This window comes from Macrobrachium rosenbergii, chromosome 34 (assembly GCF_040412425.1).
Source record: "Macrobrachium rosenbergii isolate ZJJX-2024 chromosome 34, ASM4041242v1, whole genome shotgun sequence".
Classification (NCBI taxonomy): Eukaryota; Metazoa; Arthropoda; class Malacostraca; order Decapoda; family Palaemonidae; genus Macrobrachium; species Macrobrachium rosenbergii.
Window position 1 is genome coordinate 6,729,265 of NC_089774.1, and position 72,089 is coordinate 6,801,353.

The 72,089-nt window shown below is 36.3% G+C and overlaps 2 protein-coding genes across 2 annotated transcripts; one reads left to right on the forward strand and one right to left on the reverse strand.

Moving 5' to 3' along the window:
- The first annotated feature begins 10,567 nt into the window (after positions 1–10,567).
- Elp2 (elongator complex protein 2) lies at positions 10,568–20,577 on the forward strand. Its single transcript, XM_067133567.1, is given in 16 exon segments — positions 10,568–10,612; positions 10,717–10,906; positions 12,214–12,336; positions 13,525–13,746; positions 14,153–14,410; positions 14,556–14,767; positions 15,302–15,408; positions 15,709–15,775; positions 16,330–16,467; positions 16,469–16,514; positions 17,034–17,183; positions 17,621–17,786; positions 18,644–18,777; positions 18,780–18,797; positions 19,502–19,759; positions 20,307–20,577. Coding segments are annotated over 16 exon segments (2,331 nt in total). The 3' UTR covers positions 20,504–20,577.
- A 671-nt stretch (positions 20,578–21,248) lies between these two features.
- Positions 21,249–53,063, reverse strand: LOC136856132 (uncharacterized). Its single transcript, XM_067133784.1, is given in 4 exon segments — positions 21,249–22,336; positions 26,173–26,312; positions 50,569–51,462; positions 51,464–53,063. Coding segments are annotated over 3 exon segments (2,442 nt in total). The 5' UTR covers positions 52,928–53,063; the 3' UTR covers positions 21,249–22,336; positions 26,173–26,228.
- Positions 53,064–72,089: the final 19,026 nt, after the last annotated feature.

The following is a 72,089-nucleotide window of genomic DNA, read 5'->3' on the forward strand; positions in this document are numbered from 1 at the left end:
AAAGCAGACCCCCAAGCCTTGTCTCAAGTCTTAATCCTACGTTTAATCTTCCCCTTTCATCCGGACTTGAGACCGACTCGAGTACATATGAACTTTTAAAGATCGTCATTCACAGAAAATCATTTCTCCAAATTGTCTCCAGACTGCGAGCGGTAGTTCAGTAATAATAGCGGCAGTTCAGTAGATATTATCGGTAGTTTAGTAAGTTGTTTAGCGGTAGTTTAACAAGCAGTTACCGCAGATTCACGGTAGTTCGGCGTAGATGAGTTATAGAGTAACCTACATACTTCAGACTCTTACAGTTCCTTGCGTTTTTAAGTTGGTGTTGTGCTCTAAACATTGAGCGGTTATATTTCTGTATTTTCCGTGATTTAAACTGATTTACAATTGTATTTTAATCATATTCATGATTTTTTTCCTATACTACATAATTAGGAGTTAAGTGGTATTTCTGACTGATTTAAACTTATTTACAATTGTGTTTTAATCATATTCCTGATTTTTTTTATTATACTACATAGTTTGGAGTTGATAAGCCGTATTTCTGTCTGATTTAAACTAATTTACAATATAATTTTAATCATATTCCCGATTTTTTACTTAACTACACAGTTAGGAGTTGATAAGTCGTATTTCTGCCTGATTCAAACTGATTTACAATATTATTTTAAAATCATATTCCTGATTTTTGTTCTTTATATACTTAGGACTTGATGAGACGTATTTATGCCCGATTTAAACTGATTTAAAAGCTCATTTTAATCACATATTAATCAGGCTTTATACTCGACATAGCGAATGCTTGAGAAGTCGTATTTCTGACCGATATATATATATTTACAAACTTATTTCATGATATTTCATGAAGACAAATACGTAATTCGCCTTATTTACAAACAAGCTTTTATTTTCTGTGGTAAATTGAATTCATACGTTTTTTAATTAGTTCCTCTATGGCGAGTCTTGTATATTTCTTTGCAGTTTAAGTTTATTTTTACGTTTACAATATTGATTGTTGTCTGGTCAATTTTAATTGCGTGTTTATCATTACGTTGGTTCGGGAAATATGTTCTCGTTGAAGGAAGCTTCTCTGTGATTAAAACAAGCAGTTAATTCTATTGGTGTTCGTGTTCTGAGTATTTTGGAACTAGAGAGAATTATATGTATATATATATATATATATATATGTATACACATATACATTATATGTATACATATATATTATATTATATGTATATATATGTATATTATATATACATGTATATATATATACATATATATATATATATGTATATATATATATATATATATATATATATATATATATATATATATATATATATATATATATATATATATATATATATATAGTTCCAAAATACTAAGAATGCGAACACCAATAGAATTAAGTGCTTGTTTCAATTACAGAGAAGCTTCCTTCAACGAGAATACATTTCCCGAAGCAACACAATGATAAACACGCAATTATAAGTTGCAAGACAAAAATCAATATTGTATAAGTAAAAATAAGCTATAAATACAGTGAAACATAAAAGACTCACCATACAGGGACTAATACAAAATTTACAATTTCAATTTACCACAGAAACTGAAAATATACGGACCCGTGTGAGTCATATTTGAAAATTCAATTGTCTGAATAAAAGTTGTTTGTAAATACTGAAATAAATATATATATATATATATATATATATATATATATATATATATATATATATATATATATATATATATATATATATACATAAATGATATATATATATGAAATATATGAGTTGATGTCGACTCTGCTAGTACATATTCCTGTCGAATTCAGGTCCTGTGTTTAGAATCGACATCAACCCATCTCCAACGTGATAGCTGATTAGTTATTTTGTAACTCTTGGCTAATTATTTAAGATATTTCCTAGGTTAAGTGTGTTCGATATTAGATATATAATGCAGTACAGTCGATTTTGAGAAATCGACCGTCTTTTGTTTATGTTTTTGCTTTCATTCCCGAAGGGCTGGAACTAAACATGGCGCCCCGCGAACACTCCATCAAATTGAGACAGTGTTCTAAGAATCATTAAGCAATGGTTTTCCTGAAGTTACACTTAATCGCCGGGTATTCGACCCTCTATTCCTAGCAAACGCCGCTCAAGGATGTAAACATCTTCCGGCCAACCAATCAAGACGCCGGATAAGGGAGTGAGGGGGAGTCAGGCAGCCAATCAGATCGCAGCATTTCACGCGAGGTGCCAAATGTTGCCGTATGATTCGCTACCTTGCAAATATATATGTTATGTTTTTGTGCAGTTCGGCAGCTGTTGGTAGCCGCCCATTGACCGAGAGACATTAATGCTCGTTTTTCATTGTTGGGGGAGAAAAAGAGAGGTTGGGAGAGAGGGTGTTAAATGCCTCGAAGACTGGTGTGGGTCTCTCTCTCTCTCTCTCTCTCTCTCTCTCTCTCTCTCTCTCTCTCTCTCTCTCTCTCTCTCAGCCCTACAATTTACAATATTAAGATAAAATGTAACCAAATATCTCATTCATTTTACCCTGGGGATATCTTACACTAAAGGCGAATTATAATTGATGAGTGTATCTGTCCCGACCAGGATTCGAACCTGTGCCTTTTGGTACAGATACAGTGATAAATAGTCGACTTATCTATTTGACTATCAGTGGTAAAGGAATTGGATCATAAGTGATGTTTGTAACTCTATAAATATATATATATATATATATATATATATATATATATATATATATATATATATCTATAATTTATAATCTTTACGTTTTTGTCTAAATAATTCTAATAATAATAGTAAATAATATCAACGCCCTTCTTGCTCGGAAGTCGATGCCAACTCCCCCAAGCACTCCAGAGTTCAAAACCTTGAAATTTGAACTCCAATTACACTCCACTCCACTCCAAAGGCCAATGAGGCCCAAATCATATCTCATTGATACCCATTTGTAGGTGAAGGCACCCAGCTGCGCAGCTTTCTGCCCTTTTAAACTTTAAATCCACCCATTTTTTATCTCCTACCACTTGGCTGTCCAACTCCTTAAACTGTACCTTCGTCCTGTCTATGAGACTAGATAGTGGTTCATTAATCAGTTTCTTTCCCTATACTGCCATGCTTTGGAAATTCGCTTCCATTTGTCGTTGTTTCCTGCAGGCCTGGGCTACTAAAAGACATTAGGTTACCTATTCAATCAGCTTCTACTTTTTAAAAAAACGAAAGCAGGAATAGAATTCCAAAGCACAATCGATGAGGGAAAGACGCAATTGCTGCCTAACAATCTTAGGATTGCCGATTTCCACTTGGTGAATGTGAGAAGAAGTAGCCTGACGGGTGAGAGAAGTAATGTTCGACATAATATTATGACAATTTGTGCGGTTTATAACTGGTATCCCCATTTTGATGGTTATAGAAAGTCAGTAAATTGCCCCTCCCGTCAGCCTCTCCCGAGTAGGAGATCAGTGAGAGAGAGAGAGAGAGAGAGAGAGAGAGACTCTTTTAAGTACTCTTCAAGTGTTTGTGGTAGAGAGAGTACATATGTATGTGTCGCCTTTTTGCAACTGTAATGACCCTTCCACGCCCCTCTCTCTATCTCTCTCTCTCTCTCTCTCTCTCTCTCTCTCTCTCTCTCTCTCTATACACTCTCTCTCTCTCTTATAACTCCATTTAAACCCTCGATGTTTGGTGAGGGAGGGATGAGTTTCAATCACGTGTATCTAGAGAACTTTTTTTATATATTTTTTTTTATTTTGATTTTATGTCGTCCGTTCTTTATTTGTTATTTTCGTAGTTTTTCGCAATTATTTTATTTTTTTTTGTTTGCACTCTTTCTTTGTTGCGTATATGTATATTATATATTCATATATTATTATTATTATTATTATTATTATTATTATTATTATTATTATTATTATTATTATTATTATACACATTTAAATACACCTTAGTTAAATTAATGACTGATTAGATAAATATAAATAAATAGCAATATACTCTGAGAACATGAATTATTATTATTATTATTATTATTATTATTATTATTATTATTATTATTATTATTATTATTTATTTATTATTATATTTCTATTCTCATTTTTAGTATCGCTTCCATCCTTTCCACGGCAAGTCAAATAATTCCACCCCTTCCTTTTGGGAAAGGGGGATGGGGAGGGGTGCTCTGTATGGCCCACCCAACCCACGAAATCTTTCCCGTACCGTCCCCTCAACCCCAGCCCTTACAAGCGGCCGCCTGTGTCAATGCAAGATCTATTGTATCAGCTGCCGTGTCTTCCATTACGGCGCCATTAACCACCCATTATTTTCACGCTTAAACCGCCCTCCCATTCACCCCTACCATTCAAACCACACCCCACGGGAGTTATTCACCCCGCAGCTTACATATACACACTCCCAACTCGCCTCAATCACCCCGCAAATGCTTTGATGCTTTTGTTCATCATTCTAACAAATTTCTTGATTCTCGTGACGTAAAAAGATTCCCTCTTAAGGAGCTTCGTAGGGGCAGCTAAGTAGCACCTTGTTGTGCTACTTTAGGCTACTGATTTGCCTAAGTTCCGTGCTCCTTTTGATTATAGTTTAATGGTTAATAAGATTTTTTTTTAATGTTACTTTTCGAGTAGATTAATTGGCCTGTACGTCATAGGTCTAGTGTCAAGTTATTTTCAGCATTTCTCTGTATTACACGATTCTAGTATATATATATATATATATATATATATATATATATATATATATATATATATATATATATATATATATATATATATATATATATATATATATATATTAGAGGTTCGATCATGTTTAAAGAATGGAGCATATTAGGCTGATATCCACTATACAATTCTAGACCTATTGTCAGTTGGAGCACCAAAGTCAGTCTAATAAATAAAATATAGAATCCATTGTCCCATTGTCCAAAAATATAAAATATTAATAAAAAAATATAGAAAAATATCGATCTAACTTATGATATCGATTGAAACAGATCGAAGGAATAAAAACCATCATTTTGTACCCTCTCCCGTCCGCTCCTAAATGGGGCAGGTGTGCCGTTATAAGTGACACCTTCCCCGTCTATTTAAACGGGACGGGAGAGAGACGGTTGATTTGCCGTCACGGTTAGACAGAGTGAAGAGACAATTAATTGTGAATAATTAATGCGCTCGCTTGGGGTCAAACAGGCGATTTTTTAAGGATATTTTCGTATGAATATTTCGAGTATTTGTTGCGCTTTTCAGTGTAGGTCTAGTTTTTGGCGTTTGTAATTAGTTTAAGAATTCGAAAAAAAGAGGAATATATTGATTTAAAACGTTAATTACACTCAAAATATATTTAAAATATTAGTAACACTGCACCCACGTCCTAAACAATTACGTTACGGACACGCGAACATACCTAACCTAGACCTATATCCCACTTGAGTTTAAAAGCCACGAGGGTCCGCCTAGACCAGGTATTTATTTCTCTTTATCTCGCGGTAAAATGGCCCATTTATCACAAAGCTAGACTGCTAATCAACGCAGGTCACGTAAGGCCATTAAAAAGCATACCCCAGGTCTGTTTCGTTTATTAAATGCCCCAGAAACGGGGTTATTAACGGCAATTTGTCTGTCGACCGAAATCAGGCGTTGTTTCATATATTACGATGGTGACGTCATGAGAGATCTCCCACGCTGTTCGGTTGCTTTGAGCGTTTCCGTTCGGCTGGATTTGAAATTCGAATTTTTTGGATTACTTGCTTGTTTATTGTGGTTTATTAAATAGATTAATGGATATCTTATATTTTAAATAAATTCAGCACGCTTAGAAACGCCTTATGAATTTATAATTGTCGGATGTGAAGGCGATGCCAGAGTCAGCACCATCCCTCCGGACGATGCAAAGTCCAGGTGTCGTTCCGGTGCGGCGCTTATTTTGATGGGCTTTGAAAGAGAGAGAGAGAGAGAGAGAGAGAGAGAGAGAGAGAGAGAGAGAGAGAGAGAGAGAGAGAGAGAGAGAGAGAGAGAGGAAATGGTTCGTAATTCTCTCTTTATACATATAAATGTTTTTAATATATTGAAATATGTATCCTCGTTGAAAATAGTAATTGTGACGTCATCGAGAAATCTGACTAAATAAATGTCTGCGCATTTCTGTTAGTCTGTTCTTGTCCGGCTTTCTGTTTATATACGATCTCACTCTTGAATTACATTACAAAAAGGTATATAACCTGTCGTATCGTCTATTATACCAATGAATGAGAAGTTTTATACGAAAATAAACAAGAAAATGACGAAAAATCTACGTCACAAATCCACCATTATTGATGGCAGTCAAAATATTACGGCAGGACTTTGAGCCACCTGGTACCCAAAACACGAGATGCCCCCTGATAGGTGGCTCGGGTTAATGACGTCACATTGTTCGCGCGTCGTTACTGGCTCCTTATCAAGTGTTTACATCTTCCCGTTTTCTGTGCGATCTTTATCGAAGTGACCCATACCCCTATTCACAATCCCCATAAAATTGGCCTGCAGAATATTTTGGGGTTGGCCCACTGGGGCGTATATAGACGTCATGGGTTGATTAGCCAACATCTGGGTGTTGTTCTGTGTTTCTGTGAATCTACTACACATGTTCTAAACACCAGACAAATTATATATTTATGTCATGTTTTTAATTAATATATAAAATATGACTTCGTCTGGAATTACTTTTACCTGTTCTTCGTCACGTCTTTGGTAAATCTGCAATATCTCTTCATGATTTTTTTCTTTGTCAACTAAAGATAAGTAAATAATCATTATATATATATATAATCTAGGAAATTTGAATAACTAATAAATTTGTAAATTTGTATTCCATATTGTATTATTTAGATGATTTATCCATTTATTTAATTAGCAATGACACACATCTTCATTTCTTTCTTTTGTTAATATGAGTATTTTACTCTGTAGATGCTTTAATAATAATAATAATAATAATAATAATAATAATAATAATAATAATAATAATAATAATAAACTACCGTAGCTGGTGGAGGAAGAGAGAGAGAGAGAGAGAGAGAGAGAGAGAGAGAGAGAGAGAGAGAGAGAGAGAGAGAGAGAGAGGGGGGGGGGAGAAGATGCAAGCATGCACTTTTAAATGCACATTTGGAGACCTGTATTAATTCAGTATTCACACACAAAACGATTATCTATTCACATGTCAATTCACATATGTCTATTCTGTCACAGTAGCACTTATATGTGATTTTGATAGAGTAAACATGTACATTAAAGTAGTTTTTTGTTTTAATTTCCCAGAAAAATTCCCCTTGTCAGAATTTACAACTGACAATTCATGCAACGAAACAGTATATTGAAGTTCTGCTGGGATATAATGTGAACGCCTATTTTTGTCATTTTTCATGAGCATGTTAAAGTCCCATAAGAAAAAGCTAACTTAAGATGTACAAAAACTGATTAAAGAGATCTTTGTTTCATGAGTATTTTTTTTTATAATTTCCTCATTCTTTTCATCAATCATTGCACTGTCGAAAGGAATTACAGGATGCCCCCAAGGGCATGAACCCATGCTGGCATAAGGCCAGCTAAATCTATACATCTAAATTTATACACCCAAACATCAATAGGGAATCAAGACTAGTGTAAGCTCAAGGATCGTAGCTCCCATTAAATAGACCTACCTCTAATCTCAATTATCAATATATTATCTTATCATTGAAAATTAGGCAGTATTGTAATCTGATTAATATGATCATTTAGCATTTTATTTTACCAATTCCCAATAATGATAAAAAGTATTACAGATGATTGTGCAATTTATTTTTACAAAAAATGTACGTAGGAAACACACTCTAGATAAATTTCAGATCAGTTGTTTACATTGCGCGAGAACTGTAAGGTATCACATAGTCTCCAGCGCATACAAAACGTCACAACGCGAAGGACAAATGATAATTAAAATACATTAACGGATGAAATTGTTATAATACGAGAATAAATAGTATTTAAAATAGTTATTTTTATATTATTAAAAAGTATTTTCATGGTTAATAAGGCTAATTACTTTAAAAAAACGTTATTTAAGTCACTCGTGTTGTCTATTTGTATGATATAAACACTTACCTTCCTTAAGTAACGTCAGTCTCGCAGTAAACACCGAAGCATGAAGGAGTGTGTAGTCAAATACCTGTCCTCGGGTGTAAATCAAACACCCAGGTGTATCAGTTGGTGTGGGGACACAGTTGCTTTTGCGGCCGACACGGAATATTATTATATAACCCTAAGGTAGGCTTTTAGGGCGTTAATTGGGGTTAATGGCGTCTTACATAGGGCCATTATGACGAAGGCCTGTGATTTGACATTAAATGTCTCGTCAGATATATTTAACTTTTACCTTTTTTTTTTTATCAGGTTGCCCAATTTTTGTGGGCCAATTGGGTACAATACCCAAATTATACACTAATGTGATTCCGTTAGCGACGTTATTCCCACGGGGGGGCGGGGGAGACCAGGGGCTTAGGTCCAGGGGGTGGGAGGTTAGGTCACGACGTCCGAGATTAGGTCAGGTTATGGTAAGTCTGGGTAGGTCACATGCCCTCTGGAATGCCCACTACAGAAATGCCCATGAGGCCTACAGTAGCCTCGACCCCTTACTCTCTAGTATCTACTCTGTGTAATATATTGATCTTTGGCTTTGAAAAGTAAATTTTAGTTATATCTTATTAAATTCTGGCGTTTTTCGTAATTTACAACCGTTTTCAATTTTACCCGTACCCCGTGGTTTGTGTGGTATTGGTACTTAGGCTATAAGGATGTGTCGTCACCTAACCTACTGTAGGGAGCGGCATCTGGCCTGACTCCCGTCAGCTTGCCTCTTACTTGTAAGTCTTTGAAGATGGTCTTGTATTAATGAAAAGTTTATTTAATTGAATGTGGTTTTTCTGGTTTGACCACAATACCAAATGCCTACAGAAGGATCACTTATAACTGTTAGCTTACCTTTGCATTTTCACAAATTTTACCTGCAAAACATCGTAGTTCCATGATACCTATAAATTTTCAGTGTATCTTCCAAGATTACAATCCCCGTTTTGTGATTTTCATAAATTCTCAATGCTATAAATGTTGGGTAGAGCCTTAGGATAATACTTCCAAATTCTTCTTCAGGATCATTCACTGATGATATCTTTCCACATAGCCTGAGACAGATCTTATGCGCCCAGTGACTGTTTAAGGCATCAAGAGGAAAATGTTAAATAAGAAAACTTCTTCATTTTTACATGTAATCCTTCATTATAGACAGTCACTGTCCTACTGAAGATATTTCTGGGGAAAAATGGGAAGATTCTGAAATTACCCACAGACTTGTAAATGAGAAAAACCATTTGATTGGGGTGGAGAAAGCAGTAGGAAAAAGAGGCCCTGCATTTACACGGGAATTTGACAAGGATAAATTAAAGTCATACTTTAGCCTCATTTATTTGTAATGGAAGACTGCAAAAGGAATAGGGAATTTTGAGTGTGAAAGAGAAAAAAATTGATTAGCATCAACAGCAATACTGAAATAGGCTTGTGCTCAAAACATGAGAAGACAGTTCAAAAATGTTTTATGTGTAGATGTGGTTCTGGTGTGTAGCCTAATCACTAAAAACACATGCAATATTCACATTTTAGCTACTGAACCAGTGAAATATGTTTTCAATGTGTGATAATAATTTTGTCTTTGATTCTTATTAATTTTTTATATATGGCCTTCAGACATGCTTAGTTAGTGCACTACAACTCTCCACCCCCAAAATCTAATGGCAATGGAGAGGAAGTAATGAAGAATAAATGAAAAACAGGAATCAACTGTACCCTAACCTAATTTAGAACATCAGGTCCTACCTTACTTGACCAGACCATAATGGTTTGGTTCCCTTTTTAGTTAGGGACAGAGAGTAAGCCAAGCATACAGTTTTGGTGATTTTTTTTCTGCTGATTTAAACATCAGTTTTTCTTTTTATTATTTTTTTTTTAAGAATTCTTTTCTACAGTGACAGCTGAATAAAAACCACAGCATGATTTGTAACGTCACAGATAACAAGGAAAAATAATAGCTTATTAGTTGTGGTCAGCAAGAAATTTTCTGGCTCTGGTACAGACTAGACTTGCAAAAGTTGACTGACATTAAGGTTTCCTAACACAATGGCTGTCTTACATAAGTCATTTTATGGAAGTATAGCTTGTGGCAGTCAACATTCTTTTTCTAGCAATCTCCAGCAAAGGGGGTTTCTTATCATTGATTTTAATGTGTGCAATTGTTAGTGCCTCCTATGGTCTGTATATAGTATTTTACCAAATGATATGCTCTGGGTATTTTTATATTTTAGCTGTACACAAGTACAGGCTCACTGTATTTCATGTAGGTTTTGTTGCCTTTCCATATTATGGAGATAGAGGCTTTCCTGCTTGAGGTAGACTTTTATTTGGATCCACATTTTGGGGATGCATAGTCTTAGACAATCTTCAGAGTATAGCTGGATGGTGAGAGTCACACCTAGTAAGATAGAGAAACAGCCTTCCCAGGTGGATGATAGCTTGACCCTCTTGTAATCACCACTTGTTATAACCATTCTGAGTCTACTGCATTTCACTGGGCATAATTGGTTAAAACTTGTTTTCAATCCCAGGTTAAAAGTTTGGGAGCCTCTCCAAAAATACACAAGAATAAGATCACTTCTGTGCGATGGATCCAGCCAGGCTCATCAACTGGCCAGACATTTTTAATCAGCACAGGAGCAGATACTTTTGGTTTTGTATGGACTGTCAGCAAGGAAGACGTCGAAGGTCTTCGTACACTGCAGTGCATTGCAACTTTAGGTAAGATAGTTTCTCTCTGCATTGATGAAAGAACCAGCTTAATTTTATCTTACAGTAAGCTACTTCTCTATCCATTTAACCATTAGAATACCAATTTACATTTTTGTCATATTGTCATGGGATTTTTTTAGTTTTTTATTATAATCTTCAAGTTCAGAACCCATTAAAATGACTGCTCATGTTGGATATTCTTTTAAAAATATTCAGATATGCAACATACTGTAGTATCAAATCATCCCTGAGGAAATTTGCGCAAATCGAAAGGTACAAGTAAAAAACTTTTGTTCAGATATAAATCATTGCATAATCATAACACTTCATTTAATAGTACAACTGACCTTTGAAACAAATCAGTTATCTTTATCAAATGACACGAAAGTTGTCACAAGAGAATTGTGTGCACTTAAGGTTGTTAAAAACCCGTTACCTATTATCTATTAAAATTGTCATAAAAATCCTTGTGTGTGACATTAAATTTTTAATTTCACAATGCATATAAACCTATCATAATTTAGATAAGTTGGAACATTGATTATGTAGGCATTAGGGTAAATGAGGTTGATTAGGCAGCCAAAGCTAGAATTTCTGTGACCAGATCAAAATCACTATTCACGTCAGTGATTTTTTATCTCTAAAACCCATGATTGTTAATATCTGGATTGCTCTTTTGGATAATAAATTGAGTAATAATAAATTAAGCCCTGATTAAATCCCTTATCGTGTTCTGGTGTCCTAATTGAAAGAGGTGCCACAATGAAGTAACGATTTTTTCCCCTGTTAGAATTACTGTAGTTGCATTTGTTAAGCCAATGGGTGTTTGATGAGTAACCCACATTACCCATTCTCAAATTGCCAAAGATTCAGAGTAACACTTACAGTGAAATCAATTTTTTTAATTTTTACCCAATTTTCAACATTATGAGTAAATATCCAGTCATTAGATTTTTGAGGATTTGGACTTGAGGATATATATATATATATATATATATATATATATATATATATATATATATATATATATATATATATATATATATATATATATATAAATGACAAATCCTTCTTGCCAGCCTTATGATAAATAAGAATGTTAACTCAGTGGTTTGGTTGAAACAATAATAATAACAACACTATAATAATAATAATCAAGCTGCCCAACTTGTTTATCTTTAACCAGCTGCAATAGTTACTTTTCAATAAAAAATATATGTATCATTTAGGCACCCATTTGAGTAAAAATGAGCCCCAAAGGTCTCATTAATCTACTTTACGGTCATAATAATAATTATTTTATTTAATATTTCCAGAGCACTATGAAGTCCCATTTGTGTCTGACGGATTGGTTAATTACGTAGCTGATGAGGAGAAGCTTCTCATTGTAACTGCTGCCGCTGATGTGATCTACTGCTGGACTGTCTGCCCAGTGACAGGTACGGTTTTAGAATTATGGCCACATCTTGTCACTTGCTTGCTCTTGCCAAGAATCTTAATTCCAAGAATGTTTTTATGTTTACCGTATTTTACCGTAGGTATAAGTTTGCCCAGACATGGAACAATCTCATATATCTCTTGATTCAAAACCACATATTGCAGGTTATGAGATCGCTGACTGCTGTATCACATTCATCCATTGAAACCAATCTTTCTGTTTTGCCGTAGCTCCTAATTTTTGTAGTTTTTTAATCCCTGCTCGTTTCCCAAATATATCTTTGTTGAAATTGAATGTATATGTGGTATCTTGTACAGTATTCTGTATGGTATGACTTGTTTTTAGATAGAAAAAGTTGAGATCACTACCAGATTATTATAATTACTGTCATTCATCCAGTTAATTAATCCACTGAATTAAGAATCTTAATAGTTGGAATTCGTAAGAAATCTTGAAAAAAAATGCACAATGAAGATCAAAACCGGATGGGAATTAATGCAAAAAGTACCAGAGAGGAAAGACAATGGAAGGAACTCATTTACACCTTAACCCCATAAAGGGAAACATTAATGTAAAAATGTTGAAAATTATGTATCATTATAAATGAGTTTAGCAACACCATTGATTCACTTTTGTAGACTTGGAGGACTCTCCAGGAGTATGTTTTGAAGGTGTGAAAATTGGAGGAAAGCAGAGTCGAAGAAGTTAGACAGTTAAGTGGGAAGATACCAAAGAGAACAGGTTTAAAGTAAAAGGCAAATAATGAATGCAGGAACACTTTCATTACCATCTACAGTACGCCATTCAAAGCCAACGTAAATGATGTCCCCTTCCAAGTCACCCACCATGTAACTTTTACTATATCTGTTGATGGGTACAATTACTCAGGGTGTAATAGAATGAATGACAATGATAGCTCAAAATCTGAGCATCAGAATGGGAGAACACGCAGTAACCCAGCAACAACCGAGCAATATGATTGAGAACATGGTGGATGAGCTTGGCTGACTCAGGTTGCGTGGCCCAGAGGCCTACCCAGTAGGATTTTGTCTAGCTAGTTAGTGACAGCCAAAGTGTGCCTTGCGTGAGAAACTCCATTTATGAAAGCTATGGTTGGTACCCTGGGAAAGTCACAATTAATTTAGTCTGATGACATTTGATACCTTATTAATTCCATGCCATTTTTCAGGTGAAAAGGACTGCAGAAAAGCATTCTACATTCCAAACCATCCATTTATTACAAGCCTTGCTTTAATGAAGGTTGAAGGGGTACATTATCCGTTGCTCTTGTGTGGTTTGCACGACAGCAAAATATACATATTCTCCTGTGATAATGTATGTGATTACTCTCAGCCAGCAGTTCTCACTGGTCATGAAGACTGGGTGACTTCGTTGGACGTGATGCGAGAGGGTAAGTTTTAGAGATTCTGGTTTTTTATGAGAGTTTTTCCTTTTTATGTTTTAAATATTTCTGTTTGTTGCAAAGAAATGAGTTGCCCATAGGTTGGAAAAGAGAGAGAGATGGTTTAAACATGTGATGAGAAAAGGAGAGTGCCTTGTCGGAAAAGTAGGAGATATTGAATAGTAGGATGGAGACTAGCAGGAATTCCTTGAAAATCAACAGAAATACCGAGTACAATCTTCAAACCAGATATGAATTAAGCAGAAATTGCACAAGACAATATAAAGTGGATAGAATTCCTCTCACATTGAACCCCATTAAGGGAATATTAGATGTAAGAATGTTAGATACAGTAACGACGCATAGAGTTGAAGATCTGATAATGTGCATTATAAATTTTATAACCCACTTTCAGATAATGGCGGACTATTGCTTGCCAGTGGTTCAAAGGACTCCTCTGTTCGTGTTTGGAGATTCTCAGTGCAGAAGGATGCTGGGGACTCGGAAGGTGAGGATAAAGAGAACAAAGTTCTGAAGCTACGCAGCGTGGTAATGCGAATCAGACAGAGTTCTTGCAAGAAAGACGTAACGATATCGGTGTTGCTCGATTCTCTGTTAGCTGGCCATGAAGGCTTGGTGTCGGAAGTATGTTGGGCTAGAAGTATAGTTAAAGGTAAGTACGAACTGCAGTACATTGATGGAATGCTTGTGTTCATACAGTGCACAGTACTGCTCTTTCTGGGATTTGGACATGGGCTTAATAAACAAGTAAAACTGATAACAATTAGAATATAATACGTACGTTTTTATACTTGCAGATGGTGTTCGACATCAGCCCTACAGACTTCTCAGTTGCTCCAAGACTGTAGATCGAGCAATCATCATCTGGGAACCTGAGGAAGGTGCTGATAAAGGAGGTGGGATATGGGTAGAGGTGGCACGTCTCGGAGAAGTTGGCGGCAACATGGAGGGGTACTTTGCTTGTCAGTTCAGCCCTGATAGCACTCAAGTCCTCGGCTGCAGCTACCAGGTAAGAGATGTGACTTTTACAAAGTTGAGTGTCTGTTTGGTGTTAAAGAGGTTCTGAATTTAAGATCCAATTAGGCTTGTCAAAACTTCAGAAAAGTTTTCGTTTTGAGTGCTAAAGTTGGGCAGTACTGACTGAACATCCTTTTTGGTGATAATTTGGCCCCACCTGGTTCACTTTCATCTATTATTTTGTATCCAATCCACTTTATATACCTCTTTTATGCCTTGGTTCAAAACTAAACTTACAGTTGTTAATTTTAGCATTATTAACAATTCTAGCACCTCCTGCCAAGCTTTCATACCACACTCTAGCAACTTTACTTATATATGCATTTTACATTATATTACATTATCCTCTTTATGGATTATGGTTGAAATATTCTTTTGTTTCTTCTTGTCCCCTTTTTTTATCGTACGATGTTTTCACAGCCTGGTGAGTTCTGCTTTCAGCAAATTGTATGTTAACCATGAGAATCTTGGACCATTAGTGAATTTTATATTTCAAAAACTGATGCGTGTCTTCTTTTCCTTTCAGGGAGCTTTACACATGTGGGAAAACCAGAATAATTCTTGGGAGCCATGTGTTGTCACAGGGGGTCATTTCAAGGAGGTTACTGATATAGCGTGGGATCCTCAAGGAAGGTAAAAATTTACATGATTATCAGTTGTTTTCCAATTAGATTTCGTTGCAAAGAAAGTGTTATATTTAGAGACTAGGCAGTAGTAAGATGGAGACCAGGGTAAGGGCCAAAAGATTATGAAAGGAGAACATTAATTAGAATCTGTATAACATGGGTGTTCAGGCAGAAAGTGCACTGAAGAAAAGACAGTGGAGAGAAGCTTCACATGAGATCCCATCAAGGGAAAGTTAGGCAAAAAAGATTTCTGTTGATGACGAGTTGCCACTCTAATGCTTTTTATACATTAATCTGTTTGTCACAGATATCTTCTGTCAACCAGTAAAGATCAGACAACACGCCTTCATGCCCCTTGGAGGAATTCAGAGGAGGTATGGAAAGTAAGTATAATTCCATTCAAATAAAACTGATAACGAGACTGGCTCTGTGTGTAGGATATAGACTGTGTTGCTTTTTAGGAAGTCCAGTGTTATTACAGCATTCTTTAGTGAAATGAGAATTTCATTTGATTAATATTAGTTGTTATGAATTTTGTGAAAGATATGAATATTGAATTTTATTTGATCATAGAAATTTCTAGTACACAACAGTGGACAAGGTGGGTCTTCCTGCTCTGGAAATCATTATTTCTGTGAAGGAGGCCATGATTTTGTTCAGTTGTATATTTACATTTTCTAACAGGATTGCAGAAAAAGTTATGGCAAGATTGTTAGACAGTTTGACCAAAGGTTAAAGGCTTTGCCACTGGCAATGGGTGATTAGATTTTGAGAGGGATTGGATTGTAATTTGGGGAGTGGGTCGCTTAACCTTGGTGGACTTTTGTGGTCTCTGCTCGCTCTGAAAGCATAAGTAAATTAATAACTTTGCATGTATGTTTTATGAAAGCTATACTAAGTTCTTTACTCTCATCATGTCCATTTTCAGACGGCTTGGCATGAAATTGGCCGACCCCAGGTACATGGCTACGATATGGCTTGTGTGTGCAGTCTCGGTACATTCAAGTTCGCCTCAGGGGCTGAAGAGAAGGTCATACGTGGGTTTTCTGCCCCAGCTAATTCAATTCCGCAACTTTGGCCAAATAACTGGAGACTGTGTCAAGGGAGACATTGGTATGAGATATTCATTATCTGTATAACAAGTTCGTGAAAGAGTTTAGATGGATTTGTTTTCGTAATCCAGGCTTTCAGTTATCTTTGGAGTTTTAAACTGTCAGTTCAGAATTTATGCAGGTGATTTACATTCAGGTAAATGGAACCTTTTTTTGACCAGATCGAGGTATCTTTAAAGTTCAAAATGTTAAGCCAATTTGAGCTAAAGAAGACTGATAATGTTCACTGCAATAATATTTTGCCACAAACACATTTTCTTGGTACCTAGAAATGCCATTAGAGGGCTGTATCAGTTAACAAAACCATTGGCCCGTTAACAGCAATTTAGCATCTGCTTGACCACAATGTGAATTCAACTGAGGCCCTTAGAATTATATAACTTAGTCTGCATACTCTATAGTCAAATTTTAATTGTTTTCATTCTCATATTTTGGAAAAATTTCTGGGCTAGTACTTTTGACGACACTCCAATGCATCATAATGTATGTGATGAAGATTTTGCATCAACCTCTTCAACAGATAAATGTGATGTTGGAGAAGGTGCCTCGGTTCCATCTCTCGGGCTATCAAACAAATCTGTCATGATATCGGACCTAGAAGAGGGTCGGCAAATTCAGGAAGAAGGGAGAGAAGAAGTACAAGCATATTTCAAGCCTGTATCACTAACAGGTAAGTGGTCCGTTACAGTGGACTGGATGGTCAAAGAACGTTCACTTGGCCTAATTTATCTTGGTAAACATCACGGCAGGCTAATGAGACGTGGCAACTCAGTGATGTAATAGATGATATACCTTTTAGCAAATGAGAAGTTGTTGGCAAAATTGTCTGTGAAACAAAGCCACTAAACATGTAGACACGTGACAGTATGTTTACCAAATGACAAAGTAATTTTAATTAAGTAATTATATTAAAAACAGCATTTAGGAGTTGCCTGATATATCCTTAGCTACCTGTATCGTTGAACGTTTGTAAAGTTTGTTGAAGGTTAGTAACTTTTTGCCTCCATTAATCTGAAATGGCTTACCTTTCTAGAGTACCAACTAACTGGCTTTAGTAGGGCATTGGCTCGCATTCCCCAGAACATAAAATATCTCAGTGTTTTTCAGCACCCCCTACTGAAGACCAGCTAATGCAGAATACGCTGTGGCCCGAAGCAGCAAAACTTTATGGGCATGGCCATGACATCATTGCCTTGGCAGCAACAAGTGACGGATCCATTTTGGCATCGTCATGTAGAGCAGCACAGGAAGTGGATGCGAATATCATACTATGGTTTGTATGGAAGAAAAACAGTGAGTTTCTTTACTTTAAGGATAATTGTATCTAAATGCTTGACATACTTATTCCTTTGACAGTTTAGTAGCCCCATTGTTGAAGTCCATTGTTATTTTGTTTGGAGGAAGAATACTTATAAAAAAGTTAAGAATATTGTTCCTTAATAGGAGTAATGACAATTTCTTAAGCTCTATAACAAAATTAGAAGAAAAACATTCTCGTTAGCTTAGGTGGGTGAATACTTTTTATGATTTTAAGTGAAACTGAAATTATGCCATTATATTAAGTAGACTTCTGCAAAATGTGGAGAGTGGCAGAATTTCAGATGCTCTTTGCATCACATGTAGTTGGATGCAGAGATGATGCTGGCAATTTTTATCGTACAGTACTGTAACCAGATCATGGAGTCCCACCTACAAACTCTCTTTGGACTTGCCTGAGGGATTTGCTTTTAGAACGTTAAAATAGGAGCAAGGCGAGGTTGTTGGTTGAAAAGGGAAGGGTGAAACTGAAAAGGCAGTCATCAGTGCAGCATAAGTCCTTTTAAATCTTTACTTGTTGGAGGATAACACTAGGATCGGTAGGCACAATCCTAGTTTGTTAGGATTTATGGTTCAGTTTTTTTGTTGTTTTCCTTATTTATTTTTTCGTAAATAAACTATTTCATCATGGGATGTTTACAGTTCATTTCTACAGTGTGGAGCAATCTTTCTTTTCTTGAATCATTGAATACTTTTCAGCTTTGTCATCATCCAAGTAAGGAAGTTAGTAGTTTATTTTAGTGCCTGGCATATTTGGCTACCATATCAATCTGTCTCTTCACCAAAAAAAAGCTAATGATCATTTAACTTCAGGGATGTCAAGAAGTGGCAACAATTAGATGTTCTGTTGAAGCATCGCCTGACTGTGACACAGATGGAGTTTTCAAGTGACGACAACTATTTGTTGTCAGTTTCCCGTGACCGCACTTGGGCCATTTTCAAGAGGAGCCATCAGAAAATAGTGCAGGTGTGTTATATGTTAGGTTTGTTTTTAGACTTGGTTTGAGGTTCAGTCGAGAGATATCTTCATGTGAAATAACTGAATTGCTGAATGTGCATTATGGTATTACGTTTTAAGATGCAGTTGCATTGTGTTTTTGAGATAAAACCAATGTATTTTTGACATTCGATGTGTGGTTTTTGAAACTAAGAGTCAAATTTGGACTGTGATTGAAACCTTTTTGATAGTTTTCCTGAAAAATCAGTTGCAGAAAACATCTGCTTGCTATTTGAAGAAAACCAAATACTTTATTTTAGAAGACAGTTTACTGTTTTATTTTTGTGATTAATGGTCATCATAAAATACTGCAGGTTAGATAAAAAACTAGGTATGTATTCATATTAAAATTGGTCAAGATTATACAGTATTACTTGTTTGTACATTAAAAGTACTAAAATAGTACATCATTCCTGCATCTGTTGCATGTCAGCTCTCAGTAGGTCAAAGTGTAACGTTTATGTTTGTCAGGGACTTTGCTATAAGAAGTATGGATTCTGAAGTAATTATGTAATGCATAGGAAATAAGTTTATACCCTTCCCTGATCTGGTATCATTAACTGATTGAACAACTACGGTCCATTCCTCTATATAACTGACTTATCTTCAGTACTGTATTATTTTTTTATCGTTGTAGTTTTGTGATTTTCAACATTTAATATTTTTCCTTCTAGGAATAACATACAAGTTATCAGATTCCTCAAAAAAGAAGGAAACAATGCATGCAAGAGTAATTTGGTCTTGTGCCTGGTTGCCTGATTCAAAGCACTTCGTCACGGCGTCCAGAGACAAAACCGCGTCCGTGTGGGGTCTTGGTGACGACGGGGGATGGACCCGAGTCTCGCTCTTGAACGAAACTGACGAGGTGACTGCTGTTGCTGCAACGGTGTTTGAAAGGAGTGAAGGGAAATCTCAGTGTCTCATAGCAACAGGTGAGATGCAATTATTATTAAGCATGTGTAGCTTTTTGCTAGAAACCAGAAAGATACTGCTTTTTGTTTTGTGTCGATTGTGATTTCAAGTAGATTAAGGAGACCACCGAGTCACATTCTATAAATGTAGGGTTTATCCAGAGGACTTGTTCTTCAGAGGGCGCAATTGAAACTTGGTAAATTCAAAGTAGTTAGTTTTGTAAGGAGAGACCATAGGACAATTTAAAGTTGCTCTGGTGCCAGCTCTAGTGTGCCATACTGTAGATAACAACTCAGTGGTCTGCCGCTTAATAAATTACACACTTACAACTGTTTACTGCAATATACAAAGTTTTCAAGTTCAAAATGACAATGAACATCAAATAGGGTTTAAAAGGAAGAGAATGAAATTAATATGAATTTTTTAACTATTGGTACAGGTATTGGTTTCTCATCAAACTGTACCATGATACAGAATAAATAATGTGGCAAGTGGCTATTTTAGTAAATATGAAGACTATTTTTATGATAAATCTGTCACTAATATATACACTTTCTATCCTTTTAGGCTTAGTGAATGGAATGATAAAGATTAGATGTTACAGCATAGAAGACTCATCATTTTCTACAGAAGCCCTACAGATTTCCCATCAGCACCACAAAACAGTGAAACGCCTCAAGTTCAAACCATCCACAGGAACCTGCCCTGTCCTAGCATCGTGTGGGGAAGATAACAGAGTTCAGATCTATGACATTTTATTGTGAGAAATCATAGCAACCATTGCACGTGCGTTCTGTGTTTAGTTAGACGTTAATTAAATTATAGATTTTACACTTCATTGTCTTTTCAGTCGTAGTGTAAGTCTCCAACTATTGCAGTAATTGAGGAGATTCAGATATTGCTTTTAATATCACCATATTCCAGGTTTTTGCTTGACGGCTGATATGCTGTAATGAACTTGATCATTGATTTTATTAAATACTTGCATGTAATATATAAGCATTCATACAAAAAGCAAACCCACTACTTTACAAACTCCTTGGTTAATTTCTTGATTAGTTCAGCCTTTTTGTATGTAACTGTCCCTAAGGGAAAGTTTCACTATATGTCAAGGCTGTGTACACTTCTTATTACCCAGCATTTACAGGGGTCAGGCACATATCCAGAGTCTTCAGCTCCTACCAGTACTTTACATCTGTCCACACAGGACATTTTCTCACCCTAAAAATGTGTATAGTATAGGCATACCTAGATGCCTCCGCAATCTCTGGAGAGACGCTGCAGCCACGGCGATGAGAACAGAATGTTTTAGCAGTAGGTTTGTCCAAACCCTGATGCCTCCAGATTTATATTTGGCCCCTGTTATAGCAAAGTATATATTGTATGTTTTTAATATGCACTATTCTGTACTATTAAGACCTGTAAGATATTATTGCAGGGTTTTAACATCTGTAGCATAAACTGCGTTGTTTAAAATAACATTTTCAGTAAGGCCGAAGAAATATTAAATTCTTGATATATTTATTGTTAATAGTTTTACATTACAATAATTTCTTTCTACACAGAGTGGCTTTTATGTAAAATTAGACAACTCTCTAATATCAGTAAATGTATGTACAGTCAACTTCATAAAAGTTGGATAACCTAAAATTAGAAGACAGAGTGTAGTAAATTAATTACACTTTTGTTTTCCAATATTAGATTTCACACAGTTAGCAGAATAATCAGACGTATTCCCTAACTAGAACGGTCGATAGATGAGGTAAGTGAGAGTAGTTTATATACATATATGATTGGAGATATACCACTGAAGTACTTAAAGCATTCTAGTACTTTTCTTTAGAATAATAGAAGCTTCAAGTACTTTCACTGGTAAAGGTATAAGTGTCCTGAGATTATGAATGAAGCTTTTATGATTATGTAGTTGCCACAGAAAGGATAAAATATACTCTATATAAAACTATTTTCATATGAAACAGGATATGTTTAGACTGTTTCCAACCAGCTTAATTTGCTTAAAAATAATACAATTGATAAGAACACAACTATAGGTACCATATAAAAATATATAGGAATTTTTATGTAATTCACGAATTTCCGTAACTAATTGGAGTCGCTATGTTATTCCTTTAACAAGAAATAGATCTAATAAAGATAAACTTCATGGCACAGCAGAAAGTCAACGGTCACTGGGAGAAAAATTTGTACAAATTTCCTGCAAATTAGGTTCAATTTTCATTCTGTAATTTACTTTTCGGTAAGTTGCATTTTCTGTACAGTGGAGTACAGTTTTCTATATGGTTAATATTATTATTATAGTGGTAGTTTAACCAGACCAGCGAGTTAAAGTACTTCACTCTCATAAGGCTGGCCATTACTGACAAATAACATCTATTACTCTATGCTAGTATACAAAACAAAAATATATTTTTTTACAGTTTGGTTAAGTCATGTTAGTTAATTTTGTATCGGGTATTGAGCGCATTAGTTACATGCTTTGCTATCAGTCAAAGTCATGGAGAGTATGTACAGGAGAAACTTCGGTGTTTGCAGTGAGTCGGAGGACTGGAAATCGTTAGAAGTATCCAGCAACAAATCTGAAAAGAAAAAGTACAATATAGATTATTTTCCTGTTAGACTCTGTAATTTATATTTTTTGTAAATTGTTTAAGGTAGCTTAACCAGACTACCATGCTATTTCTAGATTTTCAAAGGCCTAACCGATCTGTAATTGGACTTAGACCAACTTATGAAATAGTATCTTCCCTAAATAAACATACACTTCGTAATGAACTGCAACAGATTGGGTTAGTATGAAGGGCTAAAACCTCTCATGTTTATATTTAGCCATTGTCATGCACACACAGAACTGTGTCCTTGGTGTACAAACCTGTTATTTTACTTCAACTTTGCTGCCTGGAACAAAATTGGTGGTTGCTGAAAATTCAGTCATCAGTTGAAAAATTACGTTTGTTATATAACCATCCACCCTAAAATAACCCTTAACTGTTTGGGGTGCATCAAAGTGTATGAATACATGAGGTACTTTGATGCTCCTCATTCTACTGTGCCCTTGTGACAGTGAACATACTGACTTCCTCTCCAGGATTTTGTTTCATGCCACCAGCTCTTTACCTTGTGTCATGACTGTGAGCAATGCAACACTGTGCTTTGTTGGTGATCCTGCAATGTGATTAAAGTTTTGCAATTTATTCTACCCAAGTTTCTCGCATGTAGGCAACTTATGCGCTCACTGTGAATAATTCTGCTTGTTCGTTTGGATTGCAGTTTTTCCTCACTAAAGTGCCATCATGTTTTTGCTCATTTGCCTTGCTCTTAAACTCAAGCTGTTGTGTGGTATGTTTTGCATAACATTTTTGAGTTTGTTACCATATTATGGATCTAAATGTAACTGTTGCATCACTTCAAAAAGGAAAAAATTGTTGGAGGCTATTAACTTATTTGTTTACAATTTCATTGTCTTTTTGCCTAATGCATGTATGTTTCCAGGGAGTAGATCTGGCAGCCTTTTAGCTGTTTAAAGGAACAATTCCCTTTTTACTCTTCCTTCAGCAAGGTCACTGGTTCACAAGAAGTTTCTTCCTTCTCAGAAAGCAAGGCATCAGTTTGGCTCTCAGTCACATGGTCAGAAGTGATGGATTGTAAGTATCTTCATTCCTTTGTCATTGACCTCTGCTGCCGAAGGAATATTGTTTAAGTTCCATGGAGGACTCTTGCTCCACGGATGTCTTTTGGTGTTTGGGATGCTGATATCTTTACTGATCAGTGGTCTTCTTAGGACAGCGATGCATTTCTCCTTTACTATACAGTGCACTGTTGTGCTGAGCTCCTCCTGCAGGGCTAATGCCTCTGGATGACTCGTTGCTGTCATCCTGATTCTGGTAGTCTCATTGCATCCTTCTTGTAACACTGAAGTTCTGCTCCCATGGCTTCTGCCTCTTGGTACCTGCATGACATTCTTCCAGTCTGGCAGTGACCTTTTATTCTTCAAAATGCTGCCTCTCGTCAGATCTCCAAAGTAGCAGCACTGGTCTAGTCAGTGCTCCCAGATATTCTTCTGCTGTCTCTTCTTTCATTCTTTTGCCTTTGCATTCACAGTTGCAGTGAGTTTCAGCTACTCCTGTGTTCCCAGTTGGTCCTCTGTCCTCAGCTGAGTACTATTGCACTCCCTCAACTGCTCCCATATCCTACTGTATGCAGTTCTCAGTTTATCAAACCTTCTGGGCTTACTTCCATGGCATTGTCACAGCTTATCACTCATTCATGTTTCTTCCAGTGGCTCCAGTGCAACTGATGCTTCTCATTCCTGCTATGCTCCCAGTTGTGCATGCAAGAAGGGGATGCAATGACTCCTGAAACCACCTACTCATTCTGGTAAATGGGTTGACAAGAGCAGTAGGTACCTGGGCATGAATGAGCCAGTGACACAGGAAGGGGATTCATTCAAATAAGGAAAACATTCTGAATACCATGAAATCACCCACTGAAGAATTCAAGTCAGTTTCCTGTCGTCCACCCACCATGCTAAATCTTCCCTGGCATCTCAAATCAAAAGAAGGAGTGAGAAAGGAGATCTCAACAAGCTGAGCTCCTCCAAAGATGACAGGTGACTGAGGACTACCTGACAGCCAAACTGGACAGACATCCTTAAGCTTGTTTAAATGGCAACTAAAGTTGAGATCTCCTTTCCCAACTCCTGCCTCTGAGTTGACATGTCAGGGAAGATCTAGCATGAAGGACAGACAACAGGGACCTCTTAATGTTAGTTCCATTAAACTCCACCAGCAAAGTTGTCAGACAGGTGCTCTGGGGGTCTCCAATGCTTGGCTTATTTACAGCCACGTTGAATAGAAGGCTTCTAACATTCTGTTCTCCACTGCCAGATCCCAACACCCTCAGGACAATCTGGACACCTACACCATCCTGCCTTTCAGGTTCAATCTGCAGGGTGATTAACAATATTCATCATCCTCTGTCTCATGATAATCCTGGTGCCTCCTCATTGGCCTCAAGCCAAATAGTACTTGGATCTGCTGACTCTCCTGGTTTAGGTGCTGAGAAAGATTCCCTCATGGCCCACTCTCCTGTGTCAACCACACGTTTAGAGGTATCACCATACAGTATACTCCCAGCGTATCCTGCAAGAGAGGCTTATTTCACAGGACTGCAGAGAGATATCTGGTTACCTCAGTTATTCCTCTGTAAATGTGTACCATTCCTCTGATGGGCATTGTACCAGCATTTGGAATGCATGTTTGTCAAAACATGCATCCTGTCAGTTCTGCAGAGAAAGGCTGTTGCTCAGCCTTGTCCAAAGTCTTGAGACTGAAGGGGATGGACCTCTCCACCCCTCGTACAGAAAAGTATCTCATCAGGTGAACTTTAGTTTAGTGTTACTGATACGGTGAGAATGTTGGGAGACTAGAATCCCATTCTTCCTCGTTTGGGGCACCATTTAGGCCGAGGTATTTGCTGGCATCGGACCAGCTGCTGGTAGCTACGCTTCAAGCATCCAGTCTCAGTTGAGATTCTATGACGTATAATAATCAGCACAGTGAAATAAAAGCAAATAAGAAAAAAAGGGATAGGCTACTCATGGTAACCAACAGGGGAAGGCATCAGATGCTGGCCTCAACCACACTTTTACTAAAGTTGACAGAATTTACATTTAAACTGAAAACAACTAAGATAGGTAACAATGATTAAATAATAACGGACATGCATGAAATAAGAAAGCACTGCATTAACGACTTGGTAAGGGCACTCCTGCGAAGAGCACCGAGGGAGTAATGTGGGCATCACATGCATGACTACAACTAGATGTGCAGTAGAGTCCTTTCGCTCTCAACCAATATGAGCAGGTACTGGGTATTTCCTTGCCCATGGAATAAATTCATTGTATGATTGATGGGTTGTGACAAAACCAATCATATTAGTATTAATAGATAATTGTGGGTGTTGACTTTGGAATATGAAAGCTGAATGACAGGAGCAATGAAAGTTAGTGCAGAGCAGACAAGTATTATTGCCCAAAATTGACTGCAGCCTTGTTAGGAGATTACAGTAGTCATCTGTATTTTAATGTTTATTAAAGTGTTCAAACTTCCATTCCTGGAGATGAAGCATTTAGAATTTTTTTTATATCCAGAACATGAAGTAATATTTTAATGATTATAATCTGCATAATAGAATATAAAATTAAACAAGTGTCTACAGATACTTTGAGGAATAGAGGTTTTTTGTTTTATAAAGAAATAGTTTTAAGTAAAACTAACCTGAAATATCTGAAATATTTGCATCATTAACAGTGCAATACTTATATTATAATACAATGACATTTGACAAAATTAATTTTTCATAAATTCTTGTTCTTGATTTAAATCTGACTAGAGAAAACAAGATGATGAATTACCTTCCATTTGCACATCGGAGTATCTTGAAAAATCCTCGTCGATGATAACGGTAAGGTCAAAAGTATCTTAGTCCGATTGTGTCGCATTTAACGATTTCCAGTCTTTCTTGAATACATGTGGCTGGGCTGTTGCTTCTTCCCTGGAAGAGAAAAACTGGGATAAGGTTTAATTTCTTCTCAAATACATCAATGTACATTTAGCTTCCAATACAGGTGTACTGTCTTTTGAGTAAGCACCTTATCTTGGCTGATAGTAAGATCCATACAAGTTACTCGACTAGTGTTTTCAATACTTTCCTTGTTTATTTTTGTATGACCTGTATTTTTGGTTTTAATATACAGTATGCTTTGTTTTAGAACCCATCTGGATATAACTAGTTTTCCTGTAAAAAGATTTACCATGATTAAGATGTTTACAACAATTGTCATTATTCAGAGTAAGCAAAAATTCACATGAAACAAAACCTAAAAGGCTATTAACTTTCAAAGGAAGCTTCCACAGAACAGAATTTTCTTGTGAGTGAGAGAAAATAAGTAAATAATAAACAAAATGACCAACAAACATAAATACAGGGTATGCAACAAAACTGGAATACACCAAAGCAATGGTGTATACATTTTATAGTAGCATTACGACTTTCTTCAACACAGCAGCAATATAAAAGATAATGCCAGAAACATGATTCCACATTTTAGCTGAAAAGGAATTCAAGATTTCAGGTACTTGGTAGTGTGGCAATGTGGCTGACACAGGTATTACGAGCAATAATGTCATTCCTTATAGACGTACAGTATTGCTAATGTTAGATTGGCTATTTTTATTATTACTATAAAGTAGATTAATAAGACTTAAGTGACATTGCTAGATTTTCACTGGGCTTGCCCAAAGGATCTTGCTCTTAGATGAGAACTGACAATGAAACAAGGCGAGTTAGAGAAGTCAGCGAGAGGAAAGGATGCTGCAGAAGGCCCACTATAAGAGCTTTCATCAATTCAGGACTGTATTCACTTTGGTCATCGCTCCATTTGCACGTGGGCTAACTCTTGAAATTATTGGGGGAAAGCAAAACCATCTTTGAGCAATATTATCTAAGACTGTCGTTGTCTGAAGGTTTGGGAACCATTCTGTCATGTTTAATTGCAGATGCAAAAATTGTTCTCATATGACCGTGTCTAGTGTGAAAAATTGTTGAAAGTACCTTGGTCCCAGTATAGGAGAAGAAAAACCTATCCCAGAAAGGTGATTAAAGATTGCTAGGTCCACAGCACACAAGAATTATTAGACCACGCTGATAAAGTCTGCCATGTCCTTGATTCCAGAGCCTCTTCCTTCTCCATGATTGGGACAAGCCGTCCGGAACCATAAGGGGCTGTACCTTAAGCCTTATTTAAAATAAGCTCCAATAATTTCAAGCAGGACTCTAATCTGATCACACCAGTGATACTGATTTTAGTACTCAGCAATTAAAATATTATTAGGTGATGGTAACAAACTTGAAACTTGATATAATTATGGAAAAAGCATAATCACAACTGACTTCACTATTATTTTGCAGTAGTATTAGTGTTTTATAGTGTATTTCCATTCTATAGACGAACTTGTCCAGTAAGCATTTACAAAAGAATGCCCATATGATAAAAAAAAGAAAGAAAACTAAAGTTAAAAATGAGCAAAACAATGGACGAACTTGATTTTGTAATCGAAACCCAATAAACATAACCACTTATGTCTTAACGATAAAAGTAAAACATTAAAAAGCAAATAACCGATGGAATGGGTACTTAAATGTACTCTTAAATGAAAGGGGAACTCCAGCCAAGGCTCCAGAAGGTCCTGGTACCAAGCTATAGGAGATAATGAGGCAACTAAACTGGTAATTATAAAGGACCCTAATGATGGGCCAAATGAGGATTAATAGAAGGGGGCCATTTAAATTAAAGATTTACATATATTTGTACCTGCCAAAAATAGAAACCACAGCATGGACCATATTGTGGTATTCACAGGCTAGTAGTAACTATATTAAAAGTGATTTGAAGACAGCAGTAATAATGAATAAATTAACACGATTATGCAATATTAATGATAATCATAAAAATTAGCAAAAAATGATCATACATTGGGAATTGAGTTTATAGACACCAGTAAACATATGAAAGTCAAGAGGTGAAAAAAAGTCAAATTCTTATTAAGGGGGGAGGGGGGGGGAGATTTTCGAAGATCATATCAAAAGACACTTCAACTACAAATGTGTCTGGCGACCGCAAACCTCCGCCAAGGCTGATGAATCCGCGCCCAGAATATCAAGTTCTCATTTGACCTTTGATCCCTAAATATGACCTTGAACTATGAAGGCCAAACATGAAATCTATCTCATATTTCACAAGTTATGACTAAGGTTAAATACATATTTGGTCTTTCACCTGAAAGATTTACTTTGACATAATTGCATATTGGCTTCACAAGTAGAGTTAAGAAGACAATTATGAAGTATCTACCTAAGCAATGAATCGTGCATTGTTAGCTAGTTAACTGTGGTGGGCTGTGGTCAGGTGGGAGAAAGACACCCTCTTAAGTTATCCTCATCAGGGTGTTATTATTTATTATTATTATTATTATTATTATTATCCACAAGCAAGAATGTGATTACCAGTGCAATGCTGTGTATATAAAAATGAATTAAATAATAAAAAATGAACTATAGCTAAAAAACAAAAAAATAAATGGGTCAGGAAAACTTTCCCAATAAAAATAAACAACAAAAAGCAAATAAATAAGTCTCCACAGACTCTTTTTTGTGGGTTCCAGTACCGAAAACATTCGCCATATGGCGAGACAGTTTCACTTCTGGGTTAGTGAAGTCTTCTGAAAAAAAAAAATAAAAAGAAAAATAAACAAACTCGCATTCTAAGTGAGGATCTTGGTAATTGGTTGTTACTGTACATGTAAATAATGGAGATTTTAGTAACACATAAAACGAAGGTTTTGTGTGTCTCCGTGTGGGTACTGTGGTGTAGTGGTTAGGACACTCTCCTGCTTATGCGTTACATGATTTGCCTCCATTATAAAATCTTGTAGTGGTTCTCAATAACGTCTCTTCTGTATTTTATATCTTAAAATCTCTACGTTGATTCTTCACTGATTCTATCAAACTTTTTCTTCCAGACATCCTCTTCCTCGCCTAGACCCACACTTTTCCAATGAACTCTTGGTTGAATTGAATTGAACTGAACTGAATACAGAATTTAAGTCAAGCACTGGGACCTATGAGGTCATTCAGGGCTGAAAAGGAAATTGACAGTAAGGAGGTTTGAAAGGTGTAACAAGAGGAAAATCTCAAAGCAGTTGCACTATGAATCAATTGTTTGGAGAGGGTGGACATCAATTGTTCTCCTTACATCGACAGTACCCACGAACAATCTTAAAACCAATGCTAACAATTTTCAAACTAACACAATCTTCTCTCTTTTATTCTCCACCAAATTGATCATTCAAGTTTCTCTCTTGGTAAACTAACTTTTTCTTTCTTCCCAAAGTTATTACTTGTGTTCTCTCCCCATTTTTTATACTACAGTATACTTCTATTTCTAAGCTATAGGCCTAAAATATTAATTCCTTCTCTCCACTAAAATTCTCATTTACTCATCCCACCACCCAATACTGTCATTAATTCCCACCCGCCTATAATGAAAAATTTTCCACGGAATTTTACCAGACCTTCGTAAGAGATTTAAACTTGTGTCTTCAAACGTAGACATTTTTCAGTCACTCATCATCATATAATCTCCTTATCTCACGTACAATAATGCTACATTATCAACTATTCTCTCTCTCTCTCTCTCTCTCTCTCTCTCTCTCTCTCTCTCTCTCTCTCTCTCTCTCTCTCTCTCTCAAAGACCCCAGACACACCTTGACAATTAGCCATAGCAAACAATAACATCAGAATCCTGTCAATTAAATCGCTAATTAAGTGAAATTAAGGGACCCCTCACGGTAATTAGGAGTCAAACTTTCTCATCATTAATTAAGTTACGACTCGTAAAAAGATTAAAGGGGCCGACCTTGACTGGAAGATGGAGAATCGTGGTGATTCTAATTATATATAAATCTATATATGCATGAGAAGACATACGACGAGAATCTACGATGATATTAATAATACTGAATATTATCTGGGTATTAATAATGTTGATTAATATTGATAAGGGCATTTAATATTACTGTCGTTAAGGTATGGTATCATTGTTGGTGAATACCATAAAAATATGATATTCATTTTAATAATATTAATACGGTGTTACCCCGTATTTTTACTGACACTTATTATTATTATTATTATTATTATTATTATTATTATTATTATTATTATTATTATTAAAGAATGGCACAAAACAACAATAAAAAACTAATACTAATAATTCTCAAACCATATTATTATTGTCATTAATGAAAAATCATCATTATTAGCTACACAGGAATGGCTTGTGAGGTTGCTAACTCTTTTAAAGCCTTCAGCAACACTTTCAGGATGAGGCTGCGAGCCCCATGCCCTTCTCCAACATACCTGCAACCCACCACAGTCGACTAACCACTGGGTACATAATGAGTTCTAACAGAACATGCAATTAGGTGAGAGAGGGGGCATGAATAATAATAAGATAGGTAAACAAAATATTCTCAGGCAAGAGGTGAGAGAGAGAGAGAGAGCCACACCCACTTCCTCTCATTAACCCACAAGGAAATGCAAAACCTAGGTTTTACTCCAATTATAAAGGGGTCTTTGCCGCCATTACCTGTACAGGTATGGTACGGGCGACTGGCTCGCCAAGAGCAGTGAGAGAGAGAGAGAGAGAGAGAGAGAGTGTTTTCAAGCTTCCAAAGACTAACAGTAGTGGTCTGATCACATTTTCTCAAGTTATAACTGTGGTAGTTATGGGAACACACACACAGAGAGAGAGAGAGAGAGAAGAAGTCAGCAATCATAGCAGAACCAAAGTCAGCAAAGTTCGTGAGATTTTTATATATTTTATCTTTTGTGTGGGATGCTTTTTTTTTTCTATGGCGGTTAAGTCTACGTGGTTTGGGTGAATTTGCAATTTGTTTGTTTCTTTGTGTTGTCCTTCTTTGTGCTTTGTGGTGTTCGTTTATATTTAGTTTGTTATCGTTGTTTTGTTTTATTTCCTGATAACCGGCAAGTGGAAATCAACAAATAATAACAATAATAATAATTAAGAGAAACAACACTATAAGCATATTTTATCAGCCTCATGACGATGATAATAATAATATAATAATAATAATATTAATAACATGCTATATATACATATACAGTATGTGTATATATATATATATATATATATATATATATATATATATATATATATATATATATATATATATATATATATATATATATATGAAGGGGGCCATTAAAGTGGTTTATAACTCGTGTCCGGAATCATACCATATAAAGGGAGATTTTGTCTCGTCAAGGTCCTGGCGAAAATAATTTTTACTCAATTTTTTTTGGCAATAACTTTAGTCTTTCATCTCCGTCAAACGGTTCTGGTATATTAGACATTAAAAGGATTGTAATAAAAATACACAATTATATAAAATGTTAATAGGCAATCTATTAATACAATTTACTTGTATAATTGTGGAATTTTATTATTGTTAATCGTTATTTTCACTACCTACGTCAGGGGCTACCTATTTTTGGCATATTTTGTCAAGATTAGGCATAAAGTTGCGTAAGGATTTTTAACCAAATTTGACTAAAAGTGGGTCTTGTGACCGACGAGAAATTTTTAGATTTTCAGCAAAATTCTAACGTCACTTTTTGGGGAGATGGACCCTTTTGTGGGCGAGTTGCTCAGTCTTACTTCAAATAGTCAGCCTTATTTCAAATAGTCAGCCTTGCCAATAGTCAGCCTCCAGTCCCCAAACCGATAGGCCCAATAACCAAACTTAAAGATGACTTCAGGCCTGACTTGTAATCTGCAATATTCCTTCGGATCCCAAAAACCAACTTTCTGGTGGATATTCTGGTCACAGGAATTAGACGAGTAGCTGAGTTTACAATAAGGAAGGGACTGAACCTTGCAACATACTGTAGGCATCTGGTAAAAGCAAATATAAGTCATAACAATCGTCTGATACAAATCCAAGGATTAGTAAAACTTTTAGCAACAGTCCTGAAGGGACTGGGGTTGTTACAACATCCAAAAACAGGCCTTAGGGGTCTGAGACGAACTGCCGTGTGTGTGTCCCAACTTGGCCAGGAGTTAAATAACAGCATCCGTACATTCTACCTTAGGGCAACGGCTCACAATGAGGCCAGAGAACCGAGCGTGGAAAGAGAAAGGGACTGATGTATACAATTACACTCTTGAAAGCATTTGAATGATCAGGAAGTTGACATCTGCAGTTGCGTCAGTGGCTATTTTGCTTCTCACAGAACACGATCGAGTTTGCTTTGACAAAGCAACAAAAGCAAGATAAGTTCTCATTTGACAGGAACAGGATATGATGGATTCTCATTTGACAAAACAAGAAATACTACAGGTTTTAAATGACAAGAAACATTATAGTTTTTAATTGACAAAAAACACCATAGTTTTTAATTTGATTAGACCATAGTTCCTCATTTGACGAAGCAATTCGGATAAAAATAGTCCTTTATTTGACAAATTAAGCACAAGCAAGATAGATCCTAATTTGACGAGAGAGAGAGAGAGAGAGAGAGAGAGAGAGAGGAGAGAGAGAGATTCTAATTTGACGAACCTTGGAAAAAAGTAGTCCCATATCTAACAGATTGACAACAAACAAGATAGTTCCTCATTTGACAGTGCAACAGAGAGAGAGAGTCCTCCCTCATTGTACAAAACGAACCATAGACACGATAGTTCCTGATTTGACGAAGGAACAATGTACACGATAGTTTCTCAGTTGACTAAGGAACAAAAAACCCTGATTTTCCCTTCGGACAAAAAGAACAAAAGAAAGCCTACAATAAACAATCGACCTCTAGAAATTAAGACAATTGAGAGAGAAAGAGAGAGAGAGAGAGAGAGAGAGAGAGTCTGACAAATATTCTCAAAAATGGCACAAACAAACCCATGTAGGCTACACGGATGAGTAGGCAGGGGCACCAACAGTGCGTATATAAGTATATAATCAGGTCTACCAACCTCGGGTACTGTGTACCAAACAGGTTTTTGCCGAGAATGCGCTACCTTGACCCCAAAGCCTAAATCTTTTAGGGGGAGAAGTAAGCAAGTGGTCCTACCTTGTGCTTAATGGGAGAGAGAGAGAGAGAGACTGGTGGGTACAGGGCATAGCGAGGCACTAAATAAAGGTATATGGGTATGACAGAGTATTACAGTAAGAATTAAAATCCTCATGTTTGTGGTTGTGAAAAATACAGGTTGTTGATTTTTGTTGTTTATGAGAAAATTAATTTTGTCAAAATAAACAATAAATAAAAATTAGGTGGTTTCATATTTAAACAAAGTAAATATGTACTAAAAATAAATGAAAGTATGGAGAAAGTTTATGAAAAACCAATAAAACAATCCCGTATAATTATATATATACATATACACACACACACATATATATATATATGAGATTTCCATAATTGGAGATTGCTCTTAATTTTATTATTATTATTATTATTATTATTATTATTATTATTATTATTACAACCTAACCAAATAAAACAATAAATAAAAATAAAAAAGAATCTCAGCTTCCCTCACTCCCAAACATCTCATCCTTCGATCTTCAGAGAGAGAGAGAGAGAGAGAGAGAGAGAGAGAGAGAGAGAGAGAGAGAGAGACTACTCGAACCTCACGAGAATCCTCCTGCATAACGGGGCCACTGAACCTCTTCTGAGATAATCTCCCATATCAAGAATTGCAGGGGGAGCAACGACGAATGACGTGTAATTTTCCCGGCTCTGTGCTCTTGGCCTGATTCGGGTGGGTGGATCAAAGATTCCGCATGCTATGGGTTTTGGGAGTCGTGTATAATACGTAGCTAATACACGCGAATGTGTGTATAAATACGCACTAATATACACATCAATATATACGTATAAGTACACAAGAATATTCGCGTATGAGTACACACGTATATACGCGTATAAATACTTACTAATATACACACCAATATATGTTTCAATACACTCGGATATATGCTTATAAATATACACGGATATACGCGTATATTGATAACCTCTGACTATATATATATATATATATATATATATATATATATATATATATATATATATATATAGAGAGAGAGAGAGAGAGAGAGAGAGAGAGAGAGAGAGAGAGAGAGAGAGTCATTTTTGCTCTCGCAATTAAGGGAAATATTTTTTTTAAATCCTGCGTGAAATAAATGACAAGTCTTCATAAATGCGATTTTGAGAGAGAGAGAGAGAGAGAGAGAGAGAGAGAGAGAGAGAGAGAGAGAGAGAGAGAGCTGACCTTCACTGTTTCATCCAAATTTTCGATAAGAGAAATAACAATATCTGAGAATTTGACTGACTATCAATATGAGAGAGAGAGAGAGAGTTGACCTCACTATTTCAACACAATTTTCTACAAATTTTACAGTTATCAATATTACACGGAAATAACATCTATAGAATATCTATATAATATTTTCCCATGCTATTGTACAGAATATCTACTGAACCCTATTTGACAATGTCTAAAAATTCCTATACAACTTGCTTAACAAAAGCCTATCAAATATCTTTAAGCACTTACTTAGAAAAGGTCTATAAAATACCATTAGAACTTACTTAATTCAGTTTTATAGAATATCTATAGAACTTGCCTTGGTGTCTTATAGAATATCTATAGAACTTTCTTAACGAAGCCCTGTAAAAACCAATAGAATTTCCTTCAATGTCTATAAAATATCTGTGAAAAAATTGCTGAATTAAGATCAATAGGATATCAATATGACTCTGCTTTCCCAGGTACTATAAAACAGAAGACCTTTCTAGACAAAGTTCTGTAGAATACCTATAAATGAAACTAGAAACTTATAATAGTATTTATACAGACTATTTAAGCGTACATTTAGATAATAATAAAAAGAAATTTACCAAAATAATGGAGATTGTAATATGACATCAATGCACCTTGGCACGGCCAGAATGCCCAGTCATGCCAAGGACGAGTGGGCACGCATCTCTCTCTCTCTCTCACTCTCTCACACACACACACAAACACACACGTTTAGACTTCCTGCCCAAAGGTGCATTGTGGCTTGTGGTTAGGTTCGCTGAAGGAAACACGAGTTTTTTTTTTTATTGTTTTGGTTTGGTAAAAGAGGAGAGGATTTATATAGGTTACAACTATTACTACTACTACTTCTACAATACTTTGTTTACATTGCATCAATACAACGGCAGTTGCATTGATACAACTGGTGATGTTATGAAGACGCCAACGAAACTCATTACGGGAGAAAAAGTGGGTCACAGCGTGGCGCGTGTCACTTGTTACCCGGAGGAATGAAAGTTATGGAGAGAGAGAGAGAGAGAGAGAGAGAGAGAGAGAGAGAGAGAGAGAGAGAGAGAGAGAGAGAGAGAGAGCCTGCAGTCAGGTCTGGCTGGACAATGAATGGAGAAATTGTATGGGCTCACAGCACCTGAAATCAAGGTACCAATTCCAAACAATTGATTTATGGGATGGGGTCGCTAGCCCATACCCTAACAGTGCCCAGTCACCTGGGCATAGATTCTGATGGGTGATAAAGGTGTTGCATTTAGAGGTGAGGCTATGATTGTAACTCCTTTATAAAGGTGGATATAGCACTTTTTAAAAGGCGAATCTGGGTATGATACAAAATACGACAGAGGTGCTTTATGGAGGTAGTAAAACGCCATACAAAGAGTGCTTTATAAAGCAGGCAAAGCATTTAAAAATGCGCTTCTTTAGAGGTTGATAAAGCACCTGATAAAGCCCTCAAACATAAGTAAACGAAACTAAATCAAAGTACTTGATAAACCAATCTAAAACTTCCATTAAAAATAAAGTACGTTGCTTTATCACAGAGATTAAAGAAAAAAGCAAATAAGACAATAAAGACAATGACTTTACTCTGCCAATCAATGACAAAGCACATGACAAAGCAAGTTGCTTTGTCATCAAAGATGGGAGACAGAATTAAAGATGATTCAATATTATCAAACAAAAAAGTAAAAAAAAAAAAAAAAAAATGAATAAGTGAGTTAAAAAATCACTCATCAAAATAATGAATGAAAGGTGGATGACTCATCCAAATCCCAGGTATCAAACGGATGAGAAAATGAGTTAAATTACAGAATCTGGTTTTCACAAAGCATTTTGGGATGGGGTTGCAAGCCCCGTTGGCTCTTTTCAACGTGGCCGCGGCCCACAACAGCCGACTGATTATCAGGTGAATCATTCAGTGCCTAAGCCCTCAGACATTGGAATGGCTTCTTAAGGAAACAGGCTTAAGATGGTGTGACGTCACTCCACGAATATTTAAATGCTGGCCGTTAGAGGCCACAGTGGAAGTTGCTGTCGAGGGCTGTTGTCGACAGCCATTAAGACCTGACAGCAAGGTCGAAGTTATTTGAGAGAGAAAAAAAAATCGACAAAGAACAATCAGTTGTCGAATCGCTGAATGTGTCTAAATTAGGGTTGGTTCGAAAATGCTTTGTTTAAAGTGTCCGGTTTTATTATTATTATTATTATTATTATTATTATTATTATTATTATTATTGGCACTTCATCGATCAAGCCTGGGCAAGAGTTATGCACATTATATTGGCTTTGCAATTTTAGGATCCAAGGAATCTTGTACAGGGTATTTCAATACAATCCATTACAAATACATTATAGCAGTACTGAAATAATTGCTGCTATAATTTCTACGAACATAAAACAAAAAATAACTGCTCTTGTTACTGATAAACAAATAAAGCACGCTGGCCTTGCAATGACAGTGACTGATGGTGAAAATATATATATATAAATATAAAAACTACCATATGACACTTCCGGCCACGCCTTCGAATTAATGGACATTTTCATATCCATTCGGCCGTAGTATTCTAATAATATTTAGAGAGAGAGAGAGAGAGAGAGAGAGAGAGAGAGAGAGAGAGAGAGAGAGAGAGAGAGAGCATTTTCACGAGCCCTGACCGCTACACACGACCGGTAATTCGGTCAGGAGACTCACGAGAGAAAAGCCTCCTGGTCGCCAATGCCCGCCATTTACCGCTCTTTCGCGCCAACTGATGCACCCAAATGACGCGTCAGTCGCCGGTGGCCTGGCTGCGAAATAGCGGTTATGTAGTTGCCGGCTTAATTCATAACAAATCGTGTTTTTCTCGTAAGAATCTTCGTTATTAATTGTGAAATATATTACGCAATGTCACTGTTCCCTAGTTTTTTGTCTATTTTTATTTTTTGTTAAGAGAAATTGCTGAGGTGTGCATGACTAGTCCATTTTATGCTTTGGGGAGCAATTGTTTTTGATTTTAAGTCATTGAATTGTGAATGACAATGAGTGATAATGTGCTAATTGATTTATTCTTTAAGTTATTATCTTACCTTTTACATTGAGATTATCAGAGATTTTCGAGTAATAATAATAATAATAATAATAATAATAATAATAATAATAATAAATCAGAAATATTAGCAAAAACGACATGACAAACCTAAACAATTCAAAGCACCTTTTACTGACAAACAAACGATAAACAAAGCGCAACAACGCACACCAAAGCATCTGCGGGGAGAACAACACTTTCTTTGGACAACGGAGATTCCCCGAGAAAGGCAACATATGTTGTCGGAGCGTTATTTGCAGACTCTTCAAAAAGTGTTTCAGTTACAGCTGTGATGTCTGGGAGTCAAGAGAAACTGTGACTGGACCAATTACTGTAATTACAGGAAAGTTTATAGATTACTGTAATTACGAGGTGGTTTTATATATATATATATATATATATATATATATATATATATATATATATATATATAGAGAGAGAGAGAGAGAGAGAGAGAGAGAGAGAGAGAGAGAGAGAGAGAGAGAATTTTCTTATTTGTATTTTACTCTGATTTTTCGAAAATTACTTTTTATTTTTTATAGGAATTTTTTAATAATAATAATAATAATAATAATAATAATAATAATAATAATAATAATAATAATTTTGAAGATGGCAACGCATCTTAGCGACAAACATAGGTGCTGACGTCAGCAAAAATCCTCGCTGCCTGAAGACAATTTGAGCAAAAATCAAAAAATAAAATAAACAACAAACGAAGAACGACAATGTCGAAATGGAGGAACGATTACGTGATGGATGCCAGGTCTGTTACGGTAATTCTTAACGGTAGAAAGATGCCTTGACGCTAACTTTTAAAATAGATGGTACTTCCTGTTAACGATTTTGGGGTGTGGTTAGTATTTGGATAGGCGGTGTAAGGGTAGCAACCCCACCCCAAAAATACTTGATACACAAGGAACCACCAAAAAATGACTCTTTACACTGTAAGGTAATCAAGGATTGCAATATCCAAACGTAATTGGGTCCTATGCAACCCAGTTGAAATGAATTTCTCTATACCTCACTTGATCACCTTATTCCTTGCAACTCTCTCTCTCTCTCTCTCTCTCTCTCTCTCTCTCTCTCTCTCTCTCTCTCTCTCTCTCTCTCTCTCTCCTTGGATTCTCTTAGATCATCTGTAAACATCAACGCAGCTTTTTATTTACCAATGATAAAAATAAACTGCAAATAAACAGTTTATTACTGACTTTAATGTTTTATGTTTTCTGTAAACAAGGCTAATCTGTTTACCCATAAAGTTTGTGTTTACACACAATATATTTGGCTGTTTATTTTGCCTTCTTTGTGACTTAATAATAATAATAATAATAATAATAATAATAATAATAATAATAATAATAATAATAATAATAATAATAATGCAGAGTAGCATTAATCTTGAAATTGAGAAACAAATCCAGTTATGTTTGGGTACAAATACATTCAAGAATTGTGAGATTTTTCAGTACATTTGTACCCACACAAAACTGAGGATTTGTTTCTCCAATAATAATAATAATAATAATAATAATAATAATAATAATAATAATAATAATAATAATAATAATAATAATAATACACAGGAAGTCAAGCTAGAACCAATTACAACTGGCCTTCAAAAGCTGTCAAATTTATCAAGAGTTACCAAGACACCTCAGACCACTCCTGACAGGTATGAGCTCACCTGCACAGGTAGTAATTGCAATCTGGGTGTTGCCCAAAGATCACTTAACGTCCATGACTCGGCCCTGTCTAAATAGACGTGTCTAAAACTGGAGTAAAAATCCTCATTAGATTCTTCTAGTTGTCAAGCTAGATGTTACACTGATGCATATTCTCTCTCTCTCTCTCTCTCTCTCTCTCTCTGGAGAAGTTTTTTTTATACAAATATATTTTAATCGATTCTCTCTCTCTCTCTCTCTCTCTCTCTCTCTCTCTCTCTCTCTCTCTCTCTAGATAAGTTATTTTTATACAAATATGTTTTAATGCAACAGGACTCTCTCTCTCTCTCTCTCTCTCTCTCTCTCTCTCTCTCTCTCTCTCTCTCTTTTCTCTCAAAGTTATTTTTTTATACAAACTGGGGGATTCTCTCTCTCTCTCTCTCTCTCTCTCTCTCTCTCTCTCTCTCTCTCTCTCTCTCTCTCTCTGTAGAAACATGACTCAGTGGCTTGTTAAATAATAATAATAATAATAATAATAATAATAATAATAATAATAATAATAATAATAATAATCTGAGTACATTCAATTCCTTATGCCCCAGAACACGCAGTCCTGCCCTAAAAAGGTTCCTTTCCTCTAAAAAGTTACACTCCTATCTCTCCCAAACTTTTACCACTCGATACCAGCCTAAAGGCCCACCTTGGGTGAAATTTTCTTAAAAATCCACACATAACTTTTTGTGTAATTCTCTTAACAAACAAACAAATAATCTTGCAGACCGAATAAGGCTACAAGGATCATCAGTTTTCACTTATGTCTAGGTCAATGTAATGCATGCACTTGTGTGTGTGTGTGTGTGTGTGTGTGTGTGTTGGCACGATATCTCACGCACGGAGAAACTGATTTTGATGAGTCTCAGTGAAAGCATACATTTGGTAACCGAATCTTGAAGATTAACTTTCTGTCGTCAGGGAAACCATTTAGCACATTATTCAGAGGCTTAAAACCATTTATAAAAAGGGGGAATGTTATTTTTTCCCTAATTATCTTAGAGGAGAAAATTTTCTAATAAACTGATGAAAAATTCTCTAACATTTTCAGATTTTTATCGTTACTGAAGTATAAATATCCCATAATTTTTGTAGATTAAAAAAATCACTACAGTGAGCCTTAACTTTGATGTAAATTTCCTTAAATATTTTATATATATATATATATATATATATATATATATATATATATATATATATATATATATATATATATATATATATATATATATATATATATATATATATATATATATATATATATATATATAGAGAGAGAGAGAGAGAGAGAGAGAGAGAGAGAGAGAGAGAGAGAGAGAGAGAGAGAGAGAGAGAGAGAGCGAGTAAATCCATAATAAAATTGATTGCAAAATTTCCTAAACCAACCACAAATTAATTGTATACAATTACGAACACATAACAGCGTCTGCTTCAAGAAGAGAGAGAGAGAGAGAGAGAGAGAGAGAGAGAGAGAGAGAGAGAGAGAGAGAGAGAAGCAATTATGACAAGCTCGGCATAAAACCGGTCTAACAGCATTACATCACAATTCCACTTTCCTGTTGTATAACAAGAGAAATTTTTTGTTATTTATCTGTGTTTTCTTTATTTATCTGTTTATTCTCCTCTATTTCCCATCTTTATCACATACTGGTATCCTATTCCATACACCCCCTCTCAAAATTAGACAGGTTATAGCTCTTATGGAAACAAGAGGGAGGCAAGAGAATTCCAAGTTCTGGGAACGAAAGGATAGCTCATAGATCTGCCTGACTGACGCTTGGGATGGTGATTTCCGTGGAAGATCCGTGAGGGAGGGATGGTTGACGGGTGTAACAGGAACTGATAAATTCATTTATATATATATATATATATATATATATATATATATATATATATATATATATATATATATATATATATATATATATATATATATATAACTGTTTTATATCAGGTAAAAATATCTTCTGGCGTTGGAGGGTCGTGCAGAGGGTACCTGAAGAACTAAGGGGAGCGGGGGGAGGGGGGATCAACAAAAGAGGGCTTTTGGGAAGGGGGCCCGGGTGTTAGAGGGCTTGCGCAAGACGCGGCGAGATTGTTCCGCGGCCGATACAGATGGATCGGTCGGGTGAAAATGTTGAGTACGTTCATTCTCTCTCTCTCTCTCTCTCTCTCTCTCTCTCTCTCTCTCTCTCTCTCTACTCTACCGTTCACGCTAGGAGAGAGAGAGAGAGAGAGAGAGAGAGAGAGAGAGAGAGAGAGAGAGAGAGAGAGACCCGCAAATAAAACAATCCGTCTCTCTCCTCACAGCAACAAGCGAACTTGACAAATATATTCCTATTATTCACACGTTCCTACCGCCCGCTCCTCTCTCTCTCTCTCTCTCTCTCTCTCTCTCTCTCTCTCTCTCTCTCTCTCTCTCTCTCTCTCTCTCTCTCTCTCAGCCTCCTTTTTACAGCGTATATACCTGTTAAATCAGACCTGATGTCCTTGGGAACTACTAGTCTGGTGGACAAGGTTACACATGAGAAGTATGAGATTAGTATTGAAAACCTCTTTACCTAAAAGTTAACTTGAGCCGGGTTTCGCAACTACGGCGGCCCACAGTCTCTCTCTCTCTCTCTCTCTCTCTCTCTCTCTCTCTCTCTCTCTCTCTCTCTCTCTCTCTCTCTCTACTTATGTAAAAAGTAATATAGTTACCATATCAACAGGCTTGTTTTATTTCGTTCTGGAAGAAGTCACAATTTAGTGATGAATATAATAAAATGGCGATAGATTTTTTACATATTTTATCGGTGTGGCTTTGGAATGTATAAAATAACTAATTAGCATATCTATCCACTTAACTAGCTGTCTATTGTATATATCTATATTCCCGAGGTACGGTGACGTGCATATTAAATGATATTTGAGACTTAATGTTTGTGAATGTTGAAAAGACAGGTGTGTATGAGGGAAAAAATTTATATATATATATATATATATATATATATATATATATATATATAGAATAACTTAATTGAGTAAGAGAGAGAGAGAGAGAGAGAGAGAGAGAGAGAGAGAGAGAGAGAGAGAGAGAGAGAGAGAGAGAGAGAGAGCTATGCCATTCTAACTACACTGGTATATATTTAGACAAAGCACTAATCACTTACGTCTTCTTTACCCTTAAAAGAGAGAGAGAGAGAGAGAGAGAGAGAGAGAGAGAGAGAGAGAGAGAGAGAGAGAGAGAGAGAGACCTAACGAGACCTAAACTACACACACACACACACACACAAACACACGTCGTACGATTACTAAAGCAATCGACCCGCTGTTACTCTTCCGTAATGACAGCTATTCCGAATTGCAACCCAGATCAGGAAATGTCTTTGAAAGCCAGACACAGAGAGAGAGAGAAAAGTTTCTCCTAATCATGAATCTGGGGAGCTCCTGCCTCCCCCCACCAAGGGGGCGGGGGTGGATGAATAACGAGGTCGTGAATGACTATGAACAATGCTATAAACAGCGTGAATAAGAGGCTATAAAATAGAATGCTAGGATGGATAAAAATAGGATGGATAGAGACGAATATTTGAGTCGACTCTCTCTCTCTCATTCAAGTCATGACAAAAAATAACCGATTTAGGAATATACAAAACAGAAGCTGTACAAGAGAGAGAGAGAGAGAGAGAGAGAGAGAGAGAGAGAGAGAGAGAGAGAGAGAGAGAGAGAGAGAGAGAAAACAATAACCTTTGCAATGTACTTCGTTCCCTCTTCCTGAAAGCGCGTGCACAAACAATCTGCGCCTGGGAGCCGAAACAAACACTGGGGACGAACAAACACAACTGAAAGGCAGAACAACACGAAAGAACAACAAGGAAGAACAACAGACTCAAAGTAAATGGAAGGAGTAGAGGCAACTGAATAACAGAAGGGGAGGAGGAAGAAGAAGAAGGAAATTAAACTGGCGAGAGAAGATTAGTTCGCCATTTTTAAATTCTTTTATTTTTTTTTTAAATTTGAAGATAAATGAATTTAGGTCAAGGGTCAAGCACTGGGACCTATGAGGTCATTCGGCTCTGAAACGGAATTTGAGAGTAAGAGGTTTGAAAGGTGTAACAGGAGGAAAACCTCAGAGTTGCACTATGAATCAATTGTTAGGAGAGGGTTAAGGAAAGTAAGATGGAAGAAGGGGAATATGAAAGGAGGTACAGTAAAAGGAACGAAAGGGGTTGCTGCTAGGGGCCTAAGGCACGCTGCAAAGAACCTTAAGTAATGCCTATAGTGCACCGCATGAGGTGCACTGGCGGCACTAACTCCCTACGGGGTAAATGGTAATCATGAACTTGATGTCTCTCTCTCTCTCTCTCTCTCTCTCTCTCTCTCTCTCTCTCTCTCTCTCTCTTAAATATATACATATACAAATTCTTTAATTATATCAAATATTTGCCTGAAATCTAATTATTCATTTAATATCAAATATTATTATTAAATTAATTATTCATTTATTATTATTATTATTATTATTATTATTATTATATAAAATAAATTAGAAAGAAAACTAGTAACCAACTCACAAACAAAAAATAAACCCCAAAACAAACAAACACAGACACACACATCCACAAACAAACATACCACACACCACCCACAAAAAAACAATAGCAAAAACTATAGCAAAATCTACCGTGCTTCCAGAGCAACATTTACCAACCTTCCATCTTCTTCTTCTTCACGGGAAGTGCGATATGTAGGTCACACAACTCTGTACATAATTCTAAGTGTCTCCGGAGCACTTCCGCGGTTTAGGAAGTGAAAAAAGAAAAAGTGAAAACTGTGGAAATATGGAAGGAAGTTCGCACCGACGACCCTGACTGCGTAGTGGGTTTCCTCCCGTTGGGGGTGAGTTTCATTTAAGTGGTTGTGGGTTATGTGATTGTAAGTGGGTTGTGGAGATTGTATGTGCATGTTTACCAGAAATTATACAGGCAATTTATTAATATACATAAATATATATTGTGTATACATATACATAATTATGAATAGGTTTTACAAACAAAAAACAAACGACAAAAATACAACAAATATTGCAAACAAAGCAACAATCACATCAAGAACGAAACAACAAGACGAAACAGGACTATCTTAAGAGAAACAGGTGTGAAACAACGACGGATAAAACAACAGAGACAGGTATACAAAACAAAAATTACACTACGAAGACATACACAGAATGCAGAACAATACAACGCAAAAAAAGTACGATACACAAAAGGGGAAATTATTCAAAAGATAGAGAGAGAAACTCAAAGATGGGACGATACCACAGAGCAATGGAATTTACACCACAAGTCAGAATGGTTAAACAAAGTCAGGAAATACACCAGACTGGGAGTTACAGTGATGCAACAATGTCAACAAGAGTCACCAAAACCAGATGATACACCACTGAGTGGATGATACAACAAGATCATAAAGATACACCACAGAATGGGTGATACAACAAGGTCATAAAGATACACCACAGAATGGGTGATACAACAAGGTCATAAACATACACCACAGAATGGATGAAACAACAATACCAAAAGTAGGACCACACAAAAAAGAAAGACACACACTAAGATAGGATAATCTAACAAGACCTTGTGATACACCACAGCCAGAATTAGACAACAGAGCCAGAATCATACACCACAGATGGACGACACAACAACGCCAGGAAACGACACCAAGCCCAGAACTATGATAAAATGTCAGAAAGATTTACCAGAGACAGGATTACAAAACGAAGCTCACACTCCAACAGGACATTCAACAAACCCAGGAAGACACCCACTGAAGTCAGGAGGACACCAGAAGAACAGGACTCGGGAGCAGGAATCAAGCCGAACTGGTGGTTTACAAGAAGTGGTCACTGGCAGGTCCTGCCTTCCTACAGACTGGGGCCAAGAAGAATGCCTTGAGAGTTATGCATCTCGCGTTACAGGTTTCAGGGAGAGAGAGAGAGAGAGAGAGAGAGAGAGAGAGAGAGAGAGAGAGAGAGAGAGAGAGAGAGAGAGATTCTGTTACATAAAAATAAGAATCTTGTTGAAAAATAACTTCACGAGAGAGAGAGAGAGAGTGAGAGAGAGAGAGAGAGAGAGAGAGAGAGAGAGAGAGAGAGAGAGAGATAATTCCTGTTACATAAAACTAATAAGCCAGCATTAAAAGCTTGACTAGAGAGAGAGAGAGAGAGATAAAACATAAAAACTAATAGCCAGCATTAAAAACCTGACTAGAGAGAGAGAGAGAGAGAGAGAGAGAGAGAGAGAGAGAGAGAGAGAGAGAGAGAGAGAGAGAGAGAGAGAGATTCGTTACATAAAAATAAGAATCTTGTATGAAAAATAACTTCACGAGAGAGAGAGAGAGAGAGAGAGAGAGAGAGAGAGAGAGAGAGAGAGAGAGAGAGAGAGAGAGAGAGATTCGTTACATAAAAATAAGAATCTTGTATGAAAATAACTGAGAGAGAGAGAGAGAGAGAGAGAGAGAGAGAGAGAGAGAGAGAGAGAGAGAGAGAGAGAGAGAGAGAGAGAGAGATTCGTTACATAAAAATAAGAATCTTGTATGAAAAATAAGAGAGAGAGAGAGAGAGAGAGAGAGAGAGAGAGAGAGAGAGAGAGAGAGAGAGAGAGAAATGATTTAAAAGAAAAATTATCAGAAAAAATAATCTCAAATTCTGACAGAATAAAAGCCTATGAAGAGAGAGAGAGAGAGAGAGAGAGAGAGAGAGAGAGAGAAGAGAGAGAGAGAGAGAGAGAAATGATTTAAAAGCAAAAATTATCAGAAAAAAATAATCTCAAATTCTGACAGAATAAAAAGCCTATGAAGAGAGAGAGAGAGAGAGAGAGAGAGAGAGAGAGAGAGAGAGAGAGAGTGCAAAGCTGAGCAAAAGCGCAAGAACGGCGCAGGAGACGGAAGGATCCTTTGCGAGCGTAAAAGTAAAAGTACAGATGATGATACTAATAATTCCCTTTCGCCAAAGTGCCTGACCTCTCTTTGGGGTCATGTTACGAACGATGTCAGGCCTGTCCCCAACCCTTCCTTTCTCTCTCTCTCTCTCTCTCTCTCTCTCTCTCTCTCTCTCTCTCTCTCTCTCTCTCTCTTCATAGGCTTTTTATTCTGTCAGAATTTGAGATTATTTTTTCCTGACAATTTCTTTCTTTTAAATCATTTCTCTCTCTCTCTCTCTCTCTCTCTGTTATTTTTCATACAAGATTCTTATTTTTACGTAACGGGGATTCTCTCTCTCTCTCTCTCTCTCTCTCTCTCTCTCTCTCTCTGGTCAAGTTTTTAATGCTGGCTTATTAGTTTTATGTAACGGGGATTTTCTCTCTCCCTCTCTCTCTCAACATATTATATTAGGACTTATTAGCATATTTTTCCTCACATTTTTCCTTATAAATTATTGCATTAATGTCTCTCTCTCTCTCTCTCAATCCAACCTCTCTATTCTCTCTCTCTCTCTCTCTCTCTCAGACATGCCCAAAAATACCCATCGTAGAAGTGCGTGAGAAAGTGTTTTTTTCAACCGATAAAAAATATTACACAGTCACGCACTGAAAGATACAATTATCAGATAAGATTTGTTCTTTTCCAGAAATTTTAACTTTTTAATGTTTTTTTTTTTTTTACATCATCCCGTGGGACGGAAGGAAAGGATTTATTAGATGGGGAAACTTGGGTAAGAAAGAGTTCCGGAGCTTGTTGTGGGGGGAAAATGAGAGGGTGTTACGTGGGCAGCCGAATGTGGGGGGTGATATATACACAAATAAAATTACAAATTAATAAAAATAAAATTACCTCTCTTCATATATTCCTAAAATGGTTTTTTTCAATTGATTAAAAACACAAAATAGCTTTTTAATCTTTTATTTTTATTTCATTTTTATTTTTATTTTATTTTTTGAGAAGCCAATTATATTTTTATGAAGAAATTTTTTTAAAATATTAAAAAATGAAATTATTATCGAGTCACTGTTCAAAAATGTAACCACGTTACATTACTGTTCAAAAATGTAATCATGTTACATTACCCTTCAGTATAATGTTCTAAATGTAATTACTTCATGTAATGAAGGCCACTGAATAACCACAAAAAATAAGGAAATATTATACTGGACATTTTCTAATTATGCTGTATTTATTTACCCATTAATTTGCTTAGTTATTTATTTTGTGTTAAAATCCCACAATTGTATTAATGCTTTCCTAAACAGTAACCTTGTTTTCTGGTAGTTGGGTGGTTGTGGTGGGTTGCAAAAATACGAAGGAAGTAGTAGGGCTTGCAACCTCATCCCAAGAAGATTTGGTAGGAACAGGAAAGGTAGAAAATTCTGGAGCATTATATATATATATATATATATATATATATATATATATATATATATATATATATATATATATATATATATATATATATATTATTTACAACCTGCTGATTTTTGTAGCGTTTCTTTGTCATTATTTTTTCTATATTATTTTTCCTCTGGATTATAAAAGCACAGCCGTTGGTGTTACATTTCGTTGGGTCTGGTCGGGAACTGGACGGGTGAGCTCTCGTGAAATGTTAGTAACATTACAGAATCAAAATTCAGTTATCTTTAATTATAATCAACAGCAAATATCAAATAATTAAAATCTTATTTTAAAATTATAAATAACTGAAATATTAACTTTAATAATGAATCTTATAAATCATATTACAATACAGGTAATTTATTCAATGACACAAAATTCTATGGATATATTTTTGGGATGGGGTTGCTGGACCCATGACCACGCCTCCACAGATATTCAGGGAGCTTATGCATTTGGGATTACAGTCTGGTCACCCATCCAAACTGGCCAGACCCGATATCCATAAACGTCCCTGACAGAAGAGCCTAATGTATATTGTCACTGACTGACACACAAAGATAATACTGTTATAAACTGACATTCCTAAGCGGTCACCAATCCACTGCCTGACCAGACCCAGTGAAATTTAACATTAATGGTTGTGCTTTTGTAATTTTGATATATTGTAGAAAAAATTCATCAGATTCAAGGCAAGAAAGTGGACAATTGAAGTGGCATTTGGCTGATCTATCAGGGCTGAAATGGCAAATGTTTTTTTTGCTATATATAATTGTCCTTCCAGTTAGTGGAAATCGTTTTTGTCTTGACTCTCTTAAAGATCAAATCTCTCTGTAGGTCTTCATTAAATTGAGAGAGAGAGAGAGAGAGAGAGAGAGAGAGAGAGAGAGAGAGAGAGAGAGAGAGAGAGAGAGAGAGAGAGAGAGAGACCTAATTATTATAAAATTATCGAGGCATCACAATATGATTTATCCGTCAAACCTTTCAGTCAACTATAGGTGCTGTTTCTCCCAAGTCACGTATGATAAACCTCTCTCTCTCTCTCTCTCTCTCTCTCTCTCTCTCTCTCTCTCTCTCCATCATCGGAACCCCTGACCTTGGCAGGTGTGAGGGCAGATAATATACAATCAATCAATATCCCCAATTCTGGCATCGGAGCGTGAAACTTAAGCCAAGGTCAGTTCTGACAATTTCCCAACACCAATTCTCTCTCTTCTCTCTCTCTCTCTCTCTCTCTCTCTCTCTCTCTCTCTCTCTCTCTCCCCTACCGCTAAACACCTTCTGAATAAACCTAAAATAGAAGTGGGTACTTAAGAGGAGAGAGAGAGAGAGAGAGAGAGAGAGAGAGAGAGAGAGAGAGAGAGAGAGAGAGAGAGAGAGAGAGACCCTTTGTCCCGTTGGAATGCCAAGGTGAGGTATGAATATAGTGTGCTTTGCATGACCGTGCGCGCGTGCGCTCGCCTAAAAGAGAGAGAGAGAGAGAGAGAGAGAGAGAGAGAGAGAGAGAGAGAGAGAGAGAGAGAGACTGTCTCAGCACAAACTCCTTAAGAATGGAAACTGTCTACATAAATATTCTATGGTGAAACTGATTTCTCAGAAACAGACGCAATCGCTGTCCCCCACCCAGGGATCGATCTCGGGTTTAAACCCACAGAGAGAAACAAAGTTTTCAAATGCCCAATTATGCCCCGAGTGAAAATATCAAATATATTTGATTCGAAAATGGAAAAAAAAAACTTAATATTTTCGGATTCAGCTCATCGAAGTCCGTCCATACATTCTCGAGATATCTTGTAAACGCATAAATATTGACAGACTGACACATTATTATTATTATTATTATTATTATTATTATTATTATTATTATTATTATCGGAGGATGAGGACAGTCGGCCTTGTAAAGCTCCAAGGTTTTAAGAGCAAAATATATTAAATATATATTAAAATATATAACTATTTTTGAGCAATATAAAATATATTTACCAATAAGTCTCCATAAACCAAATAAAAGTTAAAGGACTCATAAATAATAAGCTAAAACAGAAAGCTTATCACACAGCAACAAGTAACTCAAAACTGTCCTTTGACGAGACAATCTGAACGAACTGTTTTGGGAAATTACGATATTTTTATGACTTGTCCTGCTGTTGACATAGGTTCGTCATTATGATTGATAGTTCTTCTCTATTTACTGTTCATGTTTTTACTTCTAGTTGTCTTTAATATTATAATAATAATAATAATAAAATAATAATAATAATAATAATAATAATACAGTTTTCGGTACCTATCATGTTTGGTCTTATTGCCAGTTCAGTTTGAATTGACCATTGAACCTCGCTTGTTAAAAAGACGGGCGACTTTTACCACAAGAAATATATTATATATACTACCTTGTACCTTCTAACAGTTTAGTTCGAATAAGTGGTTTTAAATTTTCAGTAATTTTGAAAATGTAATGAAAATACTTTTGTTACAAGGTCGAGTGTCGTTAGTTCAATCTGACAGGTCTGAATGGTCCCTAAGTGGGGGAACATTTGATAAATTATGAATTATTATATTTCTTCAATATAATCTAGGATTTTCAATTACCAGGTAATTATGACCGTAAGTATTATTGCTTGATAGTAAGCTCCACCACTCTAAACATCCCTTGAATGGGAGAAACACAAAATAATAATCATTTGACTTACCCTGGTACTGTCATTATGCTTATCACTCAGAGTGCAATCTGGGGAACTCTTTCCTGAAGACGACGCCGAGTCTGACCTGGCCGTGTCCAGTTTCCCAGGGTCAAGTGTGGGCACGTGACTCCTGCAGAAGAGTCTGGTGTCCCTGGAGTCCAAGGGACTTCTGTAAAAGGTCTTCAGAGTGAGCCTCACGCCGCAGTGGTGACACTTGAAGCAGGAACTGTGGAAGACGAGTCTGAGGGTGGGTTCTGTCCTCTCTTGCGGGTAGACCGGTTCTCCACATCGAGTACAAGGTGGGTCGAATAGGGACACTCGAGGCTTGCTCCGAAGTTTCACTTCGGCGGGAGTTTCTATGTTCAGGGAAGCCAATTTGTCGAGGATGGCCTGGTCACTCGGAGTGACACCTTCCTTCTCCGCATTCTGTGGCGTGGGCGTTTGGTGTCCCTGGTTGGGCGCTGCCTCCTGAACCCCAGGGGCGCCTGCCACCGGACACGGCACTTCGTTCCCCTTCGGCTGCTCGGTCTCGCCCTGCTTGACGCTGTTGCTTCGAACTAGGAAGGAAAATCTCTTGGTGGGCTTACACGTCATCGAGGAGGTGGGCAAATTCGCCTTATCTCCCTCATGACAGTCGTCACTCAACCCCGTCCAGTTATCTTTGTACTTCTTCTTCTGTTCCTCCTCCACCACTTTGAACTTGATGATCTGCGTCTCGGCCGCCCTCTGGCGCGTGGAGTAGTGCTTCCTGGGCGGGGCTGGCACGCCCGCCTGCGGGTCGCCTGTAATCGTGGGCGCTACCGTGCACATGACGGATGCGATGCAAGGCACCTCACTCGCGCGGACGTCCTCACTCGAACACTGCTCAACGCAAACTGAACTTCTTCTTCCAGGATTGCCAGCCGTCGAGCGATCCAGGGACCCTCCTCCTCCTCCCCACCTCCCCTCCCCATCCCTCCGGCGGGGGGAGGAGAGGCGGGGTGGTAACACTGTCGAAATCTTGGGCACCTCTGGGATCGGCCGCTTCGTTGGCGACCCACAATTCTTCGTCTTCTTTCTCCCTCTGGTCACGACACGGGATGTAACTATAAACGATGCTTTCCTCGCCGCTGCTGCTGCCTTCGGAAGGAAGCCTCAGACGTCGCAGGACGCTAGGGACCGCCGAAAGCACCGCCTCCTTGACCAGAGTGTCGCTCAATGACGGTAAGACGCGTCTCTTCAATATGTCCTCGCCCTTGGGCGAAATATTCGAGTCCACGATGTCGGAACTGTCAAACAGACGCTCGCTGGCTCGAACTTCCCCCCCGGCAGTGCGAATGACGGACAACAGAGAAACTTTATCTTCGGTATGAGCGCCGTCGTGGGGTTCCTCGTCAGATTCCTGACCAGACCAGTTGTTGTTCCTCGAGGTTTCAGACTCCTCGCTCGTGCTCTCGTTCTCGTGTTCCGTTACGGTGTAAGCGCTCGAGAACGAGGTTGGAGTCGATCCCCTGTCGCCTAGTTCCAGCTCCAACAAAGGGGCGTGGCGTTGCAGGTCCCCGTGGGAGGGGGGAATGACCCTCCACTCCAGAGTAACTGCAGCTTCGGATAAATCTTCCGAGACTTCGAAATTGCTGTATTCTATCGATATGACCTCGTCGTGGGGGTGACGGGCGCTTATTCGGTCCTCTTCGTCAGAGGAACTCTCCGCCGATTTAGGAGACACGTGAAGTAATATACCTTTTTGGCGCGAAGGGGCCTCGTCACTTCCAACAGCTTTTCGGCGCGAAGGGGCCTCGTCGTTGCCAGCATCGTTCCCGATTGTTATAGTGGTCGAATGTTTCGGTGTAGGACTCATCCCGACTTCTATAGTGCTGCTGAGGCCCGAATCAGACCCTGATAGTGATGACTCCGACGCAGATAGTGACGATTCAGAGTCATTATCCGAATCGCCATCAAAGGGGCCGATTTCTGAACTGGGATCTGACTTCATAAACACGCCCCCTGTCACGCCTACGTTTTGGTTAATGATACTCGACTTCCTGCTCAGACGCCTGTGACGGTTCTTCTTCTTCTTCAACTCCGGCAGGAACTGGAGGGCATCTCCGCTCTCAGAAGAACCCTTACCTGAGGAACGCCTGGTCTCAGGCGCGCCCTCAGCGAAGTTCTGCCTCAGTTCCATGACGTTCACGTAGAGTACTTCCGTGACTGAAGTGAGGCATTCCTTAGGGGCGAAGCTTCCCTCGTGACAGACCAATCTTCGGTCCGCCTTCGTGACCTGGGGCGTTCTCGACGCCTCAGACGACCCAGCAACAGTTGTTTTCGTGACATCTCCGTGCACCTGTCTCAGGTGAGGGTCGTGCACCTGTACAACCGTCACGTGAGTCATGGTGGCATCTAATTGGAGACGGATCCTTTAAAGGCCCACCTTGCGATGTTTCGAAAAAAAATCACCACAGTGACCAGGTGAATCGCCTGGTATTTTACATCTTAGTATCACCAAGAGATTCCAGGTGAGCGTGACAGGTGAATGGGTTGATTGACAGGTGAGCGCTCTCAAGGTTCCAGGTAATGTGAATGTTTGCGTACGAGCGCTGGAAGACTGGAGTCTGGAAGACGCCTTGAAGCTGATTGTCAAGGACTTAGACTCTGGAATGAGAAAAAGGAAAGGTAATTAATATACTATTCTAAGCATAATAATAATAATAATAATAATAATAATGATAATAATAATAATAATAATAATAATATAAATAATAATATTAATAATAATAGGTGCTTCCACGCCATTTAATTTATAATTTTAAACACAATTCATATGAATTCAGATTTTTTCAAAATTCAATCTGCCGTATTCAAAGGATTTTTTTATTTCTATTTTTAGAAAATTAATTTCGTGTTAATATTCTTATAACAGTAAAAAAAAAAAATTCAAAATGAAATAGATAAACACGAAATAATTTTTCAAAATATTGTCATGTCACGTAAACGATAAATATATATTCTATATAATATATAACGGTTATGACACTTGGTTTACTAGTGAGAGGGACAGCGTTCAGCCTTCAGTCAAAGCGAATAGATTCATTTAGGTCAGGTTAAAGTCAATTATTTCTCTGTTGACCTGAGCAGTGAATTATGCGAGTGGTAAGTAGTCAACTGCAGTGGGTCGCAGCTGGGGTGGGGGAGGGTAGGGGCTAGCAACTGCGTCCATAAAAACTTTGTGAAATGTTTTATACATATATGTGTGTGTGTATGTAGCTATCTATCTATATATATATATATATAAATATATAGATATATATAATATGTATAAATATATATATATATATATATATATAGAGTATATATATATATATATAGAGAGAGAGAGAGAGAGAGAGAGAGAGAGAGAGAGAGAGAGAGAGAGAGAGCTGAAACTCTTTCATCAAAATGAAACGAAAAAACATTAAAAAAATCCGCAAAAACAAAAGATATATTGTTCTTATGAGACAATAAAGAGAACAGAATTGTCTTTGAAAATCTCTTTGGGTTTATTGCAAAAAACTAAATGCCAATTTTCAAGTTCATTTCGAAGTTCAAGAACAAGAAAGAAACAGGAAGTGATTCTGCGATGTTTGTGCAATAATAATAATAATAATAATAATAATAATAATAATAATAATAATAATAATAATAATAATAATAAGTTGAAAAAATTAGAAAGTTAACTGGACAAAATCTGAATAAATATCAGTGTAACCAAATGAGAGAAACACTGAGAGAAACAGAATTAAAAAAAAGGTTTAAAAATATCCCAGGAATTAAAGCATTTAATGAGGACTTAGAAATTAAATGAGTTATTAATGAATACGATTTCAAAGGCTTTATATACTTAGCATAAAGGTATTTCTGTCTAGTTTTCAAAATTGCAATAATTTTAAAAATATTCTTTTAATAGTTTGTTTACTTCAATTAGAAGTCTTTAAACGGCTTATGAATTAAATTACAGTGCTTTTAAAATTATAAAATTAAATTTTTTAAAGTTTTAAACATAAATATCGTAAGACGAAGACGTATACGAATGGGGAACTATATATACGTAAGTATCCCTTAATAGAGAGCACCCGTTTTCTATAATTCCATCAAAGAAAACGTGAAGCAAACCAAAATATTAGCGTAAACTCCTCTATTCTAACATCAGTCATGATGATACGGACTAAATCAACACGATGAAATTATTCTATTTCCTCCAGTTCCTTCTATATAAAGCTATTGTTGAAGAACTGCATTAAAGAAAATGGTTTATATTCTACATTTTAAGCCTTTACAGTCTTTCAATATTAAGCCTGAACAAGTTTAAAACTTACGAGAACTTGACAAATCTTTCAATACACTATTTCTTGACGTAGTATTTGAAATGGTTCAGGATCAGAGTTATAAATTAAATAAATATTAAGATATTCTTCTAGGGAGAGGAAAAGCTCATTGAAAACGGATGGTTAACAAAATAAATTAGGATCAGCTAATAGAATACTTGTAATAAAATAAACTTTATAATTATTATTAATAATAATATTAATAATATTATTATTATTATTATTATTATTATTATTATTATTATTATTATTATTATAAATAAAAGATTATTAAACAAATGGGATTGCAACTTTATGTCATTAGTTTCTTGAAGAATGAGACATCTTACACTACAAGATTAAACCTAACCGAACCTTGTCATCAGTGAGATTGGAAAATGCCCCAGTAATGTGTTTAACGTCCTCGACATACAAGATTAAATTACTTTGGAACTTATTGATTTATATATATATAAATATAAATAAATATATATATATATATATATATATATATATATATATATATATATATATATATATATAATATCAGAATACTAGTTACATTCCTTCGATAGCTTTCAAATTCTGCTTCATCAGAACATTTAAGAAAATGACAAATGTACACGATATATCAATATGAAATTTATCAGAATGACTTTCAAATGAGACGAAAAATAATGAGCTTGTCTTCGATTACAGATTACTTATAATCAAGTTTTAACTATTTATGAAAAATTGACGTTTTAAGCTGATTAATGACAGTTTCAGACGCTAAATAGGGCAGTGATTACTATCTACAAATTCTGCAAACCCACCCCCCTTCAATGAATACTCACATGACCCAAATTACTCATTTGAAAATGACGCATCACTAGAAACTATTCAACATAGGGAGAAATTAAGCGTTTCCTAGCGCCATTATAATCCGATTCGTCATTTCTACGAGTTCTGTTCACGTCCAGAAGGTAATTGTTACCATATGTTCCGAGGATGAAAGTTGCTAATTGACTTTAAGTGATGATCCATCAAAATATATCCAGGTGTGCATACCTGGAGAGAAAACAGACCACTGTTCATTCAAATTTGTGACGTCACGGCTCTCAAAAAAAGGAACAAATAAAAAAAGGAAAAAATAAACAAGAAGAATTGACGACTTGGCAACTCGACCTCAATGTTTACAAAGCATCGGGGGGTAAAACTGTTTTAAGATTATGAAGCTGCTAAGTAAAAGTTTTTTTATATTCATTAAATAAAAACCTACATAAAAACATGAGAGAGAGAGAGAGAGAGAGAGAGAGAGAGAGAGAGAGAGAGAGAGAGAGAGAGAGAATTTCCTTTCACAAAATATTTCACATACAATTGATCATAATTACTAAATTATTATTATCAGTGAAAGCTGATAACAGTATATATTATGCACAAGAATTATTATTATTATTATTATTATTATTATTATTATTATTATTATTATTATTATTATTATTATTATTATATATATCATAACAGCCAATTATATATATCATAAAAGAATTATTGGGATATATTTTAATAATAATAATAATAATAATAATAATAATAATAATAATAATAATAATAACAATAATAATAATAATAAACAGTCATAAAAGTATGTAAATTCATGTAAAAAGTGAAAGTTATACATAGAGAAAAATTCCTGTACAATGGAAAATTATTTTAATAACATTAAATCAAGTTTCATTTCCAGACACAATAGACTATTTGTATACGAAAATAGACGCTCTATTGCTTAGTTATAATAGAGGCTCTATTGAATAGCTACAATAGAGGCGAGATTGGCTACGTAATTGGTCTATGGTGTAACTGGGCCGACTAATTGTGGAAGCTGTTGTTGGTAAAGATTGGGGGGTCCTCTCTCTCTCTCTCTCTCTCTCTCTCTCTCTCTCTCTCTCTCTCTCTCTCTCATTTTTTAAATAGTTTCTGTTCAGTTTTATTATTATAATTACGACCAGTATGGAATTTTATTTCTCTCTCTCTCTTTTTTTAAATAGTTTCTGTTCATATTTATTATTATAATTACAACCAGTATGGAAATTTCTCTCTCTCTCTCTCTCTCTCTCTCTCTCTCTCTCTCTCTCTCTCTCTCATTTTTTAAATAGTTTCTGTTCAGATTTATTATTATAATTAAAACCAGTATAGAATTTTTTCTCTCTCTCTGTTTTTCAAATAGTTTCTGTTCATATTTATTATTATAAAATTACAACGAGTATGGAATTTTATTTCTCTCCCTCTCTCTCTCTCTCTTCAATTTCTCTCTCTCTCTCTCTCTCTCTCTCTCTCTCTCTCGTTTTTAAATATTTTCTGTTCAGTTTTATTATTATATTTACGACCAGTACGGAAATTCATTGCTCTCTCTCTCTCTCTCTCATTTTCCAAATAGTTCCTGATGAGTTTTATTATAATAAAATGACACCTAATATGGAATTCTGTTGCATTTTGTCCCCATTCTTAATCTTATTCTACCCTTAACTTCAACAATCTCGAAAATTGAACTTCAAACTATAAAACAATTGAACCATCATGCGAGAACAAAACTTCTAAGGCCTACTAGTGAAAAAAATCACAGCAAAAAGAACTAAGTGAAATATTATTATTATTATTATTATTATAAACCGTAAAGCTATTACAACTAATTAGCATTACATTCTATTAACAATTAACTAATTAAGACAGACACAGTAGCGGAACAATTAAAGAGTAGATAACGTCAATAAAATTTACCCTGAACCTTCAATAATAATAATAATAATAATAATAATAATAATAATAATAATAATAATAATAATAACACTATCATTTTAAAATCATTTCTAGTGATTTATTAAATGTTATTTCGAGATATGCGGACTGAAAATATAACCATTGTAAATTAATTGTTTTAGAAAGTAATCTCGGAGGAAAATGGGTTAGAAAAATGTAATTCTTGGAAACGAATAGATAGGAAAAGCAACGATTGAAAAGGTAATTCTCAAATATAAATAGGTTGAAAAGGTGACTCTAGATTCTTGGATATAAATAGCATGGAAAGGTAATTGCAAGAAACACCTAATCTGAAAAGGTAATTCTAGAAAGAAAGGTAATTCTAGGAGATAAGCATGTTGCAAAGGTAATTTTTCTAGGCATACACACTGCAAAGGCAGTTCTTAGGAATAACCAAACAGAAAATTTAATTCCTGAAGATAATGAGGTTGGAAAATGTAATTCTTGAAGATAATCAGGTTGGAAAATGTAATTCCTAGAGATAAACAGGGTAATAAAGTAATTCTTAGAGGAAGAAACGGACTGGAACCATAATTTTTGATCGACTAGTATTAGTAGTAGTATTAATTAGGCCCTGCCTTTACAACGCCTCCCTTGCTCGTTCTAGCAACAGTAGTATTAGTAAAGGTCTGCCTTCGCAACGGCTCCCCTAACTAGTTTATTTTACACCACGGTCAGTCGAGGCTACACCTTTGTAACAGCCCACCACGAGTGACACCCTTAAAACACTCGCCTAAGGAGACAATAACTTCGGGCCTTCGACCTCCCAGTAGCCAATAAACCTAACCATCTCAAAACCAGTGCATGAAAGATGACCCACAGGGTCCCAAATTACGGTTTTGGGTGAATTTTATGGATTGTGACCACCTTTGATGTCCTACGGCAGTGGGTGTCCAATTAGTTCCATGTTAAAGAGATGGAACGGTCATTAGTTTTAATAACATTATTATAAAAACCCTATAAGGTCACTATGTTTTGTCCGTGATGCTACAGGTAGGATTGAACTGAATTGCTTTTAGTTTATATGCCTCCAAATTCATTTCAAAATCATGAAAATAAAATGATGCGTTATATTAACTCTAGACGGAAACTTTTTATAACCCACTAAATTAATCAGGCATTACATTGACATTGGTCACCAACGAAAGAAAGATGAAAATAAGACTAAATGCTGATTACAAACAAATAAAGTAACTAAAGACTATTTGCTGTAGAAAATTTAGTTGAAAGCTGTATTGAATTTCTATAACACTGTTTTAAATATTGGTACTATAATACCAACACTGATTATTACTAAGTAAATGCTAGGATTATCAAGAAAGATAAGGAAAAAGATTGTGTTCTTAAGGGAATATGTTAATTATTCAAGATACATTTAGGTGTAATTTTCAATATAAGCCATAGAAATGACAAAAAATATCAAAATGGGTATTTAGGTGCATTTGTAAGGATGTATATGAATAGTTATTCATACAATTAGCATTCACAGGCCATTTATCGGTATGAGACTTCGCAAAAATAAAGTTACTAAGACATATGAATCTCATCTCAAAAGCACAACCACTCAGAATCCCACAGACACTCACATTAACAATAAACATGGAAGAAACGCCCCGTCCAGTCCTTATCTCCCGGGACTTTGGGAACCGGTTTGTTTACATCCGTTGGTGACGTCACAGCAATAACCCAAAAGACTTATTTTCTTTATTTTCCCCAGCTAAGCACTTCGGAGCTGCTGACCAAGATTTAGATGGCCATAAATCTTTGTCTTTTTTGCCTTTCACAGCTTGATGACGGGGTGGGGGGGGGGGGGGAGGGGATAAATGATCTTAGTTAGGACACAGGTTGTGGTTGATGTAACACCGGCTTTTTACATAAAGGTAGTGTGCTGTGTTGGTTTATGTTATGACGTATACTACATTTCTACATATGTGGTAAAAGTTACTATATATATATATATATATATATATATATATATATATATATATATATATATATATATGGAGAGAGAGAGAGAGAGAGAGAGAGAGAGAGAGAGAGAGAGAGAGAGAGAGAGAGAGAGTGAGAGTTAATTTTAGGATAAAAAGGAAAAAGGAAGAAATATTTTATATAAACGATATCCACATTATCTCACATGAGAAACTCTCTCCTCTCTCTCTCTCTCTCTCTCTCTCTCTCTCTCTCTACCGACGACCTTCCTACCATATGCTGGAACGGAGATTTTGAAAGAGAAAAGAGAAATGAAACTCCAATTAAAAGAATTTACGACCTGTTTCTCTTACACTGGTCGCGAACCCCAGCTTAATTAGCAAGGTGGGGTGCGTTCATGAAGACAACGGACATGCAACGGTCACGTTCAGGTGGGCACTGGTCTGCGTGAACTTGGGAATTGGAGGTTACAGTGGTAAGAGCTGAATACTGTGGTTATAATGGATGGATGTGCATAGGATTTCTGTGTATGTATGGATATGTATGTGTATATATATATATGTGTGTGTGTGTGTGTGTGTGTGTGTGTGTTTTAATAGCATAGTATGCTTCTGCTGATAAGAGTATTCGTTCTGCTCAATAACGGCTCTGCCAAAACGCGAATCTTTGAGTCCTTGTTCCAAAAACCAGCACAGTAAAAGACCGTGTAATGAGCATACGCCAAATAGGCATATTGAGCCATTGTTCCAGAAAGAATGACGCACTTTCAGTAATTGCTGGGCCGTTACTGCAATGACCATTACGTCCCGTCAGTCACAGCAGCGACTGACCAATAGGCAACACAATAGTGCGGGAAATTTACTTCTGTTGACAATCGTACGGGAGGGGAAATGTGATGTTGTTGCGTTGTCTCCGAGAGATGGGCGGAACTGTGACATCGTGAAGTTTGTTTTGGTTTTTTTCGTTTACGGTGAATAATCTGCTGGTTTTTGGTGACTTGTAAGAGGTAGAAAAGGAACCACTATTTTGACAGAAAATAAGTAGAAAAAGGAACCACGATTTTGACAGAAAATAAGGAACCACTATTTTGACAGAAAGGAACCACTATTTTGACAGAAACTAAGAACCACTATTTTGACAGAAAATAAGTAGAAAAAGGACCACTATTTTGACAGAAAATAAGTAGAAAAAGGAACCACTATTTTGACAGAAAATAAGTAGAAAAGGAACCACTATTTTGACAGAAAATAAGTAAAAAAAAAAAAAGGAACCACTATTTTGTCAGAAACTAAATAGAAATAGGGACCACTATTTTGACAGAAAATAAGTAGAAAAAGAACCACTATTTTGACAGAAAATTAGAAAAAGGAACAATTATTTTGACAAGTAAGTAAAAAGGAACACTATTTTTAAGGAACCACTATTTTGAAAAAATAAATAAAATGAACCACGATTTTGAAAACCATTATTTTGACAGAAACTAAGAAGAAAAAGGAACCACTATTTTGACAAGATGAATTTTGACAGATAATAAGTAGAAAAAGGAACCACTATTTTGAAAACTGGAACCACTATTTTGACAGAAACTAAGTAGAAAAGGAACCACTATTTTGACTCTCTCTAGAAAAAGGAACCACTATTTTGACAGAAAATAAGTAGAAAAGGAACCACTATTTTGACAGAAAATAAGTAGAAAAGGAACCACTATTTTGACAGAAAATAAGTAGAAAAGGAACCACTATTTTGACAGAAAATAATTAAGTCACAAAAACTCCAGAATGCAGTTACATTTTTTGACAGAAACAATGACTCAGAAATAAAAAAAAAAATAAAACTAAATTTTGACAAAAATCTAATCACTATTTTGACAGAAAATATTCAGGAAATAAGTAGAAAAGGAACCACTATTTCGACAGAAAAGAGGTAGAAAAATAAACAACTATTTTGACAGAAAATAAGTAAAAGGAACAATTATTATGAAAAAAATAAGTAGAAAATGACAGACAAGATCGATCACAAATGTTCCCAAGGTTTTGCAAATTAAGTCACAAAAACTCAAGAATGCAGTTACTTTTAATGCACAATGACTCAGAAATAAAAAAAATAAAAACTAAATTAAAAATCTAATCTCCCTTATGACAGGCAGGACAAGGTTTTTTATCTAGTCTCAGTGACTAAGGCAGGACTTTTTATCTAGCAACTCTGCATATGGCAACATCGGTGGGATCGTAGATATTAAGAGTAGAAATTTACTTCCTTTTTCCTTAGATTTTATTCCTGTTAGAGACGTGTTTGTTTGTTTACTATATTCTCCGACAAGAATTTGTTAAATTTCTTGAATTAAAGCTGTTTGATTTGTTAAATTGAAGGATTTGTTAAATATGTTAAAATTTTAAAATTGTCAAAATTTAAATGTAAGGATTTGTTCAATTTTGTTCAGTTAAACAATTTGTTAAATTTAATATTTGGTTAAATTTGTTAAACTGAAATTCAAGACATGATAAAATTGGTTAAACTCAACAATTTTTATATTTCAGATATAGTTAAATTGTTAAATTAATTATTTTTTATATTTGTTAAATTTAAGGATGTGTTACATTTGTTAAATTCAAGAACTTGTCCCGTTTGCATAATTCCAGAATGTGTTAACTTTAAGAATTTATCAAATTTGTTAAAGTTAAGAATCTCTCAAATTTGTTAAATTTAAGAATTTATCAAATTTGTTAAATTTGCGAATTTATCAAATTTCTTCAGTTTAAGAATTTATAACTTTTTTAAAATTTAACAATTGGTTAAATCAAATGGCATAATAATAATAATATAATAATAATAATAATAATAATTCAGCATCTAAAAGAATAAAAACAACAGTGACTGCTTTCCTATTTGTTTCTGTAGCCACCCACTGTTACAGAAAACCCCCTAAATAAACAACTACTGAACCACATTCACTCAAATCTTAGTCATGGCCCTCATAAAATCAAGAGAATAATCCCAGGGATGGGAAATACAGTTATGCTCTGTTTCCCTATTCACTTGGGTGGCTTTTTCCCTCTGAGAGAGAGAGAGAGAGAGAGAGAGAGAGAGAGAGAGAGAGAGAGAGAGAGAGAGAGAGAGAGAGAGAGCATTGATGACACAGCCTTTCCAGGGAAAGTATATAGATGGTTTCCAAAAGGTCTTGTTTTTATCTTTATCATAAGTCTGGCAACCTTGTACCACTCACCCCAGGGTAATCTTCTGTCACCTCTAAATCTCTGCTGAATTCTCTCTCTCTCTCTCTCTCTCTCTCTCTCTCTCTCTCTCTCTCTCTCTCTCTCTCTCTCTCTCTCCGCGTTACACAAAACAAAAGGAGAGAGAGAGAAATGTAATCACTTAATGAGAAGTGTAGCAATGTTTTAGATATTCTCAGCGCAGCGGTTATGTGATTTAAGTGTTAGCTAACCGTCTTCACGACACCTCCGGTACGATACGTTGGGCTGAAGAAAAAGACGTCGACGTTATTACGAAAATATTGGGAGGAATTTCAGTCTTCGGCTATTTAAAGGGGCTGAGTAGGAGGCCTCTTGGGCAATACGGTTTTAAAAGCGATACTTTGCGTGTGTTTGGATTTCTTAATAACTGTTAAAAGATTACATCAAACTGTTCTCTTATGGGCCAATTATGAGTCAATTAGTCAATTATTGATTGATTTAATTCCATCAACTGCTATCACATACTACTTTAAATTTATGTTAAAACAATAGTCCAGGACTTCATGTTTTTGTAGCATTACTGTAACAAATAAAAATATCTTAATTAATAAGGAAATAAAAACTAATATTAGCTTGTTGGTTCTGATTTGGTACAAGATGCCATACGTTGCCAGGAATTTTGTTTATGCGATGTTACATACAAATGCAATACATGTTCAATACTGCCTACTTGTCTAGATCTTGCAATATACTAGATCTGTAGGATTATTGTCAAATTTGTAATGATTAAGGCTAATGATTCTTAGATTCTCATAGCCTGAAGCATTCTATTCTAATTCATCACTGATGCAGCAACTAACCTAATGCCCATACCTAGCCCAGACCTGAATGAAAAGAGAAAATAAAGTGTAAAATAGTACACCTAACTATAACAGATCATAGGATTTTGAGTCTAAAAAAAAAACAGAGAAAGGAAGAGAATTCTGAAGCCACGCTCGATAACTGAACAGAACGGAAACGGGAATTATAAGAAGTGATGAAGCCGCCACTTGACGCGTGGAAGGTTGTAAGAGTTAGGGGAAAACAGAAGGGTGAAGAGAATTCCATAGCTGGGTAATAAAGGGAAAAAACAATATACCTACGTTTTCCATATAGCAAGGAATATTCATTCACTGATATAATGACATCTCTCTGGCATTTTAGTATGAGACAAATAAATAAATAAATTTCTATAGGATAAATTTCAAGGTATATCCATACATTTTTTTCTGTGTATACCTACAATAGTCTATGTTTAGACTTGCCGTCATCCAGTCCAGGGACAGCCTCTCTCACCACTAGCCTTCTACGAGTGAGCAGAATGGAGGTAGATTTATGTTACCAAAGATAATCAAATGTGACTTAAAACTGGTGTTTTTTCCCTGAGAAGTAATTAAATGTGATTTTTAACAATAAATAAATTGGTACCTTTGTTTTCCTTTCAAAAGTAAAAACCAGATATTTGTCATTTAAAGTTTCTGGAAACTTGTTATTTCTCTCTCTCTCTCTCTCTCTCTCTCTCTCTCTCTCTCTCTCTCTCTCTCTCTCTCTCTCTCTTATCTCAGCTAACACTGTTGTTTTTGTTTAAGGATACCTAAAAAAGTTTTTTTTTTTTTTTTTAATTCAAGAGTAACTAAGGAATTTAATTTTCCTCAAAATTTGTAATGATGAAACAATGGTGTTATTCTTCATAAAAAGTGTTAAATCTCGATTTCCTCCATATACAACTTTAAAAATCTAACAATTCCTTATTCTTCAAACTAGCTATGGAACAAAACACCTTTTATTCTAATTACCTAAAAAAAAAAGTACCATTCAAAATCAGAGTAATAAATTATTAACAGTTTCAAACCCAGATACAAGATGGCTGTATAATGTCAGTCGACTCCCAAGCCTATAATTATCACCCACGAAAACTGAATCTTACAACCAACCTTCGCAGACCAGGACAAGACGCAGCGTTGTCACAGTGCACTATACGACAGTGACGATACACTACACCACAGTGACTGTATATTATAGGGGTCGCAACCAGGGTCAGAATAACAAAGTATAGCAGAGTGACTACACGATTTCCGGTCCTCTGCCGAAAATGTGGGTCGGTGGACCGTGGTCCATGGGGAGAAATTGTTGGGAATTTTTCGGACTGAGAAGTGTATTCAGCACGGAAACCGGAAGTGATTTGGGAATGTTACACACACACACACACACACACACACACACACACACTAAAAACACACACATATATATATATATATATATATATATATATATATATATATATATATATATATATATATATATATAAATTTTAGTTTACAAGACGCACCACTGCTAATACCTTCATACATACACATATGTATATGTATACATACAGTACATACTATACATACATACATATACATACACAGGAAGTTTCACTTACCAAATTAAATCCGAACAATTGTTTAAATGTGCGAACATACATATTACATGTGTCAGTATATGAATGTTAATGTATAATATGCATAAACACAATATACATATGAATACACTGACTATCAGCATAAAAGAGGCCTGGATTATTGGCGGTAATATAAGAGAGCGTCGAGATGGTTAGTTCCGACAAAGAGAGAGAGAGAGAGAGAGGCAAGTCCCGGGCTGGACGACGGCAAGTTTAAAGGCAGAGTGACATGGTTGCATAAACAACAATTGCTATAAATAAATAAAAATGAAAAATATACAAAATACAGGAAATAAGAAGATACAAACTCAAGCCAGTCCCAAGCCTAGATACAGAAGGAGAGTTAAGTGTTATAAAAATTGCAGCAGGCCTTAGCACTCTGGTGCAAGGGATAATATAACATATTAAATGCACTTCTCAATGGCCTATAGTCTGCCTTTCTCATTGGGCGATATTTAAGCCCCTTTATCTTCCAGGAGAAGCTCATTAGCAACACATCTACCCACTGACAAAAACTGTTATTATTTCTGTCCCCAACTTGATCCCACGGGCAACCCCTTGGAGGCATATAGGAGATTAGATAGGGCATTAACCACACTTCCAAAAGAAAGCACTACTAAGAGACGCTCACCAACAACACATCTACCCACTGAAAAAACTGTCATTATTTCTGTCCCAAACTTGATCCCACGGGCAACCCCCAGGTAATATGCAGGACATACACTTTTCCTTACACAAAGGAAGCGCCCACCAGCATCACATTAGCCCACCGATGATAACTATCATTATAACTCCGTTCCCACAGCGTTTGCCGAGAGAGCGAATTCCATTGTTGTGAAACATAAAATTACGAATTACATCTTCGCGTGAAAAATGCGTAGAGAAGAAAGAGAGCCGGCGTTATTCACTGCATAAAATGCGTTATGCAATGCAGGAAGAGACATGCGTAGATCCCGTGACGCGTTAGGTTACGCAGATTTACGCTTTTGTTACGTTTCGTGTGTGTCACAATATCAGAAGTATGCGGATGGTGTGTGTGTGTGTGGGATCTTACGCTATCGATATGGGAGGACTTCCTCATAGAGAGAGAGAGAGAGAGAGAGAGAGAGAGAGAGAGAGAGAGAGAGAGAGAGACTGAGTATATAACTGACCATCTTTGAAACAATGCATATTTCCGTAAACAATTTGTGATGTACCCCAGTTGATTTTAGTCCTAACTGAGAGAGAGAGAGAGAGAGAGAGAGAAGATTCTTAACGTGAATTTGACCCACCGTTGGTGTTCAATTTGGGGAGAGAGAGAGAGAGAGATTCTTGTAAGTGAATTTGACCCACCGTTGGTGTTCAATTTTTAGAGAGAGAGAGATTCTTGTACGTGAAATATCCACATGACATCGCTTACCTTACAAGATATCTTGTTTACAACAAGATCCCAGAATTTGTCATACACCATATTTCAGAGCCTGTATTTTTCTTGCTAATGTTAGCGGATACAGAACCGCTGATCTTTTGATTATAAAGCAAAATGCTTTTGGCTTGTCATTAACTTTCACTAATCTCCTCGATGGTATCCAGGTATGAGAGTTTCAGAAGTATACGAACGAAATTATGATTTGTTTTACAAAATTATATCTTTAATGACGTGGTAAGGGTTTCTCATGAACTATTTTAAATTCTGTCACTTTAAAATCATATGAACAATTCCCCGAAAACCTAACCTTTTAAAATTCAGTGCCTGTCAAAAGGATGTTTACTTGAGAAAGGACTATAGTAATCACCACTGATCTGATTCTTAAATATTAAGATTTAAGTCTCCTATTACCGTTTCAAAGAGGTCTATATGAATATAGATTTATCAAAACTAAGCTGCGAAGTTTCTTCGGCGCAATCGAGTTTTCTGTACAGCCGCTACAGCGTATAATCAAGGCCACCGAAAATAGATCTATCTTTCGGTGGTCTCGGTATAATGTTGTACGAGCTGCGGCCCATGAAACTTTAACCACGGTCCGGTGGTGGCCTATCGTAGATCGTTGCCAGAAGCACGATTATGGCTAACTTTAACCTTAAATAAAATAAAAACTACTGAGGCTAGAGGGCTGCAATTTGGTATGTTTGATGATTGGAGGGTGGATGATCAACATACCAATTTACAGCCCTCTAGCCTCGCTAGAAAAAGTGCGGACAGACAAAGCCGGCACAACAGTTTTCTTTTACAGAAGACTAAAAACACATTTTTTTAGAAGAGCATTATTCCACTATTTTTAAGCTGACAAGGCGTCCATAGGACTTTATCCAATAACGCTTTCACCTGTAGATTTACTAATAATGTTTTGTGATGAACGCTACGATTAATGTTATTCTATTCTCATACACACACATCTCTCTCTCTCTATATATATCTATCTATATCTCTCTCTCTCTCTCTCTCTCTCTCTCTCTCTCTCAGTGGCTTTTGTCTTTATTTATATATTCATCACGTTCCATATTTTCGTGATTCAGTTATACATATACATACACATATCTAAAGAGAGAGAGAAAGAGAGAGAGAGAGAGAGAGAGAGAGAGAGAGAGAGAGAGAGAGAGAGAGAGAGAGAGAGAGAGAGAGAGAGAGAGAGAGAGTTTTGAATGCATTTGTTGCAAAGCGCCGGAGGCAGTGTTGCAGGCAGATTTCCAATACGTATTGCAAAGGTGTGAAGCAACCTCCTTATATACTCTTTCCTTCCGGCTGTGTTTACGTTTCCGCTCTCTCATCGGCTTCGTACGTACATACGTGCATACATACGTACATACATACATACATACACCAACACACATACACATATATACATATATTATATATATAAATATGTATATATATTTGTGTGTGTATATATGTATAGTGTACGTCAACTAAATATCTTTTTCAGGATGGTATTAAATTCATGTCCTTTTCCCTTATGGAAGGGTCACACCACAGTTAAGTGACTACCAGATACATCGTTCTCCTATTGAGTCAAAAGGGTGATATTTGATTTCCCAGTGAACAGTTATTATTATTATTATTATTATTATTATTATTATTATTATTATTATTATTATTATTCGACAGACGAAAAGGTATTATGACAAACAACAAAGTAATAAGTAATATACAAACAAAATAAAAATATAAAACTTATGGATATTAATATACATCTAGATATAAAAGATAAGATATGGTGAATTGTAGAATTAATTCTACGAAATATCACTCTCTCTCTCTCTCTCTCTCTCTCTCTCTCTCTCTCTCTCTCTCTCTCTCTCTCTCTCTCTCTATATATATATATATATATATATATAATCATGAAATCTACAAATGTCATTTAATGTCCAATTCATGCTGCTTCGGGAATATCCCCGATGGGGAATTATCACCGAGGGGGAATTTTTTAAAGTGATAAATGGATCGGCACTGCCGGGTCTCGATCCCTCAATAAAGTACCGTCCAACAACTCCATTCGACGGTCAAACCATAAAAATTTCATAGAGAGAGAGAGAGAGAGAGAGAGAGAGAGAGAGAGAGAGAGAGAGAGAAGAGAGCTGTGTACATGTGACGATATGCTTTCCCATGCGATGGCTTCGATAAATATAAAAAATGTGTATAATTGGGAGGGCTATATATCACAGCTTTGCAAACTTCAAAACTGATTTATACATTGCCATTACAGTCGTATTGGGCGGTTTTTTCCATGAGGAAGCTATTTGCTTTGTCAGTTAATTTCAAATGTGTGTGTGTGTGTGTGTGTGTGTGGGCGCATGCGCGCACGTGTCCAAATAACGGAAACGTACTCAACCGGAAACTGTCCAGTTATACATCACTCATTGTCACCAATCCCTCGCTCGTCTACCTGCAACCGTACGAATGAAAAGCTATGTAATCTTTCTTGCGCTGTAACCTACGGCTCTGTAGCCTGCATAAGACGTGTTATTCAACACATCCTGTATCGACCTGTACCTATAAATTGGTCACTTTCACTCGTGACGAGCGCAAACAATTTTATTAGAATGTTATCGAGTCATTTTTTCCCCCAGCGCGTAACCGAATGTAAACAAAACACAGTTCTGAGGAGTGATTGCCGGTCCGTGCATGAGTTGACACGACTTCACATTTGCGCGGTGTCTCTGATGCAAAGAGCGTTTCATAGACTGTCTGGACGGGTGTGAATATTTATATATTTTACGGAAAGTATAAGATGAAACACAATAATGATAAAAACGTGGAAAAATAATGAATATAAGCTGTAGTATCTATGTGTAATTACTTCTAAGTTGATGATAAAATAGTTTGGAAGTTATATATATATATATGTGTGTGTTCTAATCTTATGGGAAAACAGCATAGGCATCTAAGCTCATGCATATTTAAAAAAAGAGAGAGAGAGAGCAGTAAATCACCCATTTCACCTGCTCACTTCAAACAATGGGTGTTTGACCCAGTAAGAGAAATATTCCCTCTTCTCTTGTTAACTCAGAAAAGAACTTTTGTTTTTTAAAACAGTTAAACAATAATTACCAGAGCACGAACGGGCTGGAATCTCATCACCTGTGCAAAGGTTACCTGTGTATCTTCGCACCTGTTCAGAGGTTATTTCTCTCTCTTCTCTCTCTCTCTCTCTCTCTCTCTCTCTCTCTCTCTCTCTCTCTTTCAAGCACGAGCTCGGGTATAATCGTATATATATATGAATTACACAATGTGTATCTGTATAGGTACAGATTTTTCTCTCTCTCTCTCTCTCTCTCTCTCTCTCTCTCTCTCTCCCAGGTGTGTCCAGGGTCATAAAAGCATGTATGTGTATTAACACAATGTATATCTGTAAACGTACAGAATATTCTCTCTCTCTCTCTCTCTCTCTCTCTCTCTCTCTCTCTCTCTCTCTCTCTCTCTCTCCAAAATAAAGCAGGAATAATTTTTAACAACTTCGGACTGAATTATAACAAAGATTTAACTCTCTCTCTCTCTCTCTCTCTTCCCACATTTCACACACGACTTTTGTACAGAACTGTAATATAGACAAGAGAGAGAGAGAAGGGGGAAGGCTTCTAAGGGTTACAGGTCAGCTACAACTTACAGAAAAATGAAACCACCGGTACATTTCAACGGCGCAGTGATCTCCAAATGCTTACAATGCACGCGCTAGCGAGCAGACACTTTGGGGGAGCGAGCTGGCAAGCATACCGGTGGAACGACGGCGGTAAACAATGATAATTTCAAGATCTTATCATCTTATTTTTTATTCTCTACAACAGAATAGAAAATTAGTGGTTATACGAAAGACACTAAATGGTAGTAATGAAGGCAAGGAAATTGATAAGGAGAGAAAAACAGCGATAAATAGTGATTATAATAATGGAATAATAAAAGTAACTTGGCAACTTTATACGGTAAACATTGGCTCGCGCTATGGTAAGCAGTCATTTTAATTATGAATTTTCTCTCTTTCCGCCTCTTGCTCCTTAACAAATACGGTCCATCTTTTTCGGTTAGAATCAGTGCATTACAGCAGTTAAGTGCCTACCAGGTATAAGTGCTTTTATGTAAATATAAGTAGTGTTGGTTTGTTCCCTGCTGAGTGGCCTTGGGAGATCTATGCTCGCTACCGGGCCCCTTCAGTTTTTATATTTCTGTACGTTTTTTTCCATTCATAAGCATTTAGACCTTGGCCCCACTACGTCAATTTAAGTCGATGTTTCACAAGCTTGAAATGTGTTGCATTCACGCAGCAACAAAAGAAATAAATAAATCAATCAATCAATAAAATGAAGTCAAAACACGTTCTATACACGTCCGGAAACACGAGGAAAAAGATAATTGAATCAATTTATTTTAACTTGTTACGACTACAAAACACGTATCATACAAGTCCGAAAAACTATAAATAACACAAGTTAAATTAGTTATTCCTTTATGTCACTCAAGAGACCATATTCTCGATTAGTTCTTTATTATATGACATCCTAAAGTCACATCACGTTCCATACACGTACTGAAAAAACATCACGTTCCATTCACGTATGAAACAAAAAGAAAATAAAAGAATTTGTTGTTCATCTTCTTCTTCACGATTCCCTTTCGACACCGAGGCTCCCTTGCGACACGACTCAAAATTACCGCTCCCACCCCCCTCTCCCCGTAATTAGAGGCCTATTAAAAAATTGAGACCTGGGAAGAGAGAGAGAGAAAGAGAGACAATCTAGGTCGAATGGCAGATGATAAACTCGTCACTATTACCATCTGATGATGATGATGGTGAAGATGATGAGGCGTCAAAAGGACTGATATTTTTTCTCTAGTGCCTCTTCTTCTTCTTCTTCTTCTTCTTCAATTTATAATTAGGAATTGAGTAACATCCTGTACAGGGTTGAGCCACTCCCAGATAGACGAACATTTTAGTTTTCTGTGAAAGAAAACTATTGTGCCGACTTTGTCTGTCCGTCCGCACTCTTTTCTATCCGCACTTTTTCTGTCCGCCCTCAGATCTTAAAAACTACTGAGGCTAGAGGGCTGCAAATTGGTATGTTGATCATCCACCCTCCAATCATCAAACATACCAAATTGCAGCCCTCTAGCCTCAGTAGTTTTTATTCTATTTACTATTAAAGTTGGCCATAATCGTGGTTAAAGTTTCATGGGCCGCGGCTCATAGAATATTATACCGAGACCACCCAAAGACAGATCTATTTTCAGTGGCCGTGATTATACGCTGTACAGAAAACTCGACTGCGCCGAAGTTCCTCCGGCGCACCTTTTACTTGTTCGAATGGTTACGTCATTCTTATATTGTCGCCTTTCAGTGGAGG